The sequence below is a fragment of the Mauremys reevesii genome, linkage group 12, assembly GCF_016161935.1.
Source record: "Mauremys reevesii isolate NIE-2019 linkage group 12, ASM1616193v1, whole genome shotgun sequence".
NCBI classification, from domain to species: domain Eukaryota; kingdom Metazoa; phylum Chordata; order Testudines; family Geoemydidae; genus Mauremys; species Mauremys reevesii.
The window spans coordinates 27,370,639-27,440,586 of NC_052634.1; the positions used below are offsets into that span (position 1 = coordinate 27,370,639).

Below are 69,948 nucleotides of genomic sequence, written 5' to 3' on the forward strand. Positions count from 1 at the left end.
GGGTTTCTCAAACTTCCTTTTACTGTAACCCCCTTCTGCCAAAAAAAACCTTACTACATGGCCCTGGAAAGAGGGACCAAGCCCCTCCACACTGAGCAGAGGCAGGGGAGACAAAGCCTGAGCCCTGCCCCAGTTAGGGGAGGGCAAAACCAGAGCTTGAGGGATTCAGCCCTGGGTGGTGGGGCTCAGACTTTTGACTTCAGCCCCAGGCCCCAACAAGTCTAATGCCAGCCCTGGCAACCCCATTAAACAGGGTTATGGCCCACTTTGGGGTCCTGACTCACAGTTTGAGAACCACTGCTCTATGCTGAGGGGAGAGAGTTTTCCTGTGGGTGTAGTTAATTCACTTCCCAAGAGGTGGCAGCTATGTCAGTGGGAGAAGCTATATCGGTGGGTGTGCAAGCTGTGGTGTTTGCCACATTTAAGAAGTTTAATCAAACCCCATTTTTAAAACCACCTGTGGTCTGGGAATGGCAAAGGAGCTCGATGAAGCAGGGTCTGTCCTTCAAAGTCCTGGAAATCACAATTCCATACTCATGTTGTCATAGGGGTATAGCTCAGTGGTAGAGTGCTTAACTGCTAATGAAGTAGTCCTTGGTTCAAACCCCTGTGTTCTCTTCTAACCATTTTTCTTTTCTTTTTTTAAAAAGGAAAACATTTTCATTCCATTCTCCATTATGTTCAGGAGCTCCACTATACGGGGGTGCTTGATATGAATGTAAACACTCAACATTTCGCTGTTCAAATGCATAAAACCCTAGCAAAGCTGTCCATCAGCTGAAATCCGTTCCAATCCTCTAAGTGTCTAGTTTATGTTTTCATCAATTAAACAAAGGGATCATATGAATGTACATTTGCAGATCCTCTTCTCCAGGAGCTGTGCTGTGCAGAAGAACAAGGACCACATCCAGCTGCAGTTCAGGAGTCTGATGACCAAAGAGCCAATAAATGTTCTGAGGATGGAGAAAAATGCCTTCTAGGGAGCTATTGAACGAGCTCAACCTGTTTCTTATCAAAAGAAGATTGAAAGGTGACTTCATTGAAGTGTTGAAGGGCCTTCATGGAGAGAAAAGATTGGGTATTAAAGTGCTCTTGAATCTAGGAGAAAGGCATAACAAGACCCAGTGGCTGGAAGGTGAAAAGAGACAAATTCATATTACAACTAAGGCACAAATATTCAACAGCCAGGATGATTCACCACAGGAACAATCTACCAAGGAAAGTGGTGGATTCGCCATCTCCTGATGTCATTTAATGAAGACTAGATGCCTTTCTGGAATGTGTTTGCCCCAAAAGTAGCTCTTGTGTCATACAGGAGGCCTGTGATATGCAGGGGGGTCAGATTAGATGCTCTAATGGTCTCTTCTGGTCATAAAGTCGACTAATTTCTGAAAAACTGAGTGTAGCATTGGGAGCAGCATCTGATGTTTTCCTGTCTAGCCGGCTTGCTTCCTAGAACGAACGCTCCTTGAGTGGGGTGATCCACAGGGAGTAGCTCAAACCTCCAAAGTGCCTGGCCAGGGGCAGGACATTAGCACAGCAAGGGAGGGGTGTGGCAGTGACATCACAAAGGCCTTTTGCAGGACCTCAGACTATTGGTCCAAGGTGGTGGGGAGGTGGTGACCTCACAGAGAGATGCTGACATCAGCCAGGCAGGACAGGGGCGAGGGGCCAGGGAAACCTCAGAGACCCCTGTGGCTTTGCTTCAGCAAGTCTCCTTCTCCAGGTCTCTCTTTGAGGACTGAGAGAGTATTCGGGTTCACGGACGTGAGCGCCAGGAGGAACCTCTTTTGAGTTTTCTCCTTCCCTTTTAGGGAGTTTACTAGAGACCAGCCGTCCCTGTTTAGAAGGTAAGAGCCTCCTTGAGGTTTGAAACCTGTTCAGTCTGATCCATCTGGTGACAGTTGAATTCTAGGCATGGAAAACACGAGCTTAAGGAGGCAGAATTTTATTCCGTACCTGGGATTTTGTCCCTTAAAATCACTGGGGACATTAGGGTTTGTTCTTTTTGTTTCACCTTTTCCTCCATCCATCCCTCCCTCCTTTCTCTTCGTCTCTTGCTTCTTTTGTCCTTTCTCCTGTTCCCCTCCCAAAACCAGGAGCAGTGTCGGGCATGGGCAGCAGGTTATATATTTGTGTGGGGCCCGGGCCCCAGCAATATTCAGGGCTGGGTGCCCTGCTCCAGCAATAGTTGGAGCTGGGTCTCTTCCTGCCCCCCGGTCCTGCCTGGATCGGCCCCGGCCACCGCAGGTCTCCCCCCGCCGCCGCGACCCTGCCTGGAGCAGGTCCCCGCCCCCGCCTGCCACCGCCCCTCGGCGTGTTCCCCCCCCTCGGCCGGGTTGGGTTGCTTCCCTGGCTGACAGTACGCTGTGCGCTGCTTCCCAGAGGGCTCCCAGCTGATTTGCTGTCTGCTGCCGCAGGGTCCTAGTGCCTGCTCACCGCCAATACTGGCAAGGCAGGCTGCCCTTACCTGAGCCTCCAAACCCAGAGAGGGGAGAGGGGATGGGTGGCGCTGGGGAGGAGCTCGGGGGTGTTGGGGCGGGGTCAGAGAGGGGAGGGGCGGCACTGGGGAGGAGCTCGGGGTGTTTGGGGTGGGGGCAGAAGAGGGGATGGGCGGCACTGGGGAGGGAGCTGGGGGTGTCGGGGGCGGGGTCAGAGAGGGGAGGGGCGGCACTGGGGAGGGGAGCTGGGGGTGTTGGGGCGGGGTCAGAGAGGGGAGGGGCGGCACTGGAGGAGGGAGCTCGGGGTGTTTGGGGTGGGGGCAGAAGAGGGGATGGGCGGCACTGGGGAGGAGCTGGGGGTGTTTGGGGCGGGGGCAGAAGAGGGGACGGGCAGCACTGGGGAGGGGAGCTCAGGGGGTGTTGGGGTGGGGTCAGAGAGGGGAGGGGCGGCACCGGGGAGGGGAGCTCGGGGGTTGGGGCGGGGTCAGAGAGGGGAGGGGCGGCACTGGGGAGGGGAGCTCGGGGGTGTTTGGGGCAGGGGCAGAGAGGGGATGGGCGGCACTGGGGAGGGGAGCTCAGGGGGTGTTGGGGCGGGGGCAGAGAGGGGATGGGCGGCACGGGGAGGGGGAGCTCGGGGTTGGGGCGGGGCAGAAGAGGGGATGGGCGGCACTGGGGAGGGGAGCTGGGGGTTGGGGGTGGGGCAGAGAGGGAGATGGGCGGCACTGGGGAGGGGGAGCTCTGGGGGTGTTGGGGCGGGGGCAGAGAGGGGATGGGCGGCAGTGGGGAGGGGAGCTCGGGGGTTTTGGGGCGGGGCAGAGAGGGGATGGGCGGCATTGGGGAGGAGCTCAGGGGTGGTTGGGGCGGGGGCAGAGAGGGGATGGGCGGCAGTGGGGAGGGGAGCTCAGGGGTTGGGGGCGGGGCAGAGAGGGGAGGGCGGCATTGGGGAGGGGAGCTCGGGGGTGGTTGGGGCGGGGGCAGAGAGAGGAGGGGCGGCAGTGGGGAGGGGAGCTCAGGGGTTGGGGCGGGGCAGAGAGGGGATGGGCGGCAGTGGGGAGGGGAGCTCAGGGGTTGGGGCGGGGGCAGAGAGGGGATGGGCGGCAGTGGGGAGGGGAGCCTGGGGGTTGGGGCGGGGCAGAGAGGGGATGGGCGGCAGTGGGGAGGGGAGCCTGGGGGTTGGGGTGGGTGCAGAGAGGGGATGGGCGGCACTGGGGAGGGGAGCTCAGGGGTTGGGGGTGGGTGCAGAGAGGGGATGGGCGACAGTGGGGAGGGGAGCTCAGGGGGTTTGGGGCAGGGCAGGGAGGGGATGGGCGGCACTGGGGAGGAGCTCGGGGGGTGTTGGGGCGGGGAGGAGGAGGGGCGGCATTGGGGAGGGGAGCTCGGGGTGTTGGGGCGGGGGCAGAGAGGGGAGGGGCGGCAGTGGGGAGGGGAGCTCGGGGGTTGGGGGCGGGGAGGGGAGGCGGCAGTGGGGAGGGGACCTCGGGGGTGTTGGGGCAGGGGGCAGAGGGGATGGGTGGCAGTGGGGAGGGGAGCTCAGGGGTTGGGGCGGGGCAGAGAGGGGATGGGCGGCAGTGGGGAGGGGAGCTCAGGGGGTTGGGGGCAGGGCAGAGAGGGGATGGGCGGCAGTGGGGAGGGGTGCTCAGGGGTTGGGGCGGGGCAGAGAGGGGGAGGGGCGGCAGTGGGGGAGGGGGAGCTCGGGGGGTTGTTTGGGGCGGGGTCAGAGAGGGGGAGGGGCGGCACTGGGGAGGGGAGCTCGGGGGTTGGGGCGGGGCAGAGAGGGGAGGGGCGGCAGTGGGGAGGGGGAGCTCAGGGGTTGGGGCGGGGCAGAGGGGAGGGGCGGCAGTGGGGAGGGAGCTCAGGGGTTGGGGGCAGGAGGGGAGGGGCGGCAGTGGGGAGGGGAGCTCGGGGTGTTGGGGGCGGGGCAGAGGGGAGGGGCGGCAGTGGGGAGGGGAGCTTGGGGGTTGGGGCGGGGCAGAGAGGGGAGGGGCGGCAGTGGGGAGGGGAGCTCGGGGGTTGGGCTGCTCAGGAGCCGCCTCGAACGCTTCAAGGCCACGTGACGCCCTCTCGGAAACTCCGCCTCTCCCGAGACAGCCAATAGGAAGAGGAGGCAGAGCCCTGACCAATGGGAGCGCGAGAAGAAACCGTCCCCCCCCGCCCAGTTCCAGTGTGAGGTTGGGGGCTGCAGTGACCAGAGCCCCCAGCAGTGTGCATCGGGGGGTGGGGGCTGCAGTGACCAGAGCCCCCAGCAGTGTGCATCGGGGGCTGCAGTGACCAGAGCCCCAGCAGGGTGCATCGGGGCTGCAGTGACCAGAGCCCCAGCAGGGTGCATCGGGGCTGCAGTGACCAGAGCCCCAGCAGGGTGCATCGGGGGCTGCAGTGACCAGAGCCCCAGCAGTGTGCATCGGGGCTGCAGTGACCAGAGCCCCAGCAGTGTGCATCGGGGCTGCACTGACCAGACCCCAGCAGGGGCGCTGCCGGCGGGGTTCCTGCAGTCTGGTGCCATTCACAGGAGACCCGCAATAGCCTGACCCCCACCCTGTCCGAGCTCCCGCCTGCCCCCAGCCCACTGCCTCTTGAGCAGCCCCCTGCGGTGTCACCACTACCCCCGGCTGTGTCCCCCCGCAGCTTCCCAGCCCCCAGCTCCTCCGGTGGCCCCCCCACACTTCCTCCCAGCAGCCTGCCCCATTCCCCCCCTGAGTCCCAGCTTCACCCGCCGACATCTCTCCAACCCACCTCCCCCCATCGCAGCCTCTGCCCCCCCAGTGCCCCGGCCCTGCTCCCCGGGGGGCTTGAGAGGCCCCCACCCCCCGGCCGCTCCACTCCCCACAATGGGCAGCTGCTGGCGCTGAGGAAGGGGGGTCTGGGCCAGGCCGGGTGCTGGGCCGATCCTGGTGAAAGAGAGACGAGCCGGCAAGGCTGAGAGGCCCCTCCCTTGTCTGGGGGGGGGGGACAGGGGCTCCCACAATTTGGCCAGTGTCACCCTCCCCCATCCAGAGGAGACGTCCGCTCCCAGCAGGCCGTGCTCCATCTCCACCCCACTGGGTGCCCCCAGTCCAGCAGTGCCCCCCACCCTGCCCCCCTCAGCAGCCAAGCCGAACCTGCCCTTCTCCTGCGAGGGCTGCAGGACTCCTGCCCCCAGCACCAGCCTCCCCATGTCCCCGGGGTGGGGTGGGGGAAGGGGGGATTCCTTCTTCCCATTGCCCAGATCCCGCCCCCACCCCGGGCTGCCCAGACGGGAGCCAGGGGCTGCAGCAGTTGGCTGCTTCCCCAGGGCTACCAAGGAGCCGCCAGGAGAAGGGACGAGATTCTCCACGGCGCTGCAGCCGTTCACACTGGGACCCGCCTCACATGGGGGAAACTGAGGCACCAGGGAGGGCGCGATGGGCTGCACCAGCTCAGATTGGGAGTCTGGGGGAGAGCCAGGAATAGAACCCAGGAGTCCTGGCTCCATGGGCAGCTTGGGACTCCTCCACTTGGGGAGGCTGGGCGGGCCCGGACTGTGGCCCTGCCCCAAGGCCTGCTGCCACTCAGCCTCCTCCTGCCAAAGCCCCGCCCACACACCCCCTTCCACCCCGCCCACACTCCCCCTTCAGCCCCGCCCACACGCCCCCCTCAGGACCCCTTTGTTCCACTCCCCTGACCCCCCCCGCCCACCTCTCATGTCTCTTATCCCGAGGCCCTGCCACTTGTGCCTCTTCGCCCCCACCCCAAGGCCCCCCCGCCAGCCACTCAGCCGATTGCACCCCGGCCACACCCCCCACCGCCCCATGTGGCCGGATGGAGCTTGGGAAAGGGCGAAGTGAGGATGGGGCCTTGCGGGGGAGAGGACGAGTGGGAGCAGGGCCTCTGGGTGGAGCACGGGCCAGGTGCCTCCCCGGGCCCCTTATACCCATCGCCCCTGCCTGGCTCCCGGCCTCCCCGGCTCTAACCACTAGACCCAGCGGCACTGGGACAATTTGTATAGTGAGAGGTGCTGAGAGCCAGTGAACAAAACTGTAAACCCTGCACAGGATGGAAACCACTTCAAGCCAGGGGGTGCACAAGACTCGCCCCCACTCCCTTCCCAGAGCCAGCGGTGGGACCCGGATACCCTGGCTCCCAACCCCCACTCTAACCACTAGTCCGCACTGCCCTGCCACAGCTGGGGAGAAGAACCAGGAGTCCTGGCTCCCAGCCCGGCCGTGGGTGGAGCAGGACGTACTGGCCATGGGCTCAGCTGGGCATCGCTTACCATTAGGCTGGATAGTATCCCAGTGCTGACCTCCAGACCCACAGCTCTGCTGGTGCCCCTCACTCCCGACCCGCAGCCCCTTGGTTCCCCCCAGCACTGACGGTGCCCCTCACTCCCGACCCGCAGCCCCTGCCATCCCAGTCCTGACCTCCAGACTCACAGCTCTGCTGGTGCCCCTCACTCCCGACCCGCAGCCCCTTGGTTCCCCCCAGCACTGACGGTGCCCCTCACTCCCGACCCGCAGCCCCTGCCACCCCAGTCCTGACCTCCATACTCACAGTTCTGCTGGTGCCCCTCACTCCCGACCTGCAGCGACTGGGCTTCCCGCGGAGCTCCCCAGTCACTGTGCTACCGGTGCCCCTCACTCCCGACCCGCATGGGTCATCCCTGGAGCAGGTTAAAGCTGCAGGGTGACAGTGGGGTCGCTGCCCCTGTGAACAGCTGCTGTAGCACCGCCTGGGCAGGACAGGGAGAGCCAGTTATAACCCCCCCCCCCCAGCCTGTATCGGGGGATGGGAGCGCTCACACCCTGGGGCCCCTGAGTTGGGACGGAGGGAGGCCCCCGTGCACCAGGGATGCTGTAAGGGCGAACAGGGGCACCCACCCACGCACCCGAGATCTTATAGGGGGGGAGAGTGGCACCCACACACTCAGGATCTTGTAGGGGGGGACAAGGGCATCCACACTCCGGGATCCTCTGCAGAGGGACGGACACCCACACACCCAGGATTCTGTATGGGGGGCAGAGGTACCCGGACACCTGGGCTCCTGGACAGGGGATGGGGGGCAGCGAAACATCCGGGATCTTACCTGGGAGGACAGCGGCGCCTGCAGCTCGACATGAGACGGGGGCGGGGGAAGCAGGAGCATTTCCCAGTTCCAGGCTGTCCCCGTCTGGCCCAGGCACAGAGCTCACAAGCAGAGTTTAAAGCTCCAGCTGCCAGGCTATAACACAAGCTGGACCCTGTGGCTGGTGCCTGTGATCTCAGTACCTGGGGAGGCTGAGGCTGGCAGATCGCTTGAGCTCAGGAGTTCTGGGCTGCAGGGGGCTGTGCCGATCAGGTGTCCGCACTAAATTCGGCATCAATATGGTGATTCCAGGGAAGCTTGGGGTCCCCAGTTTGCCTAAGGAGGGGTGAACCAGCCCAGGTTGGAAACAGAGCAGGTCAAAACTCCCATGCCAATCAGTAGTGGGGTCGCACCTGTGAATAGCCCCTGCAGCGTAGCCTGGGCAAGACAGTGAGACACGGTCTCTTTTTATACAGACACCCCCCACAGAGCCTGCAGGGGGGGATGGGAGCACCCACACGCTGGGGATTCTGACTTGGGGGGAGGGACGCACCCAAGCAACACGGATCTTGAAAACGGGAACAGAGACACCCACAGATCCCAGATGGGGGCAGACAGGGGAAACCACACATGGGAGCTAGTTCATGGGGTGGGGGACAGAGACACCCACCAGAGATCCTGGATGGGAGCACCCACATGATGGGGATCTTGAAGTGGGAGGAGGGAAGCACCATGTACCAGAGGTTCTGAAGGGGGAACAGGGACACTCACACACCAGGTGTCTTGCAGCAAGAGCTGCAGTCTTGATTTACACAGGGCAGTGATGGGGAATTAACCACGTCCCTTGCGGAGCTTGTTCCACTAGATAATTAGGCAGACTGGGATAACAGGGGCTGCGGGTCAGGAGTGAGGGGCACCAGCAGAGCTGTGAGTCTGGAGGTCAGCACTGGGATAGCAGGGGCTGCGGGTCGGGAGTGAGGGGCACCAGCAGAGCTGTGAGTCTGGAGGTCAGGACTGGGATAGCAGGGGCTGCGGGTCAGGAGTGAGGGGCACTGGCAGCGCAGTGACTGGGGAGCTCAGCAGGGAGCCCAGGGGGCTGCAGGTCGGTAGTGAGGGGCACCGCTAGAGCTGGGAGAAACCCAGGGGGCTGCAGGTCGGGAGTGAGGGGCACCAGCAGAGCTGTGAGTCTGGAGGTCAGGACTGGGATAGGACGATGAGCAGAGGGTGATTGGTGGATGGGCCCATCTCTCTGGTTCTCTGGGCCAGGGAAGAATGATGGGGTTGGAGTCTTGTTCTTGTTCAGTCTCTCCAGCATTGCTCCAATCCCTTAAAGCAGGGTCTCAACCTCAATTTACCTTAGGGCCAGTGCCAGTCCTCCAGTCCTCCCAGTGGGCCAATAATTTCACTCATACTGCCCAGAACCCGCCCCCCAGAACTCTGCCCCTCACCTGCCTAAGGCTCTGGGAGGGAGTTTGGGTGGGGGGAGGAGGTCTAGGGTGCAGGCCCTGGGCTGGGGATTGGGGTGCAGGAGGGGTGCAGGCTCTGGGGGGAGTTTGGGTGCAGAAGGGGTGAGAGGCTGGGCTCTGGGAGGGAGTTTGGGTGGGGGAGGGGTTCTGGGGGGCAGGCTCTGGGATGGAGTTTGCAGCACTGTAACAAGGGCGAGGCGAGTGAGGCACTTGCCTTGGGTGCGCAGCTCTACCCCGATCAGTGGCGCTTCGGTGGCAGCTCTACCGCTGCTGCTTCTTCAGCAGCAATTCGGCAGTGGGTCCTTCTCTCCGACAGGGACTCAGGGACCCGCTGCCGAATTGCCACCGAAGGATGAATGAAGCAGGGGAGGCAATTGGGCGGCAGGTCCTTCCCTCCAGCAGGGACTCAGGCACCTGCCACCAAAAAGCCTGGAGCTGGCCCTTGCCTCGGGCACAAAAATTCCTTGTCATGGCTCTGGGAGTTTGGGGGCTGGGGCAGGGGGAACAGGAGGAAGGGTCGGGGTGCAGGCTATGGGAGGGAGATTGGGGCGGGCGGGAGGGTGTGTGCAGGAGGGGTGCAGGTTGTGGGAGGGAGTTTGCGGGCTGGGGGGTGGGGAAGGAGGGCATGCAGACTCTGGGAGGGGCCGGCAGCCACTGGAGCGAGCAGGCAGACGCTGCTCAGCTCCGCTGCACAGCCAGGGCCCCTGGGGGGGAGCGCCTGGGGGTGGCAGGTGGGGCCAATGGAGTGACCCGCTCCCAAAACTGCTGGAGCCCCACGGGCGAGACCTGGGGACCAGGACTGCCAGTCAGACAAACCCCTTTAAGAGGAGGCGTCCCTCTCCCTGTCACAAACTGATCTTCCTCCTTCAGTTCAGTGACAGCCTGAATTGTTCCTTATCCCGGCAGAGCCAGAGGACTGAAACAGCAACATCAAACCCCTGTGTAGCTCGCAGGAATGGACACAAACACTCCCTGGTATCTGAGGAGATGTTCAGCTTTGCCCTTGGTCAACTACAAGGCTAAAGGGAAAGGAGGTGGTGCCAGGTATAAAGAGTGAAACACGACACATCATAGTTATGCCCATGGTGGCTGCAAAATCTTTTGATGTACTTCTTCTTATTAGCAGTGTATTGTTTTCTCTGGCGTCCAGGCCTTGACCAAGAAATTTGTATCTTGATAAAATAATCGACTGCCCCAGTGAAGACAATGGACTTGACACCCACTGGGGTGTCCCTACACAGGTACAAGTACTAACAACAGTGGCTGCCTTTTAGCCATAGATTTTAATCAGGGCAATAAATACAAACCCCTGTTAAATCATTTCCCAGCCCGAGTCCTTCACCCACATTCCCTAGAGCATTGGGCCACCATGTGGACGTTTCATTTCCGACCTCAGTTTCACACAGAGACAAAATTTCCTTTGCACAGATCCATAAACAGCAAAACCTCCCTGTGTCTCTGGTCTGAGCCAGGGCATTCGATGCCAGTGAACCCTTCTCTCCTGCAATGGCGATGGTCAGACAGAGGGGTCATGGCACCTGCATCCCTGCCAGGGAGATATTGGCTCGGCTCTTTCTTTCTGCTGCTGTTGTTAGTCCATGAAACATCAAGGGTGGAATGCAAGGCTGAGTTCACGCGCCAGCCCTCTGAAAAATTTCAGTGCCCCAGAGAAATCCTGCCCCCTGCTATTGGAACGATGTGCTGGAGATTTGACTAGGAAAGGGACTGTCTGAATTGTCAGAGTGGGGAATGAACAACAATCTACAGCAATGTCGTTCACACAAACACACTCTCATGCTGCTCCAGCCGGAAGGGAAATGGGCAGGAATTCTCGCTGTTCACCCAAGGACACACTTACACTGATGCGCAGCCGTGAGTGTGCTGGGGAAGCTGGTCTGAGCAAACAATTTGAAGTGACAATTCAGTGAGAACAAAATCATCATGCAGTGAAATGCACACATGTCAAGTAGTTGTGGCCGAGTGGTTAAGGCGATGGACTAGAAATCCATTGGGGTCTCCCTGCGCAGGTTCAAATCCTGCCAACTACGCAAGTGCAGTTGTTGTTGTTATTATTGTAGTCTTAGTGCCTGAGCATCCATAGTGTGAACTGGAGATAAATCTAGTTTCACTCTGTCCACACTTAAAACGCTGCTGTGGCACTGCTATAGCACTTTGGAGTAGACAGTGACTGGAGGGATTTTCCCATCCCTGTAATAGCTGCATGGACAGAACAATTTTTCCATTTCTTTAGCACTATCTAACCCGGGCTTAGGTCACCTTAACTATATGGGTTTGTGGGGGGGTCACACCCTGGGAGACATCACTTTGCCAGTTCAGTGCCCAGAGTACACCAGCCCTTAGATCCCTCTTGGTATTTCAATGCAGGCACTGATCTGTGAGAGGAAAACATCAGCTCACAAACACAGAGACTGAATTTCCCACATTTAATCTCGCTGCACTTTCCAGAAAGTCACAAAATTCAATTCATTCTTGCTAGGACAGAGAAAAAATAAGTGATACTAAGTTTTTGGCTTGATTAAATAAAATTAAGTGTTTAATTAATATCTGTACTGATTCCTCTAACTAACACCATAGCGTGAAATAGGAACAGAGACAAATCTTGTCAGTGACGACTAATTTCACAAATGATCTTCCCATTATTAATTTCCACATTGCCCCTATTGGAGGTCTGGGCATCTCCAGTGTCATTGCTCTGCGTTCACCTTCCCCTAGAATTGTTCTCGGACATTCGACTTCCTCTGTGGCATGGGACTCGGGTCACTTGCTGGAGGATTCCCTGAACCTTGAGGTCTTTAAGCCACTATTTGAGGACTTCAATAACTCAGACATAGTTAGGGGTTTGTTACAGGAGTGGGTGGGTGAGATTGTGCGGCCTGCGTTGTGCAGGAGGTCAGACTAGATGATCATAATGGTCCCTTCTGACCTTAAGTCTATGAATCTATGAATCTAGTCCCAAATTTGGAAAACTGTGCAGTTCAGAATGTGAATAGTGACCCTGTCTCCTTCCTGCACCTGCTCTACATTGCTCCACAGCAGCTTCTCTACCTGCAGAGTCACCCCAGCACTGCAGTGCAGCCGCCCAGGGTTCAGCAGGGGCCCCTGGCAAGGACAGTGGGTGCAGCTAACAGCCCAGTGTGCCTGGCAGTGAGGCAGCTGTAAAAAAGCAACACCCCCCCCAGAAGTACAGAGACTGAATTCCTTAACTTTAACATCTTGACCCCCTGTAGAAAGCCACACGTGTCAGTTGTATTTTCACAGGGAGATGCAAAAATCAAGTGACCAATTTTTAAGTTGAGTAAATAAAGTTGAGGAGATAGTTATTAACCTCACAAAAATATACTAAAGATCCCTCAACATAACACCTGAAGGTGAAATATGAACAGAGACAAACCTTGTCAGCAAAGGCTCATTTCCCAAACGATCCTCAAAATGTTACTAATTCCCACCCCTCCTCCACAGGAGCTCTATGCAGTGTCACTGTTCTGCAGGCAGCTTCCCATTCAATGCTGTTGTGGGACATTCCCAGGCCTGGAAATGTACCAAGGACAGAATTTGAAGAGCAAACCTGGCTCCCCGCACCAGGTGGGATTTGAGTGTTTTGTCCCTGTCACTTAGTCTGTGTCAATAGTACAGATGCCAGGGGCAGGACTCCAGGCTCTGCTTGAGGGATCCTGGCACAGGGGCTGGGGGGGGAGAAAGGATTGTAGATTCTGACCTGGAGAGGAGGTAATAAGTGAAGGGGGGATTTTTTATTAGCCCCCTCCTGAGGGTCCCCAGGGCTTGAATTCTACATTCCACAGGCCAAATGAGGGGGTGACACTACTTGGTTAATGAAAACCAGTGCTCCAGGTGAGGTTTGAACTCACAACCTCAGCATAGCTCCTTTCAGCACTGCCCTATAAGTACTGTGCGCTAACCAATTGCGCCACTGGAGCACCTGTTAATTAGGATTCTCTGAGACTCCTAGGTTGATACAGGCGACGGGTGACCCCAAAATAGTCTCAGTGGAGCTGAGAGCAGGTAGCGACAAGTGTTGTACTTGGTGGGGTGGATTCTTCTTAAGGCTTCCAGGCACCATTTGACCCTTTTGTTCTTCCCTGTGTAATAACAGAGCTGGTTAAGACTCAATGGAGAGTCTTGCTGCAGACCAACAGGTCTGAAATCACTGGTAACCAGCTCTAAGCATTAGTCCTGCTTTGGGACAGTGTCTCTCATGCAACAAACTGCCCAGTCTGCGCCAGCAGTGAGGATCCCTCACTAACAGCTGAAATCAGGGAGAGCTGTGTGAAGTGCAGGGCCCCAGGGGGGCCTGAACAGGGGGGAACAACACCCCAGGTGCCCAGAGGAGGAGAGGTGTGTTGGGCTCCAGCCTGGGACTCTGCCTCCCTCCTGCCTAGCCCTGACTGTGAAGCCTGACCCTGGCCCTCCTTCCTTTAAATGCCTTGTGGGCAAGAGGAAGAGTGTGACAGCTGCAGGGACCAAAGTTGTGGACATCAGGTGAAGCAGCAAGAAACAACCATATGATCAATCCACAGGAATCTCTAGCCAGACTGTTAAGTTCTAGGACCCCAACCTATAGCGGCCCATTGAACCAGCCAGACCAAAGACCTATCTGCAGTGGGGATCAGTCACCCAGCAGGAGGGAAAAACCTCACTCTCTACCTGAGAGAAGGTAGCCAAACACATTGAGCTCCAGTGCTTTGTAGCAAAGCAATGTATCGCCACGAGGTCCCACTAAGATTTGAACTCAGATTCCAGGATTCAAAGTCCTGAGTGCTGCTCATTACACCATGGGACCTGCTGCTGTTTCATTTTCTAGACCCCTGTGACTCTTGGCTGGTTTGCACTCTGCACTTATTGCTTCTCACCAGCGGCTTCCTCTCGCAGGACTCTCTCTCCTCCTCCAGCGACTGTGGTCCTGCACTACCGGATCCATGGGTCCTGCCCTGAGTCCCTGCATCCCCCTGCTTTGTCTCCGTTCCCTGCAGGCCGGAAAAATGTCAGGAGAGTCTGCTCCTCCCTTCACTCGGTGCTCCCGCTCATATCAGCCAACTGCAGCCTCATCTCCTGGAACTCAGGCTGCTGTCGCTTGATCCGATCGTACAGTCACACGCTGACTGGCTCCCCTGCCTGGTTGCTCTTGTGGAAATCCCACAGGTGACACTGCAGGACTTTGCACTGTTGGTTTCTTTAATGTTGTGGTGTTTCCCCAGCCGCCGGAACAAAGCCGCCAACTCCTCCCTCACCGACTCCCACCAATCCCCCTGGTAACCACAGAACCCTCTGATGCTTTCCCGTTCTGCCAACACCACCAGGCCTCGCCCCCCTGCTCCTTTATCTTGCAAGCTCTGGATGTTCAGCTTCCAATATCCTCTGCCATGGGTCAGGGAATTGCCCACATTGAGCACACGGTGAGAGCTGCGTGATCCGAACAGTCCATTGGCACCACCCTGCACTGGGCTGTCGATGTGCTCTCCTTCACGGAAATCCGGTCAATGCGACTCCTGGCCTGTCCCCTCAGAAAGGTGTATCCCCTCTGTGGCTGGTGTGAGCTCGGGTCAGAGGAATAGGAGGCTACTGCCCACCCGCCACTGGTTCCACTGTGGAGAAACACGTCCTCTAAGCCAACCTCGCTATAGACCTGCACCAGGTAGTGCTCATCATAGAAGAGTTTCCTCTGACGGTCGAGAAAACAGGACCAGCAGTCCTCAGGCCGGTGCAACAATTGAAATCCCCCCCAACACCAAACACCGTGTGGTCTAGAAGAAGGGAGCCAGTTCCTTCGCAGAACTTTCCTTTCATGCCTTAACTGGGGACCATAAACACTAATATAGCCATAACCAGTGCCATGGAGCACAAAGCCACCAGTAATGCCCTCCCTGGTGGGAGCTCCAGCCCCTTCTGTACTCGCACCATGAATGTGAAGAACAAGACTCCAACCCCATCATTCTTCCCTGGCCTGGAGGACCAGAGAGATGGGCCCTTTCTCCAATCACCCTCTGCCCATCAAGCTACCCTAGAGTTGTTAATGTGCATTTCCTGAACACCCACCATGTCCAAGCCCAGCTGCTCCAAGGCAATGAATGTCAAGCGCCTCCTCCTGGGCCCCCGAATCCCTTCCACATGGCCACTTTCACACATGCCCCTTCCCTGGTACTGCCCTCCCTCAGCTGCACAGAAGAGTTTTCATCCTCTCTACCTGCCTGTCACTGCCCAGCACCCCCTCTAGCACTCTCTTCCTGCCATATTGGGTCCACCAATAACTCACTTAGGAGAGACAGCTCCTGTCCCTCATTGTTAAATGTCAGGCCAGCCAATTAGGAGCTGAAGCCCACAATATCTTTTCCTACTGCAGAGCCCAAGCTCAGGGACTCACCTTGGGTGCAGGGACCACTGTGCTCCCAGAAAACAAGCCACCACTGGGCAAAGAGGGATGAAAGAACCTACCAAAGCCTGGGATTGAACCAGGGACCTTTAGATCTTCAGTCTAACGCTCTCCTAACTGAGCTACTTTGGCAGCTGTGTGGTAATATTTTGGCCTGTTGCTTCTCTGCCTGAGATATTTTTGCAGCAGTTGCACACAAAAAGGATGTCATTGGGAGCGGCCCATGAAGACAAGACTCGCTTTTGCCTGCCTTGCTCAGCTTGACTTGCTGCCTCACCCTGTTCCTGCCCTAGTGCCCGGGTTGACCTGGTGGTGGAAGGGGACTGGGGACCAGTGGTGCGGGGAGGAAGTTGAGCTGGACCCTGAGCTAGGCTAGACCCTGGCGGTGAGAGTCTGGCCACCACTTGCCGCCCCACCCTGCTGTCCTGGCTTCCCCCACTGGGCGTCATTTCGGGAGGGAAGTGGGGCTTCTGCCTCCCCTCCCCGATTTTCACACCACAGAGGAGTGCGAACAGGAAAACGAACGGCTGCTCCACACCCCCACTGGAGGAACCCGACATAGCCTCAGGATTAAGACCCAAGGACTCAGGCTGAGAACTGATATACCGTATTGTTCCGAGTATAGGCCGCTCCTGATTATAAGCCGCACCCTTAAAGTTTGGTGCTATTTTAAAAAAAATAAATTTTTTAACTTTTTTTAACTTAAAGAAAATATACACATTAGTAGAACAGTAAAACAGTATTTTATTTAATGAATAGGAAGACATGGACCAGTATTTTTAACACTTTTAACACTTTTGGTAGTCCTGCTTTTCATAGAATCATAGAATCATAGATCAGAAGGGACCAATATGATCATCTAGTCTGACCTCCTGCAAGATGCAGGCCACATTAGCCGATCTCCCCACTCCATTAGCAAGCGACCCCGGCCCCCCGCTTCGGAGGAAGGCGACAAACCACCAGGGCCACAGCCAATCTACCCTGGAGGAAAAGTCCTTCCCGACCCCAAATATGGCGGTCAGCTGAACCCCGAGCATGCGGGCAAGACTCTCCAGCCAGACCCTCTGGAAAAAGGTTAAGAATAACATATCATTGACCCATTGTACTATTTACCAGTGTGGCACTTAATTAACCTATTGACTAAGCCCGGTATCCTATCATACCATCTCCTCCATAAACTTATCTAGCTTAGTCTTAAAGTCATGGAGGTCCTTCGCCCCCACTGTTTCCCTCGGTAGGCTGTTCCAGTATTGCACTCCTGATAGTTAGAAACCTTCGTCTAATTTCTAGCCTAAATTTCCTAACTGACAATTTATATCCGTTTGTCCTCGTGTCCACATTAGCACTGAGCTGAAATACGTCCTCTCCTTCCCTGGTATTTATCCCTCTGATATATTTAAAGAGTGTAGTCATATCTCCTCTTATCCTTCTTTTGGTTAAGGAAAACAAACCGAGCTCCTCAAGTCTCCTTTCATATGACAGGCCTTCCATTCCTCGGACCATTCTAGTGGCCCTTCTTTGTACCTGTTCCAGTTTGAATTCATCCTTCTTAAACATGGGAGACCAAAACTGCACACAATACTCCAAATGAGGTCTCACCAACGCCTTATATAACGGGACTAGCACTTCCTTATCCCTACTAGAAATACCTCGCCTAATGCATCCCAATACCGCATTTGCTTTCTTAACGGCCACATCACATTGCCTGCTCATGGTCATCCTACGATCAACCAGGACTCCTAGGTCCTTCTCCTCCTCCGTTACTTGCAACTGGTGCGTCCCTAGCTTATAACTAAAATTCTTGTTAGTCATCCCTAAATGCATAACCTTACACTTCTCACTATTGAATTTCATCCTGTTACTAATACTCCAGCTTACAAGGTCATCCAAATCTCCTGGAGGATATCCCGATCCTTTTCCGAATTGGCAATACCTCCCAACTTGGTGTCGTCCATAAACTTTATCAGCCCACTCCTACTCTTGGTTCCCAGGTCAGCAATAAATAGATTGAATAAAATTGGACCCAAAACTGAACCTTGAGGAACTCCACTAGTGACCCCCTCCAACCTGACAGTTCCCCCAATACTACCCTCTGCAGTCTCCCTTTAACCAGCTCCTTATCCACCTCTGGATTTTCATTTCAATCCCCATCCTTTCCAATTTAACCAGTAATTCCTCATGCGGTACCGTATCAAACGCCTTACTGAAATCTAGATATATTAGATCCACTGCATTTCCCTTGTCTAAAAAATCTGTTACTTTCTCAAAGAAGGAGATCAGGTTGGTTTGGCACGATCTACCTTTCGTAAATCCATGCTGTAAACTATCCCAGTTGCCATCGGCCTCCTGCTCCGTAACCACTCTCTCTTTTAAAATTTTTCCATGACTTTGCATACTACAGATGTTAAACTAACAGGCCTGTAGTTACCCGGTCACTTTTTTCCTTCTTGAATATAGGAACTACATTAGCTAATCTCCAGTCCAACGGTACAATCCCGAATTTAGAGATTTATTAAAAATCATCGCTAACGGGCTAGCAATATCACTCGCTAGTTCCTTAATATTCTAGGATGAAGATTATCCGGCCCCCGATTTACTTCCGTTAAGCTGTTCAAGTTTGGCTTTCACCTCCGATACCATAATGTCTACCCCATATCCTCATTCCCATCGGTCCCTGTATCACTATTCCTTAGCCCTTCATTAGCCTCATTGAAGACCGAGGCAAAATATTCGTTCAGATATTGTGCCATTCCAAGATTATCCCTAATCTCCACTCCGTTCAAAGTTTTAAGCGGTCCCACTTCTTCTTTCTTGGTTTTCTTCCTATTTATATGGCTAAAAAACCTTTTGCTATTGGTTTTAATCCCTTCGCTAAGTCCATCTCCACCCGTCGTTTTGCCTTTCTCACTGCTTCCCTACACCCTCTGACCTCAATAAGGTAGGTTTCTTTGCTGATCCCTCCCATTTTCCAGTCCTTGTACGCTTTCTGTTTTTCTTAATGACCCTCTGAGACGCTTGCTCATCCAGCTCGGTCTAAAACTGCTACCTACGAGCCGTTTTCCCTTTCTTGGGATACATGCCTCTGACATCTCCTGCAACTTCAACCTGAAGTAACCCCAGGCGTCATCTGCCCTTAGATCCCTAAATATGTTAGGCCAGTCTACTTCCTAACTAGTCGCCTTAGTTTAGTAAAGTTAGCCCTTTTGAAATCATAAACCCTAGTCTCTGATGCACTATTGATTATCCTCTCATTTATTTTGAAACGAATTAGCTCATGATCACTCAGCCAAGGTTGTCCCCTACAACTATTTCCTCAACAAGGTCCTCGTTGCTCACCAAAACCAGATCTAAAATGGCATCCCCTCGTCGGTTCAGCAATCACTTGATGAAGGAATTCATCAGCTATCACGTCTAGGAAAAGCTGAGCCCTATTATTGTTACTAGCATTTGTTTCCCAATCTATATCCGGGAAGTTAAAATCCCCCATGATCAAGCAGTTCCTATTAGTGTTTACCTCCTTAAAAACATTAAAGAGCTCTCTATCCGTCTCTAGGGTAGATCCCGGCGGTCTATAGCACACCCCAATCACTATCCCGGGTGAGGCTCTAGTAGTTTTCTTCCCCAATGTGACCATTGCCCAAACAGACTCCGTATTATCCATTGCATATGTTATATACTCAGAAATATTGAAAACTATTTTGTAGTTATACTGTAAATAAGGAAGGGAAAAGGAATGGACAACAAGGAGACTGATGGGAACAGTTCTCACCCTCTCCCCTGCACAACAATCAACAACATTAGCAAATGTTCTTAGGGTTAGGAATCATGGCCCCCCCCGAACTCCTGCCCCATCCAACCCCCCGCGTTCCTTGACACCTCCCCCCACCCCAGGGACCCCTGCCCCATCCAACCACCCCTTCTCTCTGTCCCCTGACAGCCCCTGGAACCCTTGCCCCTGACTGCCTCCCACCGCCCCATCCATCCCCTGATCCTTTCTAACTGCCCCACCAGGACCCTTGCCCCTATTCAATCTCCCTGTTCCCTGCCCTCTGACCCCCCCAACTCCTATCCACCCCCACCCCGAACTCCCCTGCCCTCTCTCCAACACCCCCTCCCTGCCCCGTTACTGCGCTGCCTGGATGTGGCTGGCGGCACTACAGTCCGGCCGCGGCTGGAGCCAGGAGCCCCGGGATGCTGGGCCGGAGCAGGAGTCACGCGGCCGGAGCCCAGAGCTGGAGGATGTGGCGGGAGCCAGACGGCCAGAGCCAGGTAGCTGGCCGGCCAGAGTAGGGCGGCCGGGAAGGGATGCGGGGCCGGAGCCGGGCGGCGGGGGACGCGGGGATGGGGACGGGCGATGCGGCGCCGGGCGGGGGGGACGCGCGGCCAGGGCCGGCGCCGGGCAGCGCGAGGCCAGGCAGGGCCGCCCAGAGAATTCCGAGGCCCGGGTCTTCGGCAGGGGGGGCCCCTTCCATTCCGGGACCTGCCGCCGAAGTGTCCCGAAGACCCGCCGCGGGGCGCCCCCGCCGCTGAATTACCGCCAAAGCGGGACCCGCCGCTGAAGTGCAGCCCGGTCTTCGGCGGTAATTCGGTGGCGGGAGGCCCCGCCACGGGTCTTCGGGGCACTTCGGCGGCGGGTCCTGGAACGGAAGGGCCCCCCGCCGCCGAACTACCGCCGAAGACCGGGCTGCACTTCGGCAGCGGGTCCTGCTTGGGAGGTAACTCGCCAGTGGGGGGGTCCTTCCACCCCGGAGCGGAAGGACCCCCCCCCGCAGGCGAAGACCAGGAGCAGAAGAAGCTCCTGCGCCCGGCCCCGCAAGAGTTTTCCGGGCCCCCCAGAGCGAGTGAAGGACACCGCTCCGGAGGCCCCGAAAAACTCTCGTGGGGCCGGGGGCAAATTGCCCCCTTTGCCCCCCCCTCTGGGCGGCCCTGAGGCCGGGGCCGGCGGAGGCAGGTACACGGGGCTGGAGCCGGGCGGCGGGGGAGGCGGGGACGCGGACGGGGTGGAGCCGGGCGGCAGGGGAGGCGGGGACGTGGCCGGCGGAGGCAGGTACGGGGCCTGGGGCCGGGTGGGCGGGACACCGCCGGGCCGGAGCCAGGCGGCTGGGACGTGGCCGGGGCTGGAGCCGGGCGGCGCGAGGCCAGGGCCGGCGGAGGCGGGTACGCGGGGCCGGGGCTGGGCGGCGGGGGAGCGGCCGGGGTCGGAGCCAGGCGGCGGGGGAGGCAGGGACACGGCTGGGGCAGCCCAGAGCCCTCTGAGTCCCGGCCGCAGCTGGGATTTAAAGGGCTCTGGGCTCCCCGCCGCGGCGGGCAGCCCAGAGCCCTCTGATTCCCAGCCGCGGCTGGGATTTAAAGGGCTCTGGGCTCCGCACCGCGGCGGGCAGCCCAGAGCCCTCTGATTCCCGGCCGCGGCTGGGATTTAAAGGGCTCTGGGCTCCGCACCGCGGCGGGCAGCCCAGAGCCCTCTGATTCCCTGCCGCGGCTGGGATTTAAAGGGCTCTGGGCTCCCCGCTGCGACGGGCAGCCCAGAGCCCTCTGATTCCCGGCCGCGGCTGGGATTTGAAGTATTTTTATTGTTGTTTTTTTTCAAGATCCCGATTATAGGCCGCACCCCTAATTTAAAGACTTAAATTAGGGGGGAAAAGTGCGGCCTATACTCGGGACAATACGGTAACTCCACTCATCTGGGATTTAACAACTTGTTTTCCACGGAGCAGGGCCAGATCCAGAGTTTTTCCTGCCCCAAGTGGCAAAAAAAATAAATTAAAAAAAAATCCACAATCGATGGCAGCTCTACCATTTTTGGCAGCAAGTCCTTCCCTCCGAGAGGGACTGAGTGGGCCAAATTGCTGCTGAAGAGCCGGACGTGCCTCCCCTTTCCGTTGGCTGCCCCAGGCTCCTCCTTGCTGTGCTGGCAGCACCAGGTGATGTAGCAGGCGATAGCTAACCCAGGTGGGGACATGACCCCACACGCCCTCTGCAGGTCTTGCCTCTGAAATTAGGAGAACTGGTGAGTTGAAGGCACAGCTGCACACCCAGAAGAAAGCCCAGCACGACTTGCTCAGGGTGAGGGGGGTGCTAAAGCCTGGCATCAAACCAGAAACCTTCAGATCTTCAATCTAACACACTCCCAGCTGAGCTACTTTGGCAACAGCCAGGCCCACCAGGAAGGCTTAATACACAAGCCACAGCACATGCTGGGAAGATTTAAATCTGGATGTCACAACACAGGAGACAAACAGTGGACTTGGCCCAGAGGGGCAGGCTGGGTTTCCCTAAATCCCAGTCACTCAAGCCAGCACCTGCCCCCTCCCAAGCTGTCACTGGTGCCCCCAGGTCTGCGAGACGAGAGCAGCAGTTCTCACTGGAACAACTCCACCCACAGCTCGCAGGCTCCTCCCAAGCCTAAACCAGAAAACCATCTTGCCAGAAAGCCGCCCACTAGGACTCACCACTGCTTCTTTTCCTTCCACCCTGAACCCCACTTCTTCTCCTGGGCTGCAAGTAGCCACCCCTGGGAAGCCAAGAGGCAGGCACAGGATTCTACCTCCCAGCAGCCAACCGCACCTCCCCAGGCTTTGCAGAACGACTGGTGACGCTCTACTAACCCCACTTAGCCGCACTGAGGCGCTTAGCTTCTGCCCTGCCTTCCTCAGCTCGACTTTCCTCTTTTGCCCCATTCCCGCCTCACTCCCTCCTTTGGCAAGTCACGCAGAAGAGCCGGCCGCCATAGGCCAATCTCCAAGGGCAGAGGAGGCCAAGCCAGAAGCATTCAAAAGGCGACTGGCCTAACTCCTCTAGCTTCCCCAGGCTGACGCCAAGGTACTTTGTCCACTGATGTCACCACCCTCCATCGTGCGGGGGTTGGGGTTATCCCAGGGACAGGCCAGTGGCAGAAGGAGGAGCGCCTTGCTGGACAGCATGGGGAGCTGGGAAAACGAAGCCAGCATGTTGCTGCCTGGTTTTGGGCTGAGGCCCTTTTGCATGTCAGGTTACCGTGAGAACCGCTACACTACAGAAACTCCATCACCGTGCGCTGCCCTGCCCCGCCCCTCAAATTCCATGCACTTTGGTGGTGCTCACCCTGGCACATACCGAGGGGCGAACCCGGAGAACATGGCAGCAGCTCTTCAATGGGTCAGCTGGAAGAGCAGAGGACTAGAGCTGTGGCTCAGGAAGTCGTCCTTACATCACCCTTGTGATTCCAGCTTGAGGGAGAACTGCTTTTTGTTCCCTTGCTGAGAAAGAGCAAGAGAAGACAGAACTGTCAGGTGGGCCAACTGGGTGCAGAAGCCAATGCTGCCTTTTCCTGTAGCTAAGCCTGAAATAAGGGACTTGCATTGGATAAAGGAACTGCTGTGCTTCCAGGAAACAGCCCGCTGCTGCAGAAAGAGTCTGCTGAAGCCTGGGATTGAACCAGGGACCTTTAGCTCTTCAGTCTAACGCTCTCCCAACTGAGCTACTTCAGCACCTTCAGGGGGCCTTTTGGGGCTGCTACTTCTCACCTTGAAGCTTATTCTCAATAAACCATCACTCCAGTCAATAATGGCCAATGCAAGACGGACATCGCTTGCTATTTTAGCACTCGGAAATGTCATTAACTAGTCTTTGGATCTCTCAAATGCTGTGCTTCAGTTCAAGGGGGAAAGGTGAGAGAAGCGACCTTTGAACAAAAGGCCTGGGGTTAACATCCTAACACTGTCTCCGACTGTAACACTATTTAATACCGGCCCACCCTGTGCTGGTGACAGTTCCATTACTAGATGTTAGTACATTTTAGTTACTGTTAAAATTAAAAGTTTCTATATGCTTAAAGGAAATGATTTTTTTATTTGCTTATATATGGCATGAATAAATACAGATTTACACATCCTAGCATGAACATTTATTGTCTTATATGACAGAGAAAATCATGCATCCAAACTGCGCATCAAAATCATGAAATGAGCTACAAATGCAACAAAAAATAAGGTATTCAATGGTTTAACATATGGAGCGGGGGTGGGGGGCACTGAAGACACTTCTTGCCTGGGACACCACTTGGTCTAGGGGAGGCCCTGTCAGGGAGAGCAGGAGTTAGTCTCACATGCCTATTTCCAGGCTGTTATCTGTGGGCACCTGCTCTGGGGGAGGGATCGCGGCTGCCCAGACTCAGGGCTGGAACAGGCCCCGGATTGAGGGGGTGGCTGCAGGGTTTGCAGCACTCTGATGTCTCAGACAATGTGTCTCCCCAAAGCCTCGGATCTGCATCCCCAGAAGGCTCCTGCGCTGCCTCCGCTCCTCTCACAGTCTATAGCAAGGAGCAGCAGCAAGGGTCAGGGATGAGCCATAGGGCACTAGGTGGGGGGCAGAGGCTGCAGGACTAAACCCAGCCCCCAGAGCAGAGGGGGTATGAGGCTTTTTCTCTCTCCTTAGCCACGTGCTATAGCGCCGAGAGCTCTGTGAAATGCCTCCCCGCCCACAGCCTGGGGAAGGGGAAGGAGTCTCAGGTTCTAGCGTGATTTGGATGAGGATCACTGGACCCTAGAACCATTCACTGCCCTTTCCCGGAGAAACCTGTGATGCCCAGAACGGGGCTGAGATAAATGCTGACAGGAGCCAGGAATTGCTCCCCTGGAATAGCAGCAGGACTGGGCTGCTGGAAATCTCCCCAAAGGAGCTGAAGCCTTGATGGGTCAGACACAGATGTCCCAGGTACTGCATGGGAGGTTTAGGTTTGTTTCTGGACAATAGCAGTGAGAGTCTTATTGCCTCAACATTTCAGTAGAAAAATTCAGACCCAAACTGTGTGTGGCGGGGAGGTCGATAGCGGTTTCTTTGGGTTTGATTTAGTTTGTTTTCTCATTCTCATTGTAAAAGCCTTTGATGATTTTGATGGGAACAATGTTTGCACAAGGCCAAGGAAAAATAAGAAAAGTTAAAAATCTGCATTGGAGTGAGGGGGTCTCTGTGGGCCAGGGCAGGGGTGGAGATTTTCATGGGGAGGGGTTAAGGGATGAATGAGAGGCTTTTGCGGGAACACAGGGGGATGTTTTGCAGTTTAATTTTTCCAAAGGGAAACCTCCCCCCTTTCCTGTGCTGCTGCCTAGCTCAGACCCCACTGACACCCCTGTGATGAAGTGGGAATTTTCAGAACGTTTTGCATATTGTGTGTACCTCAGTTTCCCCTATTTGTTGCATGATTATCTACATCAGAGGTTCAAAACGCAGGGTGCATCCCACCAGGTGGAATGAAGTAACACTCAGGGGAATGGACCTGGGGCCCAGGCCAGCCCCCAGAGTGTGTGGGGAGGGAGCACCCTCCAGCTCCGCTCCTGGCTGTAGCCCCAGCTGCTGGCCTGGCTCCCAGGGCTCCACTCCCAGCCCTACACCTGTGGCTCTGCTGCCGGTCTCTGCCCCCAACCCCAGCTCTGGCCCCTGCCTCAGCCCCCTTACCCCTGTCTGCATCCCTTCCCCCACAGCTGTGGCCCCATTCCCAGGTGTGCCTCATGGGGGCATGGACAAGGGTAAGGGGGGGCGTGACCCTCAAAAAGTTTTGGGACCACTGATCTCGGTGCTGGGACAAGGGTGTTTACTCTGCGGAGACCCCCAAAGGGCAGGTGTGGCTGCTGTCCAGCTGCCTGGGCCCAGACAATGGCCACAAATTCTGTCTCCTAGCAACCGCTGGCCGGGGGGCACCTGCTGCAAGAGGCCAGCTGGCTGGGATGAGCTGGAGAACAAAGAACGAGGTGGAGGCCGGGTGAGCAGGTTACCGGGGAAACAGAACAAAGGACAGAAGAGGGGAAAGGGCCTGGCTGAGTTGGGCTGTTGGAAGCAAGGAATCTGCTGGGTTGGGGACTCGACGGGAGAGCCCAGGCTCTGAGTTCGGGGTCTCCCCAAGATGGACGTTGCTGAATCTTCCTGCTTCCTGTGCTAACACAGAACTTTCCCAGGCTGGATTCCAGACCACTAATAAACCTTCTGTTTTACAGCACTGGCTGAGAGTCACTGGTGATTGCGGAAGTTGGGGGTGCAGGACTCCTTTGGGGGAGGGGGGGGGTGTAAGGCTTTCCCCGGTGTCCTGCTAAGGTGACTCACTACAGGAAGCTCCTGGCATGGAACAGGGGGGCTGAAAGGTCCAAGGTCAGTCCCAGGCCGTGCTGAAGGCAAGGAGGTTTCCCCCAGTGACAGCGTCCCCTGGGTGGTGTCACACTGATGAGGGCTCTGCCTGGGTTTGGTTCAGAGCTGTTCCAGAGCACGGAGACTGGGTCAGCCCCCAGCATGTGACCTGCAGGCTCCACTCTGGCAAAGCTCCCTGTCCCTGGGCTTTGGCACCACTAGCCCCTGCTTAGTGACTAGGGGTCAGTTTAGGGGAGTGATTCCCAAAATGTGGGGCATGCCTCCTAGGGGGGCACAGAGGAATGTTCATGGGGGCACCTCAGGGTTGAGCCAGCCCCCATGGAGGGCATGGAGGGAGCCCCACTCAGCCCCACTCTGTCCCAGCTCTTCACCCACCCTACCCTCAGCCTGAGCCTGAGCCCCCGGCCCAGCCGCGACCCCCTTCCCTGTGTCTGCACCCCTCTCCCCAGCAAGCCACAGCCCCACTCCCAGCCCTGGTTCTCGACCGCAGCTTCTGGGGGGCCTTGGCCATGGATAAGAGGGCACAGTGTGAAAAGTTTGGGGACCACTGGTTTAGGGTGACGTCCTCAATTGCTTCTATGCAATCCAATAAAAGCTATTCCTCACCCACCTACCCCCTATCAGGACCGACTAGGTATGTTCTGCTGCCCTTCACTCATGCAGGAAGGATAATAACATTTAATGCCACTCAATCCTAAAGTGATTTGTAACCCACCACCAGCCAAAACTGCTCATCTTGGGAAAGCAGCCCCATCATGCTGCATAGCTAGGCAGAGTAGGTGTGTCTGTGCAAACACGCTCTGTTCCTGAAGTCTTTCCCCCAGCTCCTCACTAGATGTGAACGGGGGAGTTCATTCAGCCCCTGCGTCCACTTAGTGTTTCAAAACTCCTTATTGTCCCTATCTCTGCTGGCCTTAGATTTCTCCTCCTGTCTATCTTTTAGCAGTTCTGATGAGGTGGCTGAGTGGTTAAGGTGATGGACTGGTAATCCAGTGTGCTCTGCACGCATGGGTTTGAATCCCATCCTCATCAGACACATTTAGTCTTCATCCCTCCTTTATAGACAACCATCTCCCCCATTGGTACAATAACAGACCCAACAATGTTGCTTCTTGCAAACAAAAACCTTCTCAGGAACTCAGAACTCCCTTGCTTTAAATTAAATGTCTAAATCCCAGATTTCTTAAAAAAAAAGAATTCTCTAGTCCTGTATTTCTTAGTTTTTATCTCAAAAGGTAACATCCTCATCATCTCCCCCAAACACCCTGGGACCTGCCGAAATAATTAAAATACCCCCATCCTGAGCAAGGCCAGAACAGTGAACCAGAGCTAGTGTCTAGGCCAAGCTGTTCTGACGGAGGCAACTCAAACATTTTCTCCTGCTTCCCTTGGCAAGGTCTGACTAAGAAAACAAAATTCCCCAAACTGAAAATTTTCTGCTGAAACACCAATACTAGTCTGGTTGGGGACTTTGATATGAATGTATTATTATTATTATTATTATTCTCTTCTGATTTATCTCAGTTCAGTGTTTGTCCTCCGGATGTGTTTACAGATATTGAGTTGTGGGGGAAAGAGGCCAATTCATAATGTCTCTAGCCCCCTTTCATAGTGTCTTCCAACTTGCTAGGAAGCTCCTTTGCTGCGATGTGAGTCAAGCAGTGTCCATTGTCGCTGTGCTATCTCAGAGAAGTCTGCATTGTACACGGTTCCTGGGATGGTCCTTGGGAGTGTGAATCCCTTCAATGGGCCAGCAGCGAGTCTGGCTCCTCCCTTGTCGCACCTGAAAGGCTGGTGGGGGGCATTTCCCCACCTCATAACATATCTCAGTAACACACACCAAGAAAAACTTCATAACTTCCCAACCAATGCGAGCACACACAATCCAACACGATATTAATGTACAACAGATCAAGATTTTTGAAATGATACCTCACAAGGCAGACTTTGTACAAACCGTGTCATCATTATATGAGAGTGGTGAATATGGGGCTTCCAAGGCGCTGCTTTGAGTAGAGTGTGCCACACCTGGGCTTCCATTGCAATGGAGACGTACCCTTAGAGTCCATCTCTCCTGGGATAAATATGGCAGCAAGGCTGGCCTGGGTCATCTGACTTGGGCTCATGGAGCTAAAGCTGAGGGGCTAAAAACTGTGGTGCAGATATTTGTGTTCACACTGAAGCCTGAGTGATCTCCAGGGCCTGCAGACATCAAACGATGAGGAATTCTGCACACAGAGAGGACCCTGCTAGTGGAAAATGCCTTTGGAAAAGCCCCTTCTGTCACCAGCTGTGGTCGTACAGTGCTCAGTGCTCTGCGTTGTGGCCTCAAGAGCCATGGATGCAAGTTGAGTTACGATGACCTTTTCCTTGTCTCCATGTTTCTTAGGTGCCTCCTTCCGACACTTTCAGAAAAAATGACTGGTTTCTTTTGGAAGCATCTGCACTGCAAGGCAAAGGCATCTTCTCTGCTTCCTCAAAAGATTGACCAAAAGGTGGGAAGAGCAGACACATTTGGCAAGGCACCACTGGGTGCTGCATCCCTAACCTCCACTTTACCTGGCAGGTGCCTGGCCCAGCTTAGCCACAGTGCTGCTCTCTGGGACTTTTCTCCCAGCTGCTCCATTTCTCATCACTGACAATCAAAAGGAAGGTGATATGACCTCTGTGTGTGGACATCCCCAGCAAATCACAAGGACGTGTGGCACAGGCTCTTGTGTTGCAGCAATTGCAGTCGAAGCAACCGCCATGCCAATGCCAGTCACAGCAGCCTTTTCATCAACTCCAGGCTTGTGATTTGATTCTTTCCAATGCTTCTCTCCAAAGAAGCCTTTTCCTTAGCAAGCAATTACTTGGATACCAAGGGAGGTCTCTTCTGTTTCCTAGAAAGACACAGGAAAATGTGAGCAGAGGAGACAAAAGCCATGCAACAAGGCACCACTGGGAGTTGAACCCAGGATCTCCTGTTTACTAGACAGGTGCTTTAGCCAGCTAAGCCATGGTGCCTGCCTTGCAAAAGGGTTTACAACTGTTCCATTTGATGGCTCAGGATAACACCTGCAAATTCCAAAGTACAGACGTTCCCCATTTCCCTCAAGACTTGCAGACCTTGAGGTGCCTGGCTCTCCGTGCACAGAAAGCCACAGCTGAGTTGACAGAGGGCTTCTAACATGTGCTTCTCCCACCAGCCACTCTGATCATATAGTGGTTAGTGATCTGTGTTTCAGTCGCAGCAACCTCGGCTCAGTTCTGAGTCATGGTAACCTTTCCTTCAGCTCTAGATTTCTCATTTGCTGCTTTCCAAGTGTGGTGGGGTGGCTGCCCCAAACAAGCAGAAGAAAGATTAAGGCAGCCTTGCAGAGGCTGTGCAGAACCCAGCCTATCAGGAAAGGGCTTATTGGGAGAGCCAATCAGGAGAAGGCTTGCTGGAGCAGCCCATATATAAAGGGCTGCTCAGCACAGCAAGAGTCAGTCACTCCTTGGAATTTGAGGAAGGAGGATTGGCTGCCCTGAAGGAAGGGCACCATGATCAGAGTAGTGCTGGGTGGGTAAGGGGAGCATGAGTGACCTCCTGGCCGACTACTGCTAGACTGAGGCCCTGATACAAAGGCGGAGGAAGGTGCTAGGTCTGTGGGGAAGTGGTCCAGAGAAACAGATGGCGGGGGTTGGAGGTGCACCCCTTTTGCCTCAGTCGCTGCTGACACAGGTGGCTACACCCTGGACTGCAGCTGGCCACTGAGGCAAGTGTCTGGGCAGAGGACAGCTGCCCCCTGGAAGGAGGGAGACAACTGAGTGGGGCACAGCCAGAGGGCTGTGTCCATAAGAGGACTTTGAAGTCCTGAGAGCGACATGGGTCCTAATGATAGAACAGATGGCAGCCAGACGCCACTAGATGAAGGCGCACCAGGGGACCAGAGCTAATTGCCAGGACGGCCAACAGAAGGCACTGCAGTGAGGCATGCCCCATGGCACCAAGACTTAGCATAGGAAGGCTCTCTCTGTCTTGAACTACTACTTAGAAGGATTCTGCTGACAGGTCTTTTCTTTTTATGAAAAGAGATACAAAAAAGGAGCCAACAGAGACATTAGGTTCAGCAAGGAAGAACTGGCAGGCCAAGCCAGGATTTCCTGGTTACTAGGAAGGCTCTTCAGCCAGCTCTTCCCAAAGACCACTATCCAGAGGCCTTTTAACAGCCACTGCAGATGTTCATCGACAAAGAGATGCCAAAATAGAGTTCTCCACTGCCTGCAGCCATCACACTACCAGGAGTTATGTGCACAGAGAGGCCCCTGCTGGTGGAAAAAGGCTTTGGTAGAGACTCTTCTGACACCAGCCATGGTCATATAGCATTTAGCACTCTGTGTTGTGGCTTCAGCATCCACAGATGCAAGTTCAGTTAGGGGATGTTTTCTTGTCTCCACATTTGTCTAATGGCTCCTTTCAACACTTGTCACCAAAAAGACCTGTTTCTTTTGCAAGCAATGTACAGCTAGGCAGAGGCAGTCTTCTTCATTTCCTCAAAAGATCACCAAGCTGCGGGGAGAGGAGACGCATTCAGCCAGGCACCACTGGGTGCTGCATGCTGAATCTCCTCTTTATTCAGCAGATGTCTGTGAAGGACATAATCTACACAGTGTAGAGGTCAAGAATAGGAGTTTATTACACACAGCGCTGGCGGAGTGTCACCTTGCGTATTAGGCTCAGAGACACTGTCAGTCAATTGATTACAATAGAATATATAGATTTTCCATGGGCAGGGTAAAGTGACGGGGTAGGCAGTTCAACACCCCAGGATAGGTTCTGCACCAAGACAAGATAGCACAGTAGCCAATGGCTAACAGGTTACATAATGTCTCCACCCATGGTCTCAAGTTAGCAAGTTAACATTTAATGAATAATTTGATAAAATGTGAGTAGTATAAAATATCTATGTTGAATTCTGATTTGAGGTCCATAGGAAAGGAGCAACTCTTTTGATTGTCCAACAGGTACATTCCTAGGGGTTAAAGCAAAGAACCAGTGAAAGCATATGGCAATAAAGATTGTTTTCTGTGTCTAAAGGCAAGGCATTGGTCTCTTGGGAGGGAAGTGGAAAGATGCCATATCTTATACTGACGTGCCTACTTCTCAAACTCAAGATTGGATCTGTGGGAAGAACGTCTCTCTACAGAAGAGATTAACAGAAAAGGAAAAGGGATTCTTTGCTCAATTTGCAACTCTGAATAAGACACAATTATTTACTTAGCTCCAACACCTGGCAATTTGCTGACCAGGCCTATCTTAGCAAGCAAGGCTTTCTGTTTACCCTAGCTTTCTCTTAGCTGATCACTATTTGCTAGGCCTCTGGTCCCTTGACCATACTCTGGACTTTGGCTCTGGAAAAGAGCTGGCACAATCCATAGATCAGGTTGTTATATAAACTGCACATGGATTTGAACCCTTCACATCCAGTAATGGCAAAGTCTTTGGTTCCGGCTTGTAGCAGTGATGGAATAAACTGCAGGTTGAAATCAAGTCTCTGGAGTCCATCCACACCTGGGATGGGTCATTCAGTCCTTTGTACAGAGCTTCAGTTTGTAGCAAAGTCCCTTCAGAGGTATGAAGCAGGATTGAAGACAAGATGGAGATGAGGCATCAGCCTTTATAGTCTCTTGCCATGTGGTTTTGCTTTCTTTGTCCCAAGGACACTCTATCCAGCACGTGGCATAGAAAAACTTTAAAGTTCTGTCCATAGGGCAGATCCTGCATACCTTGCTGAGTCACAAGGCATATCTGACTTCTCTCAGTGGGCCAGTTGTATAGCTGATGGTCCTTAATGAGCCATCAAGCAGGCTAGGCAGAATTGACACCAATTTGTCTGGCTGGAGTATTCCCCGGAAGCAGAGCACAAGTTTGAAATACGGGCAGCATAGAGCCAATATTCATAACGTCAACTACAAAAATGATACACATCCAGAGATAGCATAATTCTAATCAGCCAATCATAACCTCTCCATAGACCCATTACACGACAACCTTTCTATAATATTGGCTGCAAATATAGAACAGTGGTCGCAACGGTGAGCTATACAGTTACAGATTATGTCAATAACGTCACAGGAGATGACACGGCATCAGTGAGACTGATACTGGAATACTGCCTCCAGTTTTGGTGTCCTCATTTGAAAAAGATGTTGTGAAATTGGAGCTGGGTCAGCAAAGAGCCACCAAATGTTGTGAGGGCTGGAGAAAAATGCCTTCTAGGGAGCTATTGAACAAGCTCAACCTGTTTAGCTTATCAAAAGAAGATTGAAAGGTGACTTCATTGAAGTGTTGAAGGGCCTTACTGGAGAGAAAAGATTGGCTATTAAAGGGCTCTTTAATGTAGCAGAGAAAAGCATAACAAGCCCCAATGGCTGGACGGTGAAAAGAGACAAATTCATATTACAACTAAGGCACAAATATTCAACAGCAAAGGTGATTCACCACAGGAACAAGCTACCAAGGAAAGTGGTGGATTCACAATCTTCTGATGTCATTTAATGAAGACTAGATGCCTTTCTGGAATGTGTTTACCCAAAAAGTAGCTATTGTGTCATACAGGAGGCCTGTGATATGCAGGGGGTCAGATTAGATGCTCTAATGGTCTCTTCTGGCCATAAAGTCGACAAATTTCTGAAAAACTGAGTGTAGTATTGGGAGCAGCGGCTGATGTTTTACTGTCTAGCCGGCTTGCTTCCTAGAACGAATGCTCCTTGAGTGGGGTGATCCACAGGGAGTAGCTCAACCTCCAAAGTGCCTGGGCAGGGGCAGGACATTAGCACAGCAAGGGAGGGGTGTGGCAGTGACATCACAAAGGCTTTTTGCAGGACCTCAGACTATTGGTCAAAGGTGGTGGGGAGGTGGTGACCTCACAGAGAGATGCTGACATCAGCATGGCAGGACAGGGGCGAGGGCCAGGAAACCTCACAGACCCCTGTGGCTTTGCTTCAGCAAGTCTCCTTCTCCAGGTCTCTCTTTGAAGACTGAGAGAGTATTGGGGTTCACGTAAGTGAGCGCCAGGAGGAACCTTTTTTGAGTTTTCTCCTTCCCTTTTAGTGATTTTACTAGAGACGAGCCGTCCCTGTTTAGAAGGTAAGAGCCTCCTTGAGGTTTGAAACCTGTTCAGTCTGATCCATCTGGTGACAGTTGAATTCTAGGCATGGAAAACACGAGCTTAAGGAGGCAGAATTTTATTCTGCACCTGGGATTTTGTCCCTTAGAATCACTGGGGACATTTGAGTTTGTCCTTTTTGTTTCACTTTTTCCTCCATCCCTCCCTCCTTTCTCTTCCTCTCTTGCTTCTTTTGTCCATCCTCCTGTTCCCCTCCCAACACCAGGAGAGAGGTGTGTGTGTGTGTGTGTGTATGTGTGTGTGTGTTGCGGGGGAGTGCTCGGCAGCTCCCACTCTGGGAGGTCCACCCAAAAATGTGGGGCTGAAATAGTGCTCGGGCAGTGATCCCCACCGGTGACCTGGGCCATCCTTTGGGCTCTCTGGTGAGAACCCTCAGCTTCTCGTCCTCAGTCTCTACCCTGATTGGCTGAGCAGGGGGTTATTGACAGGGAGGAGACTCAGGTCCTTGTTGTTCTCTTTGAAGACCAAGGAAATAAGTCAGAACCAGTTCTATGTTTGATGAATTTTGCTGCTTCTCTGAATTAATGGTCTCTGAGCAGTTCATGATTCTCTCTAACATTGCAGTTCTCAAATACTTGCTGAATAATTACTGTGCACTGTTGTTGGTCTGGAGCTCATCTGAGAGCACTTTACTCAGGTCATTCAATGTAGGAAATTCAAGATCCGATGGTTAGTTTGAAAATCAGGGCTCTTGGGTCCTATTCCCAACTCTGCCACTGCCTGCCTGTGTGACCTAAAACAAGTGAATTCTCCTTTCTCAGCCTTAGCTTCTCCCTCTTTCAAATAGGGATAATAATGATCCGCTCCTACCTACCTCAACACACTCACTCTTCCCCAACATACACGTTATCTCTCCCCCCCACACACACACAGTCTCCACACTGCAGTTGAAAGGCAACTGGCAATCTAGTAGGATGCCCATTGAGCAATGGGGTAGGGAAACCGGCTGGCGTTAGACTTGTTGGGGCCTGAGGCTGAAGTCAAAAGTCTGAGCCCCACCACCCAGGGCTGAATCCCTCAAGCTCTGGTTTGCCCTTCCCCACTTGGGCGGAGCTCAGGCTTTGGCTCCTCCCTGCCCTGTGTGGGAGGGGCTTGGTCCCTCTTTCCAGGGCCATGCAGTAAGTTTTTTTGGCAGAAGATGGTTGCAGTGAAAAGAAGTTTGAGAAAACCTGGCATAGAGCATCTCCATTACTGAGCTGCAGCAGCAATGTTGTGGGGGAGTTTGAAATGTTGACGTGTCTTTAGCCTCTGAACACGTCTAGACTTGGCTCCCTGTGGCACCCTGGGTGATCAGACACTGAAAGTACAGCCATGGAGACACCACACAGCCTAGCTGGCAAGAATCAAACTGCCACAGAAAGACACCTCTGGTTTCTTAGCCCAGCTCCCTAAGCCCTCAGCCACAACCACTTAACACAGGGGCTTTTCTACACTCTGGTTCTGTTCTCACTGAAGGGTCATTTCCAATGGTTTGCTCAGACCAGCTTCCCCAGCACACTCACTGCTGTGCATCTCTGTTCGTGTGGCCATGGCTGAGCAGCAAGAATTCCTGACCATTTCCCCAGTGGCTGGAGCATGGCTAGAGTGTGTCTGTGGTTAATGATGTTGCTGTAGATTGTTCATTTCCTGCCTTGGCAATTCAGACAGTCCCTTTTCCCAACATATCTCCAGCACATCAGTAATTCCTATAACGGGCAGGTTTTCTCTGGGGCACTGAGATTTTTCAGGGAGTTGGTGGCTCCTTTCTTTCCTCACCCTGGAGTAACCTCAGCTTTTTATTCTGTGGTTCATGTTTTATGGAATAATAATAGCAGCAGCTTGAAGAAAGAGAAGAGTGAATATCTCACTGTCAGGGCTGAAGGTGGTCACGTCCTCTCTGTCTGACCATCGCCATTGCAGGAGAGAAGGTTTCAATGGAATCGAATGCCCTGGCTCAGACAAGAGATACAGGGAGGTTTTGCTGTTCATGGATCTGTGCAAAGGAAATTGTGTCTCTGTGTGAAACTGAGGAGGGAAATGAAATGCCCACCGGGTGGCGCAATGCCCTAAGCTAAGGCAGGAGGGGGAAGGACTAGAGCTGAGGAATGACTGAAGTGGACTCACATGGGATTGAAATGACATTTGTTTCTGTCTGGCAGTGAGAAATGTGACATTAATTCAGATGCGGGGTTGAGGCTTCCTTAGCTCCTTGTAAAAACTTGAACTTGATTTCCCAGAAGGGAGAAAGGGAAAGTCTGGGGCTGCCTTTAGTCCCTGGCTGGGGTCTCCTCGCCAGTGGAAAACATCCCTTGTTTGGTGCTGCCAAGGGGATCGTGCAGAGCTGAGACGTCCCTCGGCTTGGATCAAAGGGGGAGTTGGATGGAATTTATCACACAACCCTCCCTGCTCCCCAGAGCCCCACGGGGAGAATCTAGAGAAGGGGGAGTCATTCCTCCCCTGCGCTCCCAGAAGAGCTGCTAGGGCTCCTTCCTGCCAGCTACTCACCCCTGGATTCACCCTCAGCTCCTGGGATCTTTCTGCTCCAAAGGCACCAGAGTCCTGGCATGTGGAGGGCGTCACTGCACAGTCTGAAACACAAGGGAGGTTTCTGGAATTGAAGGAAGGAGCAGCAAATGGAGAGGAAAGAAACAGAGAGAAAATGCCTCATCTCTCTCCCCTCCCTCTCCCAGCAAGAAATGTGACCAAGGACCAGCGTTAGGGGAACTGGTGCCCTGGGCAAAACTTGTACTTTGGCACTTCCCCATCACCCCTGGGCAATCCCCCTCCCCTTTTAGTGCTAGCTCCTGCACTCCCAACCCTTGTGCCTCCTTCACCCCTAACTCCTGCCCCCTCCTGTGCCCTAACCGCTACGCTGTGTCCCCTTTGCCCTTAACTCCCACACTCCCCTCCTGTGCCACCAGCCACTGCCCTGCTCCTGCACCCCCTTCACCCCTAACCCCTGCACCCCCTCCTGCACCCACGTGGGGACACTGACCTGTGTGCATGGAGCAGCTGGCATTGCTGCCTGCTCCTCCCTGGGATGCTGCTCCTCCGGGCACCCCAAGGGGCTGCAGGGGCAGGGCGAGAAGCGACATCATCCGAGCTCCCTGCATCCAGGTCACTTTCCTCAGCCGGGCTGTATCGGGGAGGGCAGAGAGCAGCAGCTTCTGATGCTCCCCTCACAGCCCAGCCCAGGTGGGGAAAGTGACCAGGACGCAGGGAGCACATAGTGTTGCTCCTCGCTCCCCACAACCCTCTATGGGGCCATGGACGAGCATTGGGGGCAGGGGAGAGCAGTAAGCACCTTTGCACCGGCACACGGTGCCCTTTGACCCCCTGGAGCCCTGGGCGGCTGCCAGGGGGGCCCACCCCTAAGGCCGGCCAGGCTCCCCAGCACGAACAGCAGAGACACAGGGAGACTGGCCACCCACTGAGCAGTGGTAGCCTGGGCGGCTCGTAATGGAGGCTCGGGGGGGCTCAGCCTCCCCAAACCTTGTGTCGCCAAGGGGGCAGTGGGGCCCATGACTAGGGGCCCTGGCCAAATTAGGCCCCCCCTGGAAAAGTCTCCCCCATGTCGGCTCCAGGGCTGGAGGAGCTCCCACTCCCTGCTACGGCCCGGGGACTGCAGCAGGGCACAGAGCTTCTCTGGTCTCGGGGCTGCAGCGGGGCAGGGGTAAAGGAGTGACAGGGTGGGGCCAGTGGGGGAAGGGGTGGAACAGAGGTGACAGTGGATGGGGCCGTGGGTGGAAGGGGGCGGAGCCACAGACAGAAGTGGCGGGGTCATGGATCCGGTTCTGGGGCCCCTGCACTTGTTCTCCCTTTCCCTGGGCTTTGGCATCACTAGCCCCTGCTTAGCCAGTAGGGTTCAGTGCTCCCCAAAATGTGGGGCATGACTCCTAGGGGGACACAGAGGAACATTCATGGGGGCACCTCAGGGCCTGAGCCAGCCCCCATGGAGGTAGCAGATTTAAAGTTTATTAGAGAATATTTAAAAATAAACGATACAAAGTGTTTGAAGCGTCAGTTATTGTGTCATTGGGGGTAACATACAGGTTGTGGGGGGATGTTAGCATTTTGGTATTGGACGGCATATACATATACACAGTCTGTCATGTCCCCAATGCGGGGTATACGGTGGGTGAGTTCAAGGTACAGCCAGCAAGCAGTGAGGGCACATCACTCATACAAACAGGTAATGGATAGTCGTGGGCATGAATAAATGAGCGGACTGGGTAATGATGGTAGGATGACCCTCACAGGGCAGAGTTCAGTTTGGTTGGTTCAGGGCTCAGGGGATAAAGTCCAACAGGGGAAGTTTACAGGTCTCTTCCCCCTTGTGGGTGCGTGGAGTCACGCCGGCTCACTCTTGGTATTGACGGTGGCCGGTGACGTACTCTATGTAAATGTCTCTGGACCACTGAATAGCGTCCGAGACCATTAGGCATCTCATGAGCCGCACGTAGCGACGGCCCACCCCACAGGTCTGCAGCACGCACTCATTAAGGGGGTCCCAGGCACCCAAGGCCCCAACGATCAGAGCGTCGGTGTAGACCTCTTAGCCCTTTGCTCACAGGGTGTCAGCCAGGGGAGCGTACTTTTCGAGTTTGCGGGCTCGGGCTTGGCGGAAGGCCGGGGTTCTGTTTTCGAACGGGATTGTCACGTCGACGAGGATGATCTTTTTCCGGTCCTCGTCCGTGACGACGATGTCCGGGCGCAGCAGGCTGTCGGTGCCAGGGATGGCGCGATTGACAGCGATCTCTCCCAGGTGCAGGGCGATGGCCTTCACCAGGCGGTCCTGGACGGCGTTGTGGCGCAGCTGCCAGGCTCTGCCGTGGGGTCTGCAGCTGCACAGGACGTGGGGCAAGGTCTCCATGGCGTACCCGCACCTCCGGCAGCGTTTGTCCGGGTTCCCGTGGCGGATGGCTCCGTTGAGGGGGACACAGTTCAGCCGGGCGCGGTGTATGAACCGCCAGTCGGCGAAACGGATGAAGCTGCCTGAGGGGAGGAAGTGGTTGCTGGAGTCCCACTTGCTGGTGACCTCAAAAGCCTTGACCTGGTCCGGCTTTTTCTTCAGGGTGTCCACGTAGAGCGCGCGGATGGCGCCTTCAGCGACCTCTCCAGCATGCCTCTGGCTCCGGGGCTGACGATGGTGTTGTCCTCCGTCCCGATATGTGGCACCAGGACTCCTAGCTCCTGCCATTCCTCGCTCCACATCCATCGGCAGCCCAGTTGCTTTCCCAGTCGGCGTGTGGCGTTGCAGGCGCGGGTCCACAGCGAGGCGATGTCGCTCCTGTCCCAGGCGAACTCACCGTCCAGGGAGCCGCTCAGGAAGGTGGCCACATCTTGGTCAGAGGGAGCTCTGCTGATTCGCTTCGCGGTGGCAGCGCGCAGGGCGGCCGTCGCGATGTTCTTTACCACGGCGTCCAGGCACGTCAGGAGGCGGAAGGCGTGCGTGACGACCGCAATGTCGCAGAGGTCTCCCATGCGGGGGACGTTGGCGCCCCCGTGTCGGTGGGCGATGTAGACGAGCTCGTTGCTGGCGTTCTGGGGTAGGGACAGCCACTTCTTCACCAGCTGCCGGATGGTGTTGTCCGCCTTGTTGAGGGGCACCTTTGCCACGGCGGATCCTCTCAGGACGAAGGCGATGCAGGGGATCAGGAAGGTGTTGAGGGCGTTGATTTTCTGCCATGGCGCCAGCAGGGATGCGTCGATCTTGGCGGCGTCCTGCAGGATCTCCCGGATTGTGTCCTCGGGGGTCTGCCGGACGCGGAAGCCCGTCGGCGTGCAGAGGTGTTGGTAAGCCTGGCCCTCCACCAGGGGAACGACGGACTCGCCCTGGATAAGGAACTCCGTCATCAGCACCGAGTCCCTCTTGTTCCCGTCAAGGTGTTGGCCAGGTCGAGCCACGCTATCGCGCACTGTCTCTGCGCCCTCCTGGTCGACTGGAGGACGGTCTGGAGCAGGAAGTTGTGCTCGTAGCACCCGTCCGACGGCATGAAGCCCTTCTGGGCCGGGCTGATGGCTCCCCCGGTCGTCGCCCACTCCGTGATCCTGGCTGCCAAGCAGCTGGCGTACAGTTTGTACATCGTGGAGCAGAGGGAGATGGGTCTCCAGTTGCTGGGGTCATCTCGCTCGCCCTTTTTGTGGATCAGGACGGTCATGGCCTTCTTCCAGGAGGTGGGCGACCGGCGGAAGCGCCGACACAGGTTAAAGATGCCGGAGAGCACGAGACAGCCGGGGTCTCGCTTCTTGAGGAGGCCGTAGGGGATGCCATCTTTTCCGGGCGCGGTGTTTTTGGTTCTGGAGAGCTGCGCCGACACCTCTTTGGGCGTGAAGTCGGCCTCTAGACCATCTGCATTGGCGACGCGGGGCAGCGGACGGAGGCACTCCGGGCGCTGCGCGTCGTTCCTGGGCGGAAGCAGAGGCTGAATGAGCTCCCCCTTCACATCTAGTGAGGAGCTGTGTGAAAGACTTCAGGAACAGACCGCGTTTGCATAGACACACCTACTCTGCCTAGCTATGCAGCATGATGGGGACACTTTCCCAAAATGACCAGTTTTGGCTGGTGGCAGGTTACAAATCACTTTAGGATTGAGTGGAATGAAATGTTGTTATCCTTCCTGCATGAGTGAAGGGCAGCAGAACATACCTAGTCGGTCCTGATGGAGGGGTAGGTGGGTGAGGAATAGCTTTCATTGGACTTCATAGAAGTGATTGAGAACGTCACCCTAAACCAGTGGTCCCCAAACATTTCACACTGTGCCCTCTTATCCAGTTGGGGAAGGGCAAAACCAGAGCTTGAGGGATTCAGCCCTGGGTGGTGGAGCTCAGACTTTTGGCTTCAGCCCCAGGCACTAATGCCAGCCCTGGCAACCCCATTAAAACAGGGTTATGACCCACTTTGGGGTCCTGACCCGCAGCTTGAGAACCACTGCTCTATGTTGATGGGAGATTGTTTTATGTGGGTGCAGTTAATCCACTTCCCAAGAGGTGGCAGCTATGTCAGTGGGAGAAGCTATATCGGTGGGTGCGCAAGCTGTGGTGTTCACCACATTTAAGAAGTTTAATCAAACCCCATTTTTAAAACCACTTCTGGTCTGGGAATGGCAAAGGATCTCGAGGAAGCAGGGTCTGTCCTTCAAAGTCTTGGAGATCATGAGTCCATGGTCATGGGGGTATAGCTTAGTGGTACAGTGCTTGATGGTAGATCAAGTGATCCTTGATTCAAGCCCCAGTGTTCTCTTATAACCTTCTTTCTTTTTTTTAAAAAAAAGGAAAACATTTTCATTTCCATTCTTCATTATGTTCAGGAGCTCCACTATACAGGGGTGCTTGATATGAATGTAAAGACTCAACATTTCACTGTCCAAATGCACAAAAACCTAGCAAAGCTGTCCATCAGCTGAAATCAGTTCCAATCCTCTAACTGTCTAGTTTATGTTTTCATCAATTAAACAAAGGTATCATAGGAATGTACATTTGAAGATCCCTCTTCTCCAGGAGCTATGTTGTGCAGAAGAACAAGAGCCACATCCAGCTACAGTTCAGGAGTCTGATGACCAAAGAGCCAATAAATGTTCTGAGGGATGGAGAAAAATGCCTTCTAGTGAGCTCAACCTGTTTTGCTTATCAAAAGAAGATTGAAAGGTGACTTCATTGAAGTGTTGAAGGGCCTTCATGGAGAGAATAGATTGGGTATTAAAGGGCTCTTGAATCTAGGAGAGAAAGGCATAACAAGACCCAGTGGCTGGAAGGTGAAAAGAGACAAATTCATATTACAACTAAGGCACAAATATTCAACAGCGAGGATGATTCACCACAGGAACAATCTACCAAGGAAAGTGGTGGATTCACCATCTCCTGATGTCATTTCATGAAGACTAGATGCCTTTCTGGAATGTGTTTGCCCCAAAAGTAGCTCTGGTGTCATACAGGAGGCCTGTGATATGCAGGGGGGTCAGATTAGATGCTCTAATGGTCTCTTCTGGTCATAAAGTCGACTAATTTCTGAAAAGCTGAATGTAGCATTGGGAGCAGCGTCTGATGTTTTCCTGTCTAGCCGGCTTGCTGCCTAGAACGAACGCTCCTTGAGTGGGGTGATCCACAGGGAGTAGCTCAAACCTCCACAGTGCCTGGGCAGGGGCAGGACATTAGCACAGCAAGGGAGGGGTGTGGCAGTGACATCACAAAGGCCTTTTGCAGGACCTCAGACTATTGGTCAAAGGTGGTGGGGAGGTGGTGACCTCACAGAGAGATGCTGACATCAGCCAGGCAGGACAGGGGCGAGGGGCCAGGGAAACCTCAGAGACCCCTGTGGCTTTGCTTCAGCAAGTCTCCTTCTCCAGGTCTCTCTTTGAGGACTGAGGGAGTATTCGGGTTCAGGTACCTGAGCGCCAGGAGGAACCTCTTTCGAGTTTTCTCCTTCCGTTTTCCTGATTTTACTAGAAAACAGCCGTCCCTGTTTAGAAGGTAAGAGCCTCCTCGAGGTTTGAAACCTGTTCAGTCTGATCCATCTGGTGACAGTTGAATTCTAGGCATGGAAAACACGACCTTAAGGAGGCAGAATTTTATTCCGTACCTGGGATTTTGTCCCTTAAAATCAGTGGGGACATTAGGGTTTGTTCTTTTTGTTTCACCTTTTCCTCCATCCATCCCTCCCTCCCTCCTTTCTCTTCATCTCTTGCTTCTTTTGTCCTTTCTCCTGTTCCCCTCCCAAAACTAGGAGCAGTGTCGGGGTGTGTTTGGGGCGGGGGCAGAAGAGGGGATGGGCGGCACTGGGGAGGGGAGCTCAGGGGTGTTTGGGGGAAGAAGAGGGGATGGGCGGCACTGGGGAGGGAGCTCGGGGGTGTTTGGGGGTGGGGGCAGAAGAGGGGATGGGCGGCACTGGGGAGGAGGAGCTTGGGGGTGTTAGGGGACGGGGCAGAAACGGGATGGGCGGCACTGGGGAGGAGCTCAGGGGGTGTTTGGGGCGGGGTCAGAGAGGGGAAAGGGAGGACGGGGGGTGTTGGGGCAGGGACAGAGAGGGGATGGGCGGCACTGGGGAGGGGAGCTCAGGGGTGTTTGGGGTAGGGGCAAAGAGGGGATGAGCGGCACTGGGGAGGAGCTCGGGGGTGTTTGAGTGCGGGAGCAGAGAGGGGATGGGCGGCATCGGGGAGTTCGGGGTGTTGGGGTGGGGGCAGAGGGGATGGGCGGCACTGGGGAGGGGAGCTCAGGGGTTGGGGCGGGGCAGAGAGGGGATGGGCGGCACTGGGGAGGGGAGCTGCGGGGGTGTTTGGGGCGGGGCAGAGAGGGGATGGGCGGCACTGGGGTGGGGAGCTCAGGGGTTGGGGGCGGGCAGAGAGGGGAGGCGGCACTGGGGAGGGGAGCTCGGGGGTTGGGGCGGGGCAGAGGGGATGGGCGGCATTGGGGAGGGGCGCTCAGGGGTGTTTGGGGCGGGGCAGAGAGGGTGATGGGCGGCACTGGGGTGGGGGCGCTCAGGGGTTGGGGTCAGGGCAGAGAGGGGATGGGTGGCACTGGGGAGGGGAGCTCAGGGGTTGGGGCGGGGCAGAGAGGGGATGGGCGGCACTGGGGTGGGGGCGCTCAGGGGTTGGGGCAGGGCAGAGAGGGGGATGGGTGGCACTTGGGGAGGGGAGCTCAGGGGTTGGGGCGGGGCAGAGGGGATGGGCGGCAGTGGGGAGGGGAGCTCAGGGGGTGTTTGGGGCGGGGCAGAGAGGGGATGGGTGGCATTGGGGAGGGGCTCAGGGGTTGGGGCAGGGCAGAGAGGGGATGGGCGGCACTGGGGAGGTGGAGCTCGGGGGTGTTTGGGGCGGGGGCAGAGAGGGGGATGGGTGGCATTGGGGAGGGGAGCTCAGGGGTTGGGGCGGGGCAGAGAGGGGATGGGCGGCACTGGGGAGGTGGAGCTCGGGGGTGTTTGGGGCGGGGCAGAGAGGGGATGGGCGGCATTGGGGAGGGAGCTCAGGGGTTGGGGGCAGGGAGGGGAGGGGCGGCACTGGGGAGGGGAGCTCAGGGGTTGGGGGCGGGGCAGAGAGGGGAGGGGCGGCACTGGGGAGGGGAGGTCGGGGGTTGGGGCGGGGCAGAGAGGGGATGGGCGGCAGTGGGGAGGGAGCTCGGGGGGTTGGGCTGCTCAGGAGCCGCCTCGCGAGCGCTTCAAGGCCACGTGACGCCCTCTCGGAAACTCCGCCTCCCGAGACAGCCAATAGGAAGAGGAGGCAGAGCCCTGACCAATGGGAGCGCGAGAAGAAACCTTCCCCGCCCAGTTCCAGTGTGAGGTTGGGGGCTGCCGTGACTAGAGCCCCCAGCAGGGTGCAGCGGGGGGGGCTGCAGTGACCAGACCCCCCAGCAGGGTGCAGCGGGGGGGGGCTGCAGGGACCCGACCCCCCAGCAGGGTGCAGCGGGGGGGGGCTGCAGGGACCAGACCCCCCAGCAGGGTGCAGCGGGGCTGCAGTGACCAGAGCCCCAGCAGGGTGCAGCGGGGCTGCAGTGACTAGACCCCCAGCAGGGTGCAGCAGGGGGGGCTGCACTGACCAGACCCCCCAGCAGGGGGGCTGCCGGCCGGGGGGTTCCCTGCAGTCTGGTGCCATTCACAGGGAGACCCGCAATAGCCTGACCCCCCCACCCCTGTCCGAGCTCCCGCCCTGCCCCCCAGCCCACTGCCTCTTGAGCAGCCCCTGTGGTGTCACAACTACCCCCGGCTGTGTCCCCGCATCTTCCCAGCCCCCCAGCTCCTCTCCGGTGGCCCCCCCACACTTCCTCCCTGCAGCCTGCCCCATTCCCCCCCGAGTCCCAGCTTCACCCCCCGACATCTCTCCAACCCACCTCCCCCCATCGCAGCCCCTGCCCCCCCAGTGCCCGGCCCTGCTCCCCGGGGGGGGCTTGAGAGGCCCCCACCCCCCGGCCGCTCCACTTCCCACAAGGGGCCGCTGCGGGTGCTGAGGAAGGGGGGTCTGGGCCAGGCCAGGTGCGGGGCCGATCCTGGTGAAAGAGAGACGAGCCGGCAAGGCTGAGAGGCCCCTCCCTTGTCTGGGGGACAGGGGCTCCCACAATTTGGCCAGGGTCACCCGCCCCCATCCCGAGGAGACGTCCGCGCCCAGCAGGCCGTGCTCCATCTCCCCCCCGCAGGGGGGAGCCCCCAGTCCAGCAGTGCCCCCCACCCCGCCCCCGTCAGCAGCCAAGCCGAACCTGCCCCTTCTCCCTGCGAGGGCTGCAGGACTCCCTGCCCCGCAGCACCAGCCTCCCCATGTCCCCGGGGTGGGGTGGGGGATGGGGGGATTCCTACTTCCCATTGCCCAGATCCCACCCCCACCCCGGGCTGCCCAGACGGGAGCCAGGGGCTGCAGCAGTTGGCTGCTTCCCCAGGGCTACCAAGGAGCCGCCAAGAGAAGGGACGAGATTCTCCACGGCGCTGCAGCCGTTCACACTGGGACCCGCCTCACACGGGGGAAACTGAGGCACCAGGGAGGGCGAGATGGGCTGCACCAGCTCAGATTGGGAGTCTGGGGAGAGCCAGGAATAGAACCCAGGAGTCCTGGCTCCATGGGCAGCTTGGGACTCCTCCACTTGGGAGGCTGGGCGGCCCGGACTGTGGCCCTGCCCCAAGGCCTGCTGCCACTCAGCCTCCTCCTGCCAAAGCCCCGCCCACACGCCCTCCACCCCGCCCACACTCCCCTTCAGCCCCGCCCACACGCCCCTTCAGCCCCGCCCACACGCCCTCAGGACCCCTTTGTGCCACTCCCTGACCCCGCCGACCTCTCACGTCTCTTCCCCGAGGCCCTGCCACTTGTGCCTCTTCGCCCCACCCCAAGGCCCCCACCTGCCTCTCTGCCGTTTGCACCCCCGGCCTCTCCCCCCACGGCCCCATGTGGCCGGATGGAGCTTGGGGAAGGGCGAAGTGAGGATGGGGCCTTGCGGGGGAGAGGACGAGTGGGAGTAGGGCCTCTGGGTGGAGCACGGGCCAGGTGCCTCCCCGGGCCCCTTACACCCACCGCCCCTGCCTGGCTCCCGGCCTCCCCGGCTCTAACCACTAGACCCAGCGGCACTGGGACAATTTGTATAGTGGGAGGTGCTGAGAGCCAGTGAACAAACCTGTAAACCCTGCACAGGATGGAAACCACTTCAAGCCAGGGGGTGCACAAGACTGGCCCCCACTCCCTTCCCAGAGCCAGCGGTGGGACCCGGATACCCTGGCTCCCAACCCCCACTCTAACCACTAGCCTGCACTGCCCTGCCACAGCTGGGGAGAAGAACCAGGAGTCCTGGCTCCCAGCCCGGCCGTGGGTGGAGCAGGACGTACTGGCCATGGGCTCAGCTGGGCATCACTTACCATCAGGCTGGATGGTATCCCAGTGCTGACCTCCAGCCCCACAGCTCTGCTGGTGCCCCTCACTCCCGACCCGCAGCCCCTTGATTCCCCCCAGCACTGACGGTGCCCCTCACTCCCGACCCGCAGCCCCTGCTATCCCAATCCTGATCTCCAGACGCACAGTTCTGCTGGTGCCCCTCACTCCCGACCCGCAGGCCCTTAGGCGTCCACCAGTTCTGACGGTGCCCTTCACTCCCGACATGCAGCACCTGCTTTCCCAGTCTTGACCTCCAGACTCACAGCTCTGCTGATGCCCCTCACTCCCGACCTGCAGCGACTGGGCTTCCCGCGGAGCTCCCCAGTCACCGTGCTGCCGGTGCCCCTCACTCCCGACCCGCAGCCCCTCCTATCCCAGTCCTGACCTCCAGACTCACAGCTCTGCCGGTGCCCCTCATTCCTGACCCGCAGCCCCTGCTATCCCAGTCCTGACTCCAGACTCACAGTTCTGCTGCTGCCCCCTACTACCGACCCGGAGCCCCTTAGGCGTCCACCAGCTCTGACGGTGCGCCTCACTCCCGACCTGCAGCCCCCTGGTCTCCCTCCACCTCTGCTGCTGCCCCTCACTCCCGACCCGCAGCCCCTCCTATCCCAATCCTGATCTCCAGAGCCACAGCTCTGCTGGTGCCCCTCACTCCCGACTTGCAGCGACTGGGCTTCCCACAGAGCTCCCCAGTCACTGTGCTGCCGGTGCCCCTCACTCCTGTCAGACTGTTCCCTGTGCTTACTTCAGCTCTTCCGGGGCCCCTCACTCCCGACCCGCAGCCCCCTGGGTTCCCCCCAGTTCTAGTGGTGCCCCTCACTCCTGACCCGCAGCCCCTGCTATCCCAGTCCTGACCTCCAGACTCACAGTTCTGCTGCTGCCCCTAACTCCCGACCCGCAGCCCCTCCTATCCCAATCCTGATCTCCACACCAAGAGCTCTGCTGGTGCCCCTCACTCCCGACCCGCAGCTCCCTGGATTTCCCGCTGAGCTCCCCAGTTACTGCGCTGCCAGTGCCCCTCACTCCCGACCCGCAGCCCCTACTATCCCAGTCCTGACCTCCAGCCTCACAGCTCTGCTGGTGACCCTCACTCCCGACCCGCAGCCCCTCCTATCCCAATCCTGATCTCCACACCCACAGCTCTGCTGATGCCCCTCACTCCCGACCTGCAGCGAATGGGCTTCCCGCGGAGCTCCCCAGTCACTGTGCTGCCGGTGCCCCTCACTCCCGACCCACAGCCCCTCCTATCCCAATCCTGATCTCCACACCCACAGCTCTGTTGGTGCCCCTCACTCCTGACCCGCAGCCCCTTAGGCGTACACCAGCTCTGCTGGTGCCCCTCCCTCCCGACCCGCATGCCCCTGGATTCCCCGCTGAGCTACCCAGTTACTGCGCTGCCAGTGCCCCTCACTCCCGACCCGCAGCCCCTCCTATCCCAATCCTGATCTCCACACCCACAGCTCTGCTGGTGCCCCTCACACCCGACCCGCAGCCCCCTAGATTCCTCGCTGAGCTCCCAGTTACTGCGCTGCTGGGGCCCCGCACTCCCGACCCGCAGCCCCCTAGTCTCCCTCCAGCTCTGCCGGTGCCCCTCATTCCCGACCCGCAGCCCCTGATATCCCAGTCCTGACTCCAGACTCACAGTTCTGCTGCTGCCCCCTACTCCCGACCCGGACCCCCTTAGGCGTCCACCAGCTCTGACGGTGCCCCTCACTCCCGACCTGCAGCCCCTGGTCTCCCTCCTGCTCTGCTGCTGCCCTCACTCCCGACCAGCAGCCCTCCTATCCCAATCCTGATCTCCAGATCCACAGCTCTGCTGGTGCCCCTCACTCCCGACTTGCAGCGACTGGGCTTCCCACAGAGCTCCCCAGTCACTGTGCTGCCGGTGCCCCTCACTCCAGACCCACAGACCCCTGGGCTTCCTTCGGCTCTACCGGTGCCCCTCACTCCCGACCCGCAGCCCCCAGGGTTCCCCCCAGCTCTAGTGGTGCCCCTCACTCCTGACCCGCAGCCCCTGCTATCCCAGTCCTGACCTCCAGACTCACAGTTCTGCTGCTGCCCCTCACTCCCGACCCGCAGCCCCTCGTATCCCAATCCTGATCTCCACACCAAGAGCTCTGCTGGTGCCCCTCACTCCCGACCCGCAGCTCCCTGGCTTGCCCGCTGAGCGCCCCCGGAACTGCGCTGCCAGGGCCCCGCACTCCCGACCCGCAGCCCCTACTATCCCAGTCCTGACCTCCAGCCTCACAGCTCTGCTGGTGACCCTCACTCCCGACCCGCAGCCCCTCCTATCCCAATCCTGATCTCCACACCCACAGCTCTGCTGATGCCCCTCACTCCCGACCTGCAGCGACTGGGCTTCCCGCGGAGCTCCCCAGTCACTGTGCTGCCGGTGCCCCTCACTCCCGACCCACAGCCCCTCCTATCCCAATCCTGATCTCCACACCCACAGCTCTGTTGGTGCCCCTCACTCCTGACCCGCAGCCCCTTAGGCGTACACCAGCTCTGCTGGTGCCCCTCCCTCCCGACCCGCATGCCCCTGGATTCCCCGCTGAGCTACCCAGTTACTGCGCTGCCAGTGCCCCTCACTCCCGACCCGCAGCCCCTCCTATCCCAATCCTGATCTCCACACCCACAGCTCTGCTGGTGCCCCTCACACCCGACCCGCAGCCCCCTAGATTCCTCGCTGAGCTCCCCAGTTACTGCGCTGCTGGTGCCCCTCACTCCCGACCCGCAGCCCCCTAGTCTCCCTCCAGCTCTGCCGGTGCCCCTCATTCCCGACCCGCAGCCCCTGATATCCCAGTCCTGACTCCAGACTCACAGTTCTGCTGCTGCCCCCTACTCCCGACCCGGACCCCCTTAGGCGTCCACCAGCTCTGACGGTGCCCCTCACTCCCGACCTGCAGCCCCCTGGTCTCCCTCCTGCTCTGCTGCGGCCCCTCACCCGACCAGCAGCCCTCCTATCCCAATCCTGATCTCCACATCCACAGCTCTGCTGGTGCCCCTCACTCCCGACTTGCAGCGACTGGGCTTCCCACAGAGCTCCCCAGTCACTGTGCTGCGGTGCCCCTCACTCCTGACCCACAGACCCCTGGGCTTCCTTCAGCTCTACCGGTGCCCCTCACTCCCGACCCGCAGCCCCCTGGGTTCCCCCCAGCTCTAGTGGTGCCCCTCACTCCTGACCCGCAGCCCCTGCTATCCCAGTCCTGACCTCCAGACTCACAGTTCTGCTGCTGCCCCTCACTCCCGACCCGCAGCCCCTCGTATCCCAATCCTGATCTCCACACCAAGAGCTCTGTTGGTGCCCCTCACTCCCGACCCGCAGCTCCCTGGATTTCCCGCTGAGCTCCCCAGTTACTGCGCTGCCAGTGCCCCTCACTCCCGACCCGCAGCCCCTCCTATCCCAATCCTGATCTCCAGACCCACAGCTCTGCTGGTGCCCCTCACTCCCGACCTGCAGCGACTGGGCTTCCCGTAGCTCCCAGTCACTGTGCTGGTGGTGCCCCTCACTCCCGACCCGCAGCCCCTCCTATCCCAATCCTGATCTCCACACCCACAGCTCTGCTGGTGCCCCTCACACCCGACCCGCAGCCCCCTAGATTCCTCGCTGAGCTCCCCAGTTACTGCGCTGCCGGTGCCCCTCACTTCTGACCCGCAGCCCCTTAGGCGTACACCAGCTCTGACAGTGCCCCTCACTCCCGACCCGCAGCCTCTGCTTTCCCAGTCCTGACCTCCAGACTCACAGCTCTGCCGGTGCCCCTCACTCCCGACCCGCAGCCCCTGCTATCCCAGTCCTGACCTCCAGACCCACAGCTCTGCTGGTGCCCCTCACTCCCGACCCGCAGCCTCTGCTTTCCCAGTCCTGACCTCCAGACTCACAGCTCTGCTGGTGCCCCTCACTCCCGACCCAGCCCCTACTATCCCAGTCCTGACCTCCAGACTCACAGCTCTGCTGGTGCCCCTCACTCCCGACACGCAGCCCCTGCTATCCCAGTCCTGACCTCCAGACTCACAGCTCTGCTGGTGACCCTCACTCCCGACCCGCAGCCCCTGCTATCCCAGTCCTGACCTCCAGACTCACAGCTCTGCTGGTGCCCCTCACTCCTGACCCACAGACCCCTGGGTTCCCTTCAGCTCTACCGGTGCCCCTCACTCCCGTCCCGCAGCCCCCTGGGTTCCCCCCAGCTCTAGTGGTGCCCCTCACTCCTGACCCGCAGCCCCTGCTATCCCAGTCCTGATCTCCACACCCACAGCTCTGCTGGTGCCCCTCACTCCCGACCCACATCCCCCTGGATTCCCCGCTGAGCTACCCAGTTACTGCGCTGCCGGTGCCCCTCACTCCCGACCCGCAGCCCCTACTATCCCAGACCTGACCTCCAGACTCACATCTCTGCTGGTGCCCCTCACTCCCAACCCGCAGCCCCTACTATCCCAGACCTGACCTCCAGACTCACAGCTCTGCTGGTGCCCCTCACTCCCGACCCGCAGCCCCTCCTATCCCAATCCTGATCTCTACACCCACAGCTCTGCTGGTGCCCCTCACTCCCGACCCGCAGCCCCCTAGTCTCCCTCCAGCTCTGCCGGTGCCCCTCATTCCCGACCCGCAGCCCCTGCTATCCCAGTCCTGACTCCAGACTCACTGTTCTGCTGCTGCCCCCTACTCCCGACCCGGAGCCGATTAGTCGTCCACCAGCTCTGACGGTGCCCCTCACTCCCGACCTGCAGCCCCCTGGTCTCCCTCCTGCTCTGCTGGTGCCCCTCACTCCCGACCCCCAGCCCCTCCTATCCCAATCCTGATCTCCAGATCCACAGCTCTGCTGGTGCCCCTCACTCCCGATTGCAGCGACTGGGCTTCCCACAGAGCTCCCCAGTCACTGTGCTGCCGGTGCCCCTCACTCCTGACCCACAGACCCCTGGGCTTCCTTCAGCTCTACCGGTGCCCCTCACTCCCGACCCACAGCCCCCTGGGTTCCCCCCAGCTCTAGTGGTGCCCCTCACTCCTGACCCGCAGCCCCTCCTATCCCAGTCCTGATCTCCACACCAAGAGCTCTGCTGGTGCCCCTCACTCCCAACCCGCAGCTCCCTGGATTTCCCGCTGAGCTCCCCAGTTACTGCGCTGCCAGTGCCCCTCACTCCCGACCCGCAGCCCCTACTATCCCAGTCCTGACCTCCAGACTCACAGCTCTGCTGGTGCCCCTCACTCCCGACCCGCAGGCCCTTAGGCATCCACCAGTTCTGACGGTGCCCCTCACTCCCGACCCGCAGCCCCTGCTATCCCAGTCCTGACCTCCAGACTCACAGTTCTGTTGCTGGCCCTCACTCCCGACCTGCAGCGACTGGGCTTCCCGCGGAGCACCCCAGTCACTGTGCTGCCGGTGCCCCTCACTCCCGACCCGCAGCGCCTCCTATCCCAATCCTGATCTCCACAGCCACAGCTCTGCTGGTGAACCTCACACCCGACCCGCAGCCCCCTAGATTCCTCACTGAGCTCCCCAGTTACTGCGCTGCCGGTGCCCCTCACTCCCGACCTGCAGCCCCTTAGGCGTACACCAGCTCTGACGGTGCCCCTCACTCCCGACCCGCAGACCCCTAGATTCCTCGCTGAGCTCCCCAGTTACTGCGCTGCCGGTGCCCCTCACTCCTGACCGGCAGCCCCTTAGGCGTACACCAGCTCTGACAGTGCCCCTCACTCCCGACCCGCAGCCTCTGCTTTCCCAGTCCTGACCTCCAGACCCACAGCTCTGCTGGTGACCCTCACTCCCGTCCCGCAGCCCCTGCTATCCCAGTCCTGACCTCCAGACCCACAGCTCTGCTGGTGCCCCTCACTCCCGACCCGCAGCCTCTGCTTTCCCAGTCCTGACCTCCAGACTCACAGCTCTGCTGCTGCCCCTCACTCCCGACCCGCAGCCCCTGCTATCCCAGTCCTGACCTCCAGATTCACAGCTCTGCTGGTGCCCCTCACTCCCGACCCGCAGCCCCTGCTATCCCAGTCCTGACCTCCAGACTCACAGCTCTGCTGGTTCCCCTCACTCCCGACCCGCAGCCCCTGCTATCCCAGTCCTGACCTCCAGACTCACAGCTCTGCTGGTTCCCCTCACTCCCGACCCGCAGCCCCTACTATCCCAGACCTGACCTCCAGACTCACAGCTCTGCTGGTGCCCCTCACTCCCGACCCGCAGCCCCTCCTATCCCAATCCTGATCTCTACACCCACAGATCTGCTGGTGCCCCTCACTCCCAACCCGCAGCCCCCTAGTCTCCCTCCAGCTCTGCCGGTGCCCCTCATTCCCGACCTGCAGCCCCTGCTATCCCAGTCCTGACTCCAGACTCACAGTTCTGCTGCTGCCCCCTACTCCCGACCCGGAGCCCCTTAGGCGTCCACCAGCTCTGACGGTGCCCCTCACTCCTGACCCGCAGCCCCCTGGTCTGCCTCCTGCTCTGCTGCTGCCCCTCACTCCCGACCCGCAGCCCCTCCTATCCCAATCCTGATCTCCAGATCCACAGCTCTGCCGGTGCCCCTCACTCCTGACCCACAGACCCCTGGGCTTCCTTCAGCTCTACCGGTGCCTCTCACTCCCGACCCGCAGCCCCTGCTATCCCAGTCCTGACCTCCAGACTCACAGTTCTGCTGCTGCCCCTCACTCCCGACCCGCAGCCCCTCCTATCCCAATCCTGATCTCCACACGAAGAGCTCTGCTGGTGCCCCTCACTCCCAACCCGCAGCTCCCTGGATTTCCCGCTGAGCTCCCCAGTTACTGCGCTGCCAGTGCCCCTCACTCCCGACACGCAGCCCCTACTATCCCAGTCCTGACCTCCAGCCTCACAGCTCTGCTGGTGACCCTCACTCCCGACCCGCAGCCCCTCCTATCCCAATCCTGATCTCCACACCCACAGCTCTGCTGGTGCCCCTCACTCCCGACCCGCAGGCCCTGCTTTCCCAGTCTTGACCTCCAGACCCACAGCTCTGCTGGTGCCCCTCACTCCCGACCCGCAGCCCCTCCTATCCCAATCCTGATCTCCAGACCCACAGCTCTGCTGATGCCCCTCACTCCCGACCCGCAGCCCCCTAGATTCCTCCCTGAGCTCCCCAGTTACTGCGCTGCCGGTGCCCCTCACTCCTGACTCGCAGCCCCTGCTATCCCAGTCCTGACCTCCAGACTCACAGCTCTGCTGGTGCCCCTCACTCCCGACCCGCAGCCCCTTAGGCGTACACCAGCTCTGACGGTGCCCCTCACTCCCGACCCGCAGCCTCTGCTTTCCCAGTCCTGACCTCCAGACTCACAGCTCTGCTGGTGCCCCTCACTCCTGACCCACAGACCCCTGGGTTCCCTTCAGCTCTACCGGTGCCCCTCACTCCCGTCCCACAGCCCCCTGGGTTCCCCCCAGCTCTAGTGGTGCCCCTCACTCCTGACCCGCAGCCCCTGCTATCCCAGTCCTGATCTCCACACCCACAGCTCTGCTGGTGCCCCTCACTCCCGACCCGCATCCCCCTGGATTCCCCGCTGAGCTACCCAGTTACTGCGCTGCTGGTGCCCCTCACTCCCGACCCGCAGCCCCTTAGGCGTCAACCAGCTCTGACGGTGCCCCTCACTCCTGACCCGCAGCCGCCTGGTCTCCCCCCAGCTCTAGTGGTGCCCCTCACTCCCGACCCGCAGCCCCTGCTATCCAGTCCTGACCTCCAGACTCTCAGCTCTGCTGGTGCCCCTCACTCCCGACCCACATGGGTCACCCCTGGAGCAGGTTAAAGCTGCAGGGTGACAGTGGGGTTGCTGCCCCTGTGAAAAAGCTGCTGTAGCACCGCCTGGGCAGGACAGGGAGACCCAGTTATACCCCTCCCCCGCCCCAGCCTGTATCGGGGGATGGGAGCGCTCACACCCTGGGACCCCTGAGTTGGGACGGAGGGAGGCCCCCGTGCACCAGGGATGCTGTAAGGGCGAACAGGGGCACCCACCCACGCACCCGAGATCTTCTAGGGGGGGAGAGTAGCACCCACACACTCAGGATCTTGTAGGGGGGGACAAGGGCATCCGCACTCTGGGATCCTCTGCAGAGGGACGGACACCCACACAGCCAGGATTCTGTATGGGGGGCAGAGGTACCCGGACACCTGGGCGGGGGATGGGGGCACCGAAACATCCGGGATCTTACCTGGGAGGACAGCGGCGCCTGCAGCTCGACATGAGATGGGGGCGGGGGGAGCAGGAGCATTTCCCAGTTCCAGGCTGTCCCCGTCTGGCCAAGGCACAGAGCTCACAAGCAGAGTTTAAAGCTCCAGCTGCCAGACAGCAAAACAAGCCGGGCCCTGTGGCTGGTGCCTGTGATCCCAGCGCCTGGGGAGGCTGAAGCCGGCGGATCGCTTGAGCTCAGGAGTTCTGGGCTGCAGGAGGCTGTGCCAATCAGGTGTCCACACTAAGTTCAGCATCAATACAGTGATCCCAGGGAAGCTTGGGGTCTCCAGGTTGCCTAAGGAGGGGTGAACCGGCCCAGGTCGGAAATGGAGCAGGTCAAAAGTCCCCTGCTGATCAGTAGTGGGATCACACCTGTGAATAGTCCCTGCAGCGTAGCCTGGGCAAGACAGTGAGACAGGGTCTCTTTTATACAGACACCCCGCAGAGCCTGGAGGGGGATGGGAGCACCCACACGCTGGGGATTCTGACTTGGGGTGAGGGCGCACCCAAGCAACATGGATCTTGAAAAGGGAACAGAGACACCCACAGATCCCAGATGGGGGCAGGCAGGAAACCACACACGGGAGCTAGTTCATGGGGTGGGGACAGAGACACCCACCGGAGATCCTGGATGGGAGCACCCACATGATGGGGATCTTGAACTGGGAGGAGGGAAGCACCATGTACCAGAGATTCTGAAGGGGGAAGAGGGACACTCACACACCAGGTGTCTTGCAGCAAGAGCTGCGGTCTTCATTTACACAGGGCAGTGATGGGGATTTAACCAATTCCTGCGCAGAACTTGTTCCACTAGATAATTAGCCTCACGGTTAAAAAATGGTAATTTCCAGTTGGCGTTTTGTGACATTGACTGCAAACCAAGGGGGTCGTGTTCAACCTTTGTCTGGTGAATTAAAGAACCCTTTCAAATCAGATATTCCCCCCTCTGGGAATTTTTAAAACTGTATATTTAAAATCAGTGACTAAATCCCCTCTTAACCTCCAGTCAATGAAATCAATTGAGTTTCTTCAATCTCTCGCTGTAGACAGAAGAGACCAATGCACATTTTCCTTGTTTTTAAAGGCAAAATTCCTGATCTTTCCAAGGGGATCTTCTGCTTCAGCTGTCAGTTTGGGGAAGGATTTGGCTTCCTGGGCTATAATCTGCCCGCTGGGTTATAATCTGTGGTCTGAAGGGTCAAATTTAGATGAGGCCGTTAGTGCTGCCCCGTGTGGCCGGAGATGGGAGCTCACAAGCAGAGTTGAAAGCTGGAGCTGGGAGGGACCTGGCTGGACACGTGGGGCACAAAGGCTCTCACGTGGGATCCTCGCTGTGCAGCAGGAGGCGGAGGAAGCTGGTTGTCAGGGTCAGGGCCATGGGCGCCAACTTATATGGGCTCGTGGAGCTAAAGCCCCAGGAATATTCAAAATCAGGGGCTCTGCTCCACCAATATTTGGAGCTAGGTTTTGCCCCTTTAAATCCCAGCCGCGGCAGGGAGTCAGAGGGCTCTGGGCTGCCTGCAACCGCGGGGAGCCCAGAGCCCTTTAAATCCCAGCCGTGGCTGGGACTCAGAGGGCTCTGGGCTGCCTGCAACCGCGAGCCCAGAGCCCTTTAAATCCCAGCCGCGGCTGGGAATCAGAGGGCTCTGGGCTGCCCGCTGCGGCGGGGAGCCCAGAACCTTTTAAATCCCAGCCGCGGCTGGGAATCAGAGGCTCTGGGCTGCCCGCTGCTGCAGGGAGCCCAGAGCCCTTTAAATCCCAGCTGCGGCCGGGAATCAGAGGGCTCTGGGCTGCCTGCAACCGCGGGGACCCCAGAGCCCTTTAAATCTCAGCCGCGTCTGGGAATCAGAGGGATCTGGGCTGCCCGCTGCTGCAGGGAGCCCAGTGCCTTTTAAATCCCAGCCGCGGCTGGGAATCAGAGAGGCTCTGGGCTGCCCGCTGCGGCGGGAACCCAGAGCCTTTAAATCCCAGCCGCAGCCGGGAATCAGAGGGCTCTGGGCTGCCTGCAACCGCGAGCCCAGAGCCCTTTAAATCTCAGCCGGGGCTGGGAATCGGAGGGCTCTGGGCTGCCCGCAGGCAGAGAGCCCAGAGCCCTTTGAATCCCAGCCACGGCGGCTGGGATTTAAAGGGCTCAGGGCTCCCGCGGCTGCCAGCAGCTCAGAGCCCTTTGAATCCCAGCCCTGGCCGCTGATTGCCCCCTCCCCAGACCCCTGCCCCAACTGCCCCCAGGATCCCCACCCCTATCTAAGCACCACTGGTCCTTGTCCCCCGTTACCCACTCCTGAGACAACTGCCCCTAACTGCCCCTTGGGACCCCAGCCCCGATCTAAGCCTCCCATCTCCGTGTCCACAACTGCCCCCTCCTGAGACCCCATCCAACTTTCCCCAGGACCCCACCCCTACCTGTCCCCTGATAAACCCCTGGACTCCCATGCCTATCCAATTGCTGCCTGTCCCTGACTGCCCTTCCAACCTCTGCCCCAGCCAACCCCCCCGGCTCCTTGTCCCTTGCCTGGCCCCTGGAATCCCCTACCCCTTCTCCAACCTTGTAATCTTGTGGTACTGACGTGTTGTAGCTTCATTTTATATCAGCTTACAGGGCGGGAGTGGGGGGGGGCACCACCATTTTGGGCCCCAACAAAAATTATACAAACCTACCGCCTATGGTCAGGGCTGCACCCTGCCATGCTGAGCCGGTGTCTGTGCTAAGCTCGGCATCAATCAGGTGACTCTGGGAAGTTCGGGGTCCCCAGGCTCCCACAGGAGGGTGAAGCAGGTCACCCCTGGAGCAGGTTAAACCTGCAGGGTGACAGTGGGGTTGCTGCCCCTGTGAACAGCTGCTGTAGCACCGCCTGGGCAGGACAGGGAGAGCCAGTTATACCCCCCACTCCCCCAGCCTGTATCGGGGAATGGGAGCGCTCACACCCTGGGGACCCACCCACCAGAGATCTTCTGGCGGGGGGAGAGTGGCACCCACACACCCAGGATCTTCTAGAGAGGGACAAGGGCATCCACACTCCGGGATCCTCTGCAGAGGGACGGACACCCACACAGCCAGGATTCTGTATGGGGGGCAGAGGTACCCGGACACCTGGGCTCCTGGATGGGGGATGGGGGGCACCAAAACATCCGGGATCTTACCTGGGAGGACAGCGGCGCCTGCAGCTCGACATGAGATGGGGGCGGGGGAACCAGGAGCATTTCCCAGTTCCAGGCTGTCCCCATCTGACCAAGGCACAGAGCTCACAAGCAGAGTTTAAAGCTCCAGCTGCCAGGCAGCAAAATAAGCCGGGCTCCCTGGCTGGTGCCTTTGATCCCAGCGCCTGGGGAGGCTGAGGCTGGCGGATCGCTTGAGCTCAGGAGTTCTGGGCTGCAGGGGGCTGTGCTGATCGGGTGTCTGCATTAGGTTCAGCATCAATATGGTGATCCCTGGGAAACTCAGGGTCTCCAGGTTGCCTAAGGAGGGGTGAACCGGCCCAGGTTGGAAACAGAGCAGGTCAAAACTCCTGTGCTGATCAGTAGTGGGGTTGTGCCTGTGAGTAGCCCCTGCAGCGTAGCCTGGGCAAGACAGTGAGACATGGTCTCTTTTAAGACCCCCCCCCCCCCGCAGAGCCTGGAGGGGGGATGGGAGCACCCACATGCTGGGGATTCTGACTTGGGGGGAGGGACGCCCCCCTGCACACGGATCTTGAAAAGGGGAACAGAGACACCCACACACCACAGAGACTGCAGGGGGGATGGGAGCACCCACACGCTGGGGATTCTGACTTGGGGGGAGGAACACCCCCTGCAACACGGGTCTTGAAAAGCGGAACAGTGACACCCAGAGAGCCTGGATGGGAGCAGGGGAACCACACACGGGAGCTAGTTCATGGGCTGGGGGACACACCCATATGCTCCGTTGCACCATTCTTAATGAGAAGAACGGGGGCATCCGCACAACACGGATCCTTAATGGGCGGGGGGACACCCACACACTCCACTATTAACCAGGAGGGACAGGGGCACCAGACACCCCCAGTAGCGTGGAGAACACCCACATCCACCGGATCCCTCATGGGGGGTAAGACAGAGGGGATTGTAATGGGGCCCAGCGCACCCACACACCAGGGATTGTTAAGCGTTGAAGGAACAGGGACACCCACACACACTGAGATCACATCATTGGAGGAACGCAAACCCTCCACAGAAGGACCTGGTCTGTTCCATGATGGCAGCCCAGCCTGGGTGAGTCAAAGTCTCTTTTTATACAGGCACACCCCAGAGCGCCTGACTAGGGGGAGAGAGAGACACCACCAACCCGAGATCCTTAATGGTCTAGGGTGCACCCACACACCAGGGATTCTTATGGGTGGGAGGAATGGAGACAGCCAGACACACTGAGATCACCTCCTCCAAGGAGCCTGGGCCAGACAGGGAGACACAGTCCCCCTTCACATATCTGCCAGACAACCTTCCTCCCACCCCCTCCACACAATGTTCTTATCTGGAGGTGAAGCCAGGGAAACCACATGGAGGATTCTTACCTGGGGAACTGGGGGGACCCACTTACCACCAGAGATTCTTAAGGGCAGGAGGAACAGGGACTCCCAGCTCTGCAGCATGGGGGTGGGTCGCCTGCTGGGATCATCTGGGCATATTTCACCTCGTCAGCTCCCTGCCATTGTCTTGGGGGCCCCTTGTTCGCTGCCTCTGGTACCCAGTTTAGCCTCCTTCCTGAGGCTGAAACGCTTTGATCTATCTAAGGTCTGTGGGATCAATATGTGTCATGGTGTAATTCTGTGTTATTCGGGGGTCAGACTAGCTGAGCTAATGGCCCCTTCTGCCCTGAAACGCCATGAAAACATTTCCCTGGTTTCTCCTTGCGCCTGACAGACACCACGGTGAGGGGCCCAATAGAAGATCCTGGACACAGCGCTCTGGCTCTTACGTTACTTGGGGGCGTCAGCGCTTTCCTAGCAAAGCTGCTGCTAAAGCGCTGGATTTGGGGAACGGTTCGGCTCCGATTCAGAGATCTGCCTGTGGGGTGTGAACCTGCCATGAGGAGCGGGAAACGCAACCAGCAACGGGAGGCGTTGGCTGAGCTCCGGGCTGCCCCCGTGTGGCCAAAGCTTAGAACGGAGCAGCGGAGTTTAAAGCTGGCGCTGGGAGGGAGCTGAACACGTGGGGCACGAAGGCTCCTGCGTGTAACGCTTGTTGGGTGGGCAGCTGAGCGTAGCTGATTGCCGGAGTTCAGGGCTGCACCCCGGGGTGCTGAGCAGGTGTCTGTGCTCAGGTTGGCCTCGCTATGCTGGTTTCTGGGAAGTTTGGGGCCGCCAGTTCCCCCTAGGGAGAGAGGAGCCAGCCCAGGAAAGGAGGCTTTCAAAACTCTGGTACCAATTGGCAGTGGGACTGCCCCTGTGAAGAGCCGCTGCAGCCACGCCAGGGAGAGCCGGTCTCTCTTTATGCTGCCCCCCCACTGACCCATTCCTCAGGACGAGGGTTGTGCTCAAAGATCTGTGCCCCGTGTTTTCACCTCCATGTGAAGCGCACAGAGCAAATAACCCTCAGCGCATCAACTCAGCTCCAGGCTCCACTTCCACCTGCTCAGAGCGCAGAGCTCCCAGGCTGAGCCTGAAGTTGGAAGCGGGAGACCCTGTAACCAGCCAGGCCCTGTGGCTGGTGCCTGTGATCCCAGCGCCTGGGGAGGCTGAGGCCGGCGGATCGCTTGAGCTCAGGAGTTCTGGGCTGCAGGGGCCTGTGCCAATTGGGTGTCTGCACTAAGTTTGGCATCAATATGGTGATCCTGGGCAAGCTTAGGATCTCCAGGTTGCCTAAGGAGGGGTGAACCGGCACAGGTCAAAACTCCTGTGCTGATCAGTAGTGGGATGTAGTGCCAGAAACTGCTCCCTGTAGGACTTTGCTACCTGCAGCAGTTACTGAGACCTGAGGTTGTTCTTATTTGCTGACTTGTCCTAATTGGCTAAAACTTGACAGTGGTGGGGGATGGAAGCATAAAGGCTTCGTCCTCCAAGCGACCCTGCCTGGTGTCCATCTGTATCTATTACCTCTTAACACAGGATTGTAAACAACAGAGTGAGGTCATTTAAACATCATTTATTTTGCAGCTTCATTTACTGTGCTAACAATGTAGCATCCTGACACCGATACTTCTGCCCACGTGCCCTGTGGGTTGGATTCATTTTAGTGGGACGCGGGACTTGTGGAGGATAATTTAAACTCTTAATTTCCTTAGGGTTTCCCTGCAATATACTTCTCTGCTGGCGCAATTTCTGACCATTGCACTTCTATTGTATTTATTACAATAGCACAAGTAAGTCACACAAGTGACATAGTCTAGGGGCTTGGCTACACTTGCAAGTTAGAGCCCATTAAAGCAGCCCTGGGTGCCCTAACTCCTGAGGTGTCCACACTCGCAAGGCACATGGAGCACCTGGGCTCTGCAGGTGGAGCACTCTGGGTAATCCACCTCCATGAGAAGCATAAAGCTCGCTGAGCCCTGCTGAAATACCCGGGCATCAGTGTGGACGACGTGTTGCATCACTGCACTATGTTTGGCATCAGGAAATGTCCCATAATCCCCTGAAGTCAAGTGCCCACTCTGGTCATTGTTTTGAAATCGGCTGCAGGCATGCGGATATCCCCTTTCAAAGCTCTGTTTCTGACAGCCGGCTGCTTATCTGCTCCGGGACAAAGCAACCATTAGTGTGGAATGCTGCTGTTGTGAATGTGTGTGAGAGAGGGGGGTCTGCTGCTGTCCGAACACAGAAGACAGCATGCTGACACACTCTCAGCCCCCCACACACACTGCCGCTCCCCCCACGTACACACAACACACTCCCTGTCACACTCCATCCCCATCCCCCATTTGAAAAGCACGTTGCAGCCACTTGCACACTGGGATAGCTAACACACTGCACTGCTCTCTGTGGCATTGCCAGAGCTGCTAATGTGGCCACTCCAGTGCGCTTGCAGCTGTCAGTGTGAACACACGGCTGCGGTTTCCTTGCTGTGGTTTAACTCCCAGTGCTCTACCTCTGCAAGTGTAGCCAAGCCCTAAATTTGCCAGACGAACCAAACTCAGTAACTGCCCTCCACCACCACGTGCAGTGAGTAGGGGCATGGTGAAGCACACACCACACTTGCTGGCTCAGCCTTGTGCATGGTGGGGTGGCCACCTCCCCGTTGATGAGACCTGGTCCCACCATCTCCGCGGAGCTCCAGTCTGCCCTGCTGCCATCCCTGTCTGTGTTGTCTTCTCTAGCAGTTGACTGGAAGATGAGCACTGGCTGCATGCCATGTAGCCGTGTTGTCTCGAAGGGCGAAAGCAGGAGGAATGGTACCTTCATAGCCCACCCAATATTCCATAACATAGTTAAGGAAAATATTTCTCAATGAATTCTCAGTAACAGATCAGAAGCAGCCAGTGTCCGCATTAGTCTACGAGCATTGGTATTTTCTTGAAATTTGTCAGACCAACCTATCTAACACCTAACACACATTTGAAGTTCTTCTTTTCACACTGTTGCTCATTCTCAGGTTCTGCTTTGTCTCCAGACAGATCCATTCTCTTTCAGGACAGCCTTGTTCTTTCTGTCTGTGTCACTCACTGAGGTGTGGGAGTAAACACTCCCCTTCCTTCTATTCTCAGACAAACACTAGTATTAAGTGTTTGCTACTGATGGGTCTAGAAAGGATTTGTCAAGTGGAAGATGCTGTTTCTGGGGGATTGCTCCCAAGATCCAGTACTTTGGGTTCAAACGTCTCCCAGCTTCCTTGGGGAAAATAACACCAAGGCTTTGTTGCAATATACAAGAAGAAAGGAGTTTTCTACCCCAGATGGGACTTGAACCTACAATCTCTGGCTTAGGAAGCCAATGCCTTATCCATTAGGCCACCTGGGCGCTGAAAAGCAGTGGAAAGAAGGATGGAAATTCCCTCTCAGGATTTCACATTCCTCACATTCACTCAGAAGCCAAATACCCCATTTAATGGCCTTACAGAAACATCTGCATTCCCTGGCAGTGAGGCAACTGGGTAGGTCGCTGACAGAGCTGAGCACCACCTTTCTGCCAGACATCTTTAGAGAAGAACCCCACCCTAAGGGCGCCGGGTTCCTCCGGTGGGGGTGTGGAGCAGCCATTCATTTTCCTGTCCTTTTTGTGTGCAACTGCTGACAACAACATCCCAGACAGAGAAGCAACAGGCCAAAATACTGCTAAACAGCTGCCAAAGTAGCTCAGTTGGGAGAGCGTTAGACTGAAGATCTAAAGGTCCCTGGTTCAATCCCAGGCTTTGGCAGGCCCTTTCATCCCTCTTCGCCCAGTGGTGGCTTGTTCTCTGGGAGCACAGTAGTCCCTGAGCTTGGGCTCTGCAGCAGGAAAAGATACTGTGGGCTGCTGGGCCTGACATTTAACAATGAGGGACAGGAGCTGTCTCTCCTAAGTGAGTTATTGGTGGACCCAATATGGAAGGAAGAGAGTGCTAGAGGGGGTGCTGGGCAGTGACAGGCAGGTATAGAGGATGGAAACTCTTCTGTGCAGCTGAGGGAGGGCAGTACCAGGGAAGGGGCATGTGTGAAAGTGGCCAGGTGGAAGGGAGTTGGGGGCTCAGGAGGAGGCACTTGATGTTCAGTGTCTTGGAGCAGCTGGGCTTGGACATGGTGGGTGTTCAGGAAATGCACATTAACAACTCTAGGGTAGCTTGATGGGCAGAGGGTGATTGGGGGAAGGGCCCATCTCTCTGGTCCTCCAGGCCAGGGAAGAATGATGGGGTTGGAGTCTTGTTCTTCACATTCGCGGTGCGAGTACAGAAGGTGGTGGAGCTCGGACCAGGTGGCTTTGTGCTCCATGGCACTGGTTAGGCTATATTAGTGTGTATGGTCCCCAGTTAAGGTGTAAAAGGAAAGTTCTATGAAGGAACTGGCTCCCTTCTTCTAGACCGCACGGTGTTTGGTGTTGGGGGGGATTTCAATTGTTGCACCAGCCTGAGGACTGCTGGTCCTGTTTTCCCGACCATCAGAGGAAACTCTTCTACGATGAGCACTACCTGGTGCAGGTCTGTAGCAAGGTCGGCTCTGAGGACGTGTTTCTGCACAGTGAACCAGTGGAGGGTGGGCAGTAGCCTCCTATTCCTCTGACCTGAGCTCACACCAGCCGCAGAGGGGATATACCTTTCTGTGGGGACAGGCCAGGAGTCGCAGTGACCGGATTTCTGTGAAGGAGAGCACGTCGACAGCCCAGGGCAGGGTGGTGCCAATGGACAGTTCGGATCACGCAGCTCTCACCGTGTGCTCAATGTGGGCAATTCCCTGACCCACGACAGAGGATATTGGAAGCTGAACATCCAGAGCTTGCAAGATAAAGGAGCAGGGGGACGAGGCCTGGCGGTGCTGGCAGAACGGGAAAGCATGAGAGGGTCCTACGGCAACCAGGGGGATTGGTGGGAGTCGGTGAGGGAGGAGTTGGCGGCTTTGTTCCGGCGGCTGGGGAAACATCACAACATTAAAGAAACCAACAGTGCCAAGTCCTGCAGCGTCTTTGAATCCTGGAATCTGAGTTCAAATCTCAGTGGGACCTCGTGGCGATACATTGCTTTGCTACAAAGCACTGGAGCTCAATGTGTTTGGCTACCTTCTCTCAGGTACAGAGTGAGGTTTTTCCCTCCTGCTGGGTGACTGATCCCCACTGGAGATAAGTCTTTGGTCCGGCTGGTTCAATGGGCTGGCGGCTATAGGTTGGGGTCCTAGAACTTAACAGTCTGGCTAGAGATTCCTGTGGATTGACCATATGGTTGCTTCTTGCTGCTTCACCTGATGCCCACAACTTTGGTCCCTGTAGCTGCCACACTCTTCCTCTTGTCCACATGGCATTTAGAGGAAGGAGGGCCAGGGCCAGGCTTCACAGTCAGGGCTAGGCAGGAGGGAGGCAGAGTCCCAGGCTGGAGCCCAGCACCTCTCCTCCTCTGCCAAAGTAGCTCAGTTGGGAGAGTGTTAGACTGAAGATCCCAGGTTTTGGCAGGCCCTTTCATCCCTCTTTGTACAGTGATAACTTGTGTTCTGGGAGCACAGTGGTGCCTGTATCCCAAGGTGAGTCCTTGGGCTTTGCAATAGGGAGGAAAAAAAACAAACTGTGGGCTTCTGCCCCTAGTTGCCTGGCCTGACCTTTAACAATGAGGGACAGGAGCTGTCTCTCCTACATGAGTTGTTGGTGGACCCAATATGACAGGAAGAGAGTGAGGCAGGGTGACCTTCAGGAATGGTGCCAGAGGGGGTGCTGGGCAGTGACAGGCAGGAATAGGGGATGAAAACTCCTCTGTGCAGCTGAGTGAGGGTGGAGCCCTCCCATGTTTAAAAGCCCTGGGGTGTTGTCCCCCCCCTGTTCAGGCACCCCTGGGGCCCTGCACTTCACACAGCTCTCCCTGATTTCAGCTGTTAGTGAGGGAGCCTCACTGCTAGCGCAGACTGGGCAGTTTCTTCCATGAGAGACACTGTCCCAAAGCAGGACTAATGCTTAGAGCCGGTTATCAGTGATTTCAGATCTGTTGGGCTGCAGCAAGACTCTCCATTGAGTCTTAACCAGCTCTGTTATTACACAGGGAAGAACAAAAGGGTCAAATGGGGCCTGGAACCCTTAAGAAGAATCCACCCCACCGAGTACAACACTTGTCGCCACCTGCTCCCAGCCCCACTGAGAACGTTTTGGGGTCACTCCTTGCCTGTATCAACCTAGGGGGGGTCTCAGAGAACACTAATTAACAGGTGCTCCAGTGGCACAATTGGTTAGCGCACAGTACTTATAGGGCAGTGCTGATAGGAGCTATGCTGAAGTTGTGAGTTCAAGCCTCACCTGGAGCACTGGTTTTCATTAGCCAAGTGGGGTCACCCCCTCATTTGGAATGTAGAATTCCAGCCCTGGGGACCCTCAGGAGGGGGCTAATAAAAATGCCCCCTTCACTTATTACCTCCTCTCCAGGTCAGAATCTACCATCCTTTCTCCCTCCCAGCCCCTGTGCCAGGATCCCTCAAGCAGAGCCTGGAGTCCTGCCTCTGGCGTCTGTACTATTGATAAAGACTAAGTGACAGGGACAAAACACTCAAATCCCGCCTGGTGCGGGGAGCCAGGTTTGCTCTTCAAATTCTGTCGTTGGTACATTTCCAGGTCTAGGAATGTCCCCCAACAGCATTGAATGGGAAGCTGCCTGCAGAACAGTTACACTGCACAGAGCTCCTGTGGACGAGGGGTGAGAATTAGTAACATTTTGAGGATCGTTTGGGAAATGAGCCTTTGCTGACAAGGTTTGTCTCTGTTCATATTTCACCTTCAGGTGTTATGTTGAGGGATCTTTAGTGTATTTTCGTGAGGCTGTTTCTTTGTTAGCATGTGCAGTAAATTGGAGAGTTCTCCACTGTTGACAGAACTGCACTTGAACTTTCTCCGTGTCATCATGGAGGGGTGGGGAAAAAGCAAAGCTGAAGTGACAAATGAGGACTTTAGGAAATGGTCATTTGTCTTAAATTCTCCAATAAATCTGAGCTACGTCCTATCGAACTGAACTAATATCCAATTGGGTGAGCAAACAGCCTTCAGGAAAGAGAGAAACCCACATCACAGAGAGACAGAATACATGACAATGAAAATATCAAGAGACATTCCAGAGCAGGTTACATCTGATTATTTAGAATCAGGACAAGAGATTCTCCCATCACATTCTCCTCTGGTCCATTCAAAGCAGCTTCACTCAGCACTCTCTCAATAGTCAGTTATGTTATTTACAAAATTGTAAGTATCCCAGCATCCCATAATGGGGGTGTAGTGAGGCGGCCTGGTTCCCGGCCGCTCCTGAGAGGGAGGAGCCAGAACAGCTGCCACAGTGGGCAGAGCCACGGCCGCCTGTCCCCATCCCCCGGAAGTCAAGGGGCAGGACAGGAAGTATAAAAGCCCCGGCCCAGCGCTCAGTTGCAGCCCGGCGGCCGGGGAGGACAGATGCTCCTGACCGAGCTCCTGCTGGACCGAGCCCGGTATCCTGAAATGGACTGGCTGAGCCTTCCCCGAGCCCGGTATCCTGAAGTGGACTGGCCGAGCCTTCCCCGAGCCTGGTACCCCGAGGAGCTACCCGAGCGTAACCCCGACCCGAGTCCTGAGGAGCAGCCCGAGCTAGCCGGCTCTCAGCACGGCGAGGAGCCCATGGTGTGGGACCCAGCGCCGGACACCAGTACTGAGCAGGTACCCATGGAGGGGGAAATGGAAAGTAGCCCGGGGGTAGCTGACCCCAGCCTGGCTACAGCAGACTGTGAGCCGATGTCGGTGTGTTGCGGTCAGGACCCCACCGACACAGCAGCAGACTAACTGCCGCTGTTAGGGCCCCGAGCTGGGACACAGTGGAGTGGGTGGGCCTGTGTCCCCCCTGCCACCCCACTCACGGGTGGCAGTCTCCCCCTCACCCCAGCGCTCAGACAGAAGTCTGGACTTACCGGCTGGTTGCTCAGCTCCTGCCAAGGACCTGAGCCCTGAACTATTGGTGTAGCTCAGCTCCTGCCAAGGACCAGAGCCCTGAACTATTGGTGTAGCTCAGCTCCTGCCAAGGACCAGAGCCCTGAACTATTGGTGTAGCTCAGCTCCTGCCAAGGACCTGAGCCCTGAACTATTGGTGTAGCTCAGCTCCTGCCCAAGGATCTGAGCCTAGAACTGCTGATTTGCTGCCCCGCCCTGATTGAGGGCCTGGGCTTAAATTACTGACTGTGTGTGCTCAGCCCCTGCCTGAGGGTCTGAGCCTAGAACTGCTGTTTGCTGCCCCGCCCCGACTGAGGGGCTGGGCTTCGTTGACTGTTTGTTTTTCCTCAGCCCTGCCTGAGGGTCTGAGCCCTTGGACCTTTGGAGACTGAACTGGGGATTTAGGCCGTGTAGTGAGGCAGCCTGGTTCCCAGCCGCTCCTGAGAGGGCCGAGCCCCCTACACCGGACGCTTACAGGGGGACAAAATAGTCCTCTTGCCAGAAGTGGCTTTACCAATAGCTGAAACCTGGAATTTAAACGCCAAATAATCACACTATGTTTGGGATCCATTTAAATTCCCCTTCCAGGTCTTTGACACTTTCAGCTCCAGTCATAGCGACTCTGATATAGGAGGAAAGAAATCAAAACACCATCTCCAAGCACAGACAGCTGAGAACTCTTCCTCATATGACATTTTGAGAAGTGGAGGGATAGAATGTGATGAAAATAAACCCTGCACAGAGAAGCCAAAATGTAACAGTTGTGGAATGATGAGGAAGGAGGGAATCTCTGAACCACCCCTTCTCCTTCCAGTGTCACAGAGGCTGAAATGACACTTTTTTCCCCTGCTCCTCTTTATTTAACTATAATATGAAAAATTCCCAATGTAACTGCTCTTCAGCACAACCCAGAGCAACGTGAGAACAACTGGCAAAGATACAATCTGTATCACTGGCGACTCTAACAATAACTTTGCAATAGGAGGAATGGTATAAATGTGACGCTCCCTGGTTCCTCATAGGAAGGGCACACTCCAGTTACTTGTGGGATAATTGAGTTGATAGAAAGGACAAATGGACCCACCTCAAAATAAGGCAAACTACAAAAGGCATAAATGGGCCACTCATCTGGCCAAGCTGAGGGATAACGGTGCTGCAAACAGTTCAAACAGATTTAAAAAGTTATTATGTGGGAATCAGGAAAAGTATTAAAGAAAAAAAATTGATAGCCCTAGAGGTTTTTATGGTGTTCATTGCCCTTGCAGATTCTCTGATGGCTAATATGGGCTGAGTGCCAAGAGGAGGTTTTCCCACATTCTCTGCATTCATAGGGCCTTTCCCCTGGTGTGGGTTCTCTGATGTTGAGAAAGGGCTGAGCTGCTAGGGAAGCATTTTCCACACTCACTGCATTCATAGGGCCTCTCCCCTGTGTGGATCCTCTGATGTCTAGAAAGGTCTGAGCTACGTTTGAAGGTTTTCCCACACTCACTGCATATGTAGGGCCTCTCCCCCGTGTGGATTCTCTGATGTTTAGAAAGGTCTGAGCTGCGTTTGAAGGTTTTCCCACACTCACTGCATACGTAGGGCCTGTCCCCTGTGTGGATTCTCTGATGTTTAGAAAGGTCTGATCTGCAATTGAAGGTTTTCCCACACTCACGGCATTCGTAGGGCCTGTTCCCTGTATGGATTCTCTGATGAACAGAAAGGGCTGATCTTTGAGTGAAGCTTTTCCCACACTCATGGCATTCGTAGGGCCTCTTCGCTGTGTGGATTCTCTGATGAACAGAAAGGGCTGATCTGTGAGTGAAGCTTTTCCCACACTCACGGCATTCGTAGGGCCTGTCCCCTGTGTGGATTCTCTGATGGGCAAGAAGGGCTGATTTTTGAGTGAAGCTTTTCCCACATTCTCTGCATTCATAGGGCCTTTCCCCTGTGTGGATTCTCTGATGTTCAGAAAGGTCTGATCTGCGATTGAAGGTTTTCCCACACTCACGGCATTCATACGGCCTGTCCCCTGTGTGGATTCTCTGATGAACAGAAAGGGCTGATCTGTGAGTGAAGCTTTTCCCACACTCACGGCATTCATAGGGCCTTTCCCCCGTGTGGATTCTCTGATGAACAGAAAGGGTTGATCTTTGAGTGAAGGTTTTCCCACACTCACGGCATTTGTAGGGCCTGTCCCCTGTGTGGATTCTCTGATGAACAGAAAGGGCTGATCTGTGAGTGAAGCTTTTCCCACACTCACGGCATTCGTAGGGCCTGTCCCCTGTGTGGATTCTCTGATGATCAAGAAGGGCTGAGTAATCACATAAGTTTTTTCCACACTCTGTGCATGTATTTTTTCTCTTTCCAATGATGATTTCCTGCTTTGTTGCGGTTTCCTTGAGGTCCTTCTGAGTTCCCTGAGAGGAAATACGTTTACCCATTTTCACCCCCAGCTGGTTTCCTTGTTCTCTTTCTGGTCTGTGCTGAATCTCACAGGATTTTCCTCCTCATGACTCCTGGACACATGGCTTTTGATCTTTGCAATAATGCTCTGTGTTTATCCGCTTGCTGAACATTTTTCTGCTGAGAATTTTGCTCCTCTTTCTCACATGCCATTGCATCACCTGCTGTGATAGAGACAGAAACCTCAAACAGGGATGAAAAGTGAAAAGCCAAAACAAACTAAGTGCTGGAGGGAGGACAAATAAAAATCACAAACTGAACTCCCCCATACTCTTCCCCAAAACAGGAGAGGAGGGGATCAATCTGGCTTTCAAATGCCATCCAAATACGCAGGGGGAAGGGAGGAAGCTACTGCCTGGTGTCTGCTAGAATCTACGGGAAGCCATGAGCTATAGTTACCCTGAGGATATGACCCCTGCCGGCAACAATAATGAACTGAGAGACCTCTCAAGGGCTTTGTAGGGCATCCCAGATGTTTCCTTCAGGCACTTGCACACTCAGAGTTGGTTTAATGTTTCCTCACCTCTGCAGGGAGATCTCGGGGTCTGTTTTCCTTCTGAACCCTGCAGGTCTGAGACCCATGGCTCTTCCCCTTGTTCCAGCTGGGAGATCACATCAGGTTTGGAAAACGGAAACCCTGCTCAGATGAAAGAAAACAAAGGTGTTCCGTTGATTTCATAAAACTTTCTCATAAAAAACATTCTATTAATTTAACTTTAATACTTAGTGTGACCCGGTGTGCCTGGGCTAGTCCTCACTGAAAATGCCAAGACCATGGTAGGCTGAAAAAGGGAGAGCAGAGGCTCCCCAAACTGGTGGTTAACACAGAAGTTAAACTCACCGACCAGTCACAAACTGTGCTTCTGATCCCCCACACTGGCTATCGAGAAACTGAAAAAAGAAATCACACGGCCCCCTTTATTGCATCCCAGTTCTCTGGCTCCCAATCAGCACCTAGGTCCAGCACAGTGAGAGGTTATTTAAAAACCCGGCTCACATAAACAAAGTGTTCTTCTGACCCCAGAGTCAGCCACATTACCAGGTCAGTATAGGTTTGGATCTTACTCAAAATACTACGATGCCAGCCAATCACTGACATCTAAACTAAAGGTTTATAAGCAAGAAAGCATCTGAACTAAAGGTTTATTATAAAAGAAAGAAAGAAAAAGGGAGTTGTTAAATGGGAAAACAGTCAGACACATTCAGAAATCTATACATCTGGTTCTTAGCAGTATTGGTGAGTTTCTGGCTTGAAAGGCTCTCTGGTAAACGTCCACATTATTCAGTCCTTTGTTCAAGCCTTCAGTTTGTAGAGAAGTTGCTCCAGAGGTAGGAAAAGGTATTGAAGACAAAATGGAGATGATGCAGCTGCCCTTTATATTCCTTTTGCCAAGTGGCTTCTAATTCCTGTGTCCCAAACACAAGCTTCACAGCACATGGCATGGAAAAGCCTTGGAGTTCTCAGTACACAGTGTGATACAGCGTGGCCAGAGGGTAGCAGGAGAGGGTTAGAAGGAGCCTTATTCCTGTAGAGGGAAGAAAGTTTGCTATAGATTAACTAGAGCACCTGAAGCCAATTAGAGCACCTGCAGTCAGTCACCTGATAAAGACCCTTGCTCCAATCAGACAGGGAAGGAGTTGGAGCAGAGGGGATTGGTGTTGGAGCAGAGAACAGTTTGGAGGGAAGCAGAGGAAAGTTTGGAGAAGTGCTGCAGTGGGCTAAGAAGTCCAAGACCCTAGGTAAGGGGCACCTGGCTTGTACAGAGGGAGGGCAGGAAGCCCCCACAAGCTGAAGGGTAGGAGCGGGAAGTAGCCCAGGGGAAGGAACCATCAGTTCATGTGGTTCACCACTAACCTCAGGGCCCCTGGGCTGGGACCTGGAGTAGAGGCAGGCCCATGTCCCTCCCTCCACTCCCCTCCTCTAG

General features: G+C 56.5%; 7 non-coding genes across 7 annotated transcripts; 4 read left to right on the top strand and 3 right to left on the bottom strand.

The window, feature by feature from the left end:
* Positions 1 to 10,890: 10,890 nt before the first annotated feature.
* TRNAS-AGA lies at positions 10,891 to 10,972 on the top strand. The gene has a single exon. It is a non-coding gene; the product is annotated as a tRNA-Ser (tRNA).
* Positions 10,973 to 12,786: 1,814 nt separating this feature from the next.
* On the bottom strand, positions 12,787 to 12,880 carry TRNAI-UAU. Its single transcript has 2 exons — positions 12,843 to 12,880; positions 12,787 to 12,822 (listed from the first exon to the last, which is right to left on the bottom strand). It is a non-coding gene; the product is annotated as a tRNA-Ile (tRNA).
* Positions 12,881 to 22,723: 9,843 nt separating this feature from the next.
* On the bottom strand, positions 22,724 to 22,796 carry TRNAF-GAA. Its single transcript has one exon. It is a non-coding gene; the product is annotated as a tRNA-Phe (tRNA).
* Positions 22,797 to 26,396: 3,600 nt separating this feature from the next.
* On the top strand, positions 26,397 to 26,478 carry TRNAT-GGU. Its single transcript has one exon. It is a non-coding gene; the product is annotated as a tRNA-Thr (tRNA).
* A 1,900-nt stretch (positions 26,479 to 28,378) lies between these two features.
* On the bottom strand, positions 28,379 to 28,452 carry TRNAT-AGU. Its single transcript has one exon. It is a non-coding gene; the product is annotated as a tRNA-Thr (tRNA).
* Positions 28,453 to 61,312: 32,860 nt separating this feature from the next.
* On the top strand, positions 61,313 to 61,385 carry TRNAF-GAA. Its single transcript has one exon. It is a non-coding gene; the product is annotated as a tRNA-Phe (tRNA).
* A 2,460-nt stretch (positions 61,386 to 63,845) lies between these two features.
* On the top strand, positions 63,846 to 63,939 carry TRNAI-UAU. Its single transcript has 2 exons — positions 63,846 to 63,883; positions 63,904 to 63,939. It is a non-coding gene; the product is annotated as a tRNA-Ile (tRNA).
* The last annotated feature ends 6,009 nt before the right edge of the window (positions 63,940 to 69,948 follow it).